General features: G+C 47.0%; 1 protein-coding gene and 1 pseudogene across 1 annotated transcript; one reads left to right on the forward strand and one right to left on the reverse strand.

Annotated features, from left to right (window-relative positions):
• Window positions 1-11,965: 11,965 nt before the first annotated feature.
• Window positions 11,966-18,036, reverse strand: LOC109786443 (putative methylesterase 11, chloroplastic). The gene is made up of 5 exons (XM_020345015.3): window positions 17,606-18,036; window positions 15,907-16,143; window positions 12,894-13,037; window positions 12,630-12,761; window positions 11,966-12,541 (listed from the first exon to the last, which is right to left on the reverse strand). Exons 1-5 carry the CDS (start codon window positions 17,915-17,917, stop codon window positions 12,254-12,256), a joined length of 1,113 nt encoding a protein of 370 aa, XP_020200604.1. The 5' UTR covers window positions 17,918-18,036; the 3' UTR covers window positions 11,966-12,253.
• A 695-nt stretch (window positions 18,037-18,731) lies between these two features.
• On the forward strand, window positions 18,732-44,345 carry LOC141040819 (uncharacterized; annotated as a pseudogene).
• The last annotated feature ends 27,744 nt before the right edge of the window (window positions 44,346-72,089 follow it).

Below are 72,089 nucleotides of genomic sequence, written 5' to 3' on the forward strand. Positions count from 1 at the left end.
CGCTCCCTCTGAAGATCTTCATAACTCACTCTTAGCTTTTCAAGATCTTGCTTTCTTTGAAGAAATTCATAAGAAAGCTTCTCATGATCAGATAAGAGAGTGTTATGATGACTTTGAAGGGTGTCAAACTTAGACTGAAGTCTCTGATGACTTTTAGCCAAAGCTTTCGACTGATCCATTTCTTCACCCAACATATCATCGCTCTTATTTAGCATGTATTGAACTTTTTCCAGAGCTCTTTGTTGTTTAGTGGCAAGGGAAGCAAGTTTGACATAACTGGGTCCAAATTCATCACCAGATTCATCATCACTGGACTCGGATAGGTAGCATTCAGTTACCTTAGCACCTTTTGCCATAAGGCATGATATAGAAGATGATGATTCTGGTTCGAATGTCATCACTTTGAGAGATTCCTTGAAATCCTCAAACCAAGGATCATGACGGGTTCGATGACCTTCATAGACCTCAGAGAGACGGTCCCAGATAAGCTTCGCATGATCGAGATGCATGATATTCCTGAACTGATTTTGAGACAGATAGGAGCAAATGATGTCCTTCGCCGTGAGGTTGAGAAGAGTGAACTTGCGAATGTCATCAGCTTCCACCATTTGCCCAGATCGGTAAGACCAATCTCAGTGACGGTCCACAGCTCACTGTTCATCGCCATGAGGCGCTTCTTCATCATGGCCTTCCACTTGGGGTAGTCATGACCGTCAAAGATGGGGCATGAAATAGTCTTGATTCCTGCGGTCGACATAACTAAAACTCCAGGCGGTTAAACCAAAATCACACAGACAAGGGAGTACCTTGCTCTGATACCAATTGAAAGTGCGTTATATCGACTAGAGGGGGCGAATAGGCCATTTTTATGAATTCTTCACTGAGGAATTTCAGGGTGAGGAAATTCCTAAGCGTAGAACTACTTGCAGCGGAATAAGTACTCAGCTGCTAACATAACAGAACAGACACATGATCATCATGATGAAATGAAAGCAAGCACAGAGTACAGGAAGCGTAAACACAGGATAAAACATGATGAAGACAAACAGACTGAAGAAATTGAGCTGAGGAAATTGATAGTCTTCAGTCAAAGTCTTCAAACAGATATGAACAAGCACACAACACAGTAATGAGGAAATGGAAGAGTTGAGGAAATAGAACCAGTAGGCTTGGTGAAGACAATGATTTGGTAGACCAATTCCAACTGCTGTGATAGTTGTACGTCTGGTTGGAGCGGCTAGGTGTTTAAACCTGAGGACACACAATTCTCACCGTATTATCCTTGAGCTAAGGTCACACAGACCTCGCCCAATCACTCATGGTAAGTCTTCAGGTGACTTCCAAACCTTCACAAACTCGGTCACTCGGCGATCCACAATTTCCTCTTGGATGCTCTAGACCATGACGCCTAACCGTCTGGAAGATGCACAGTCTTCAAAGGTAACAAGCGTCGGATCCACGCAGGATCAATCTCTTCAGTGATGCTCAATCACTTTGGGTTTGTAGGTGTTTGGGTTTGGGTTTCCTCACTTGATGATTTTCGCTCAAAGTCCTCGGAGGATGGGATGCTCTCAAATGACAAGTGTCAGTTTCTCTCGGAGTAGCCAACCAGCTAGTGGTTGTAGGGGGGCAGCTATTTATAGCCTAGGGAGCAGCCCGATGATACGTCTCCAACGTATCTATAATTTTTTATTGTTCCATGCTATATTATATTCTGTTTTGGACATTATTGGGCTTTATTATACACTTTTATATTATTTTTGGGACTAACCTGTTAACCGGAGGCCCAGCCCAGAATTGTTGTTTTTTTGCCTATTTCAGAGTTTCGCAGAAAAAGAATATCAAACGGAGTCCAAACGGAATGAAACCTTTGGGAACGTGATTTTCGGAACGAACGTGATCCAGAGGACTTGGACCCTACGTCAAGACATCAACCAGGAGGGCACGAGGTAGGGGGCGCGCCTACCCCCCTTGGGCGCGCCCTCCACCCTCGTGGCCCCCCTGTTGCTCCACCGACGTACTCCTTCCTCCTATATATACCTAAGTACCCCAAACTACCAGATACGTAGCCAAAAACCTAATTCCACCGCTGCAACCTTCTGTACCCATGAGATTCCATCTTGGGGCCTGTTCCGGAGCTCCGCCGGAGGGGGCATCGATCATGGAGGGCTTCTACATCAACACCATAGCCTCTCCGATGATGTGTGAGTAGTTTACCTCAGACCTTCGGGTCCATAGTTATTAGCTAGATGGTTTCTTCTCTCTTTTTGGATCTCAATACAATGTTCTCCCCCTCTCTCATGGAGATCTATTCGATGTAATCTTCTTTCGCGGTGTGTTTGTTGAGACCAATGAATTGTGGGTTTATGATCAAGTTTATCTATGAACAATATTTGAATCTTCTCTGAATTCTTTTATGTATGATTGGTTATCTTTTCAAGTCTCTTCGAATTATCAGTTTGGTTTGGCCTACTAGATTGATCTTTCTTGCAATGGGAGAAGTGCTTAGCTTTGGGTTCAATCTTGCGGTGTCCTTTCCTAGTGACAGTAGGGGCAGCAAGGCACGTATTGTATTGTATTGTTGCCATCGAGGATAACAAGATGGGGTTTATATCATATTCCATGAGTTTATCCCTCTACATCATGTCATCTTGCTTAAAGCGTTACTCTGTTCTTATGAACTTAATACTCTAGATGCATGCTGGATAGCGGTCGATGTGTGGAGTAATAGTAGTAGATGCAGGCAGGAGTCGGTCTACTTGTCTCGGACGTGATGCCTATATACATGATCATACCTAGATATTCTCATAACTATGCTCAATTCTGTCAATTGCTCAACAATAATTTGTTTACCCACCGTAATACTTATGCTCTTGAGAGAAGCCACTAGTGAAACCTATGGCCCCCGGGTCTATTTTCCATCATATTAATCTCCCATCAACAAGCTATTTCCGTTGCCTTTTATTTTACTTTCTTTACTTTGCATCTTTATCATAAAAATACCAAAAATATTATCTTATCATATCTATCAGATCTCACTCTCGTAAGTGACCGTGTAGGGATTGACAACCCCTTATCGCGTTGGTTGCGAGGATTTATTTGTTTGTGTAGGTGCGAGGGACTCGTGCGTGGCCTCCTACTGGATTGATACCTTGGTTCTCAAAAACTGAGGGAAATACTTACGCTACTTTGCTGCATCACCCTTTCCTCTTCAAGGGAAAACCAACGCAGTGCTCAAGAGGTAGCACCCGACATGATAAGACATAAATGCCCTTCAATGGTATGACCGTTAGGTGGGTAGATATTTTGGGACAGCTGGCGCATAGCACAGCAACGGTCGGAAATTTGACTATCAAATTCCTCAGGGCTATCATGTTCCTCACTTGTAGGCAATCCACACTGGCGAATTCCTAACTCCTCAGTCAGAACAAATTCCTCAGAGACCAGAAGAACTTTGTCTCTGTCACGGAAGAAATTGACTGAACTGTATCAGATTTCCAATGGGTTCACTCGAAGGGATTGGTAGGTGTAGGATTTTGAGTTGAGCATCACATGGAAATTTTTCCTTAGTATTTCCTCGACCCCCTTTAACAGTACGGTGTTTCCTATGACTCAAGAAAGAGAAAATGAAACTACGAAAACAAAAGTCTTCACGCTTCATGTTCCTCGAGTGAATACCAAGTCTTCAAGGTCACACCAATTTCTTCACTTTCAAAGTCTTCAGAAAGTCTTCAGAAATCCAAAGTCTTCAGTCGAAGAACCTCATTTTTAGGGGTCGACTTTCTCTGTAACTATCAAACTCCTCATAGACTTATAGACCTGAGTACGCTCACAAACGCATCAGTCCCTTAACCTATAAGGCTTCAATACACCAAAATCACTAAGGGGCACTAGATGCACTTACAGGTTCGCCACCCAGGCTCAAAGGGATCATAAGATTATTCATGCTAGAAACTTCCGTGTGCAGCCACAAGCCATTATGGGCTCTGGCACAGTTGAGTATGTTGTGTGACCTCTTTCAGTGATAGGCTAGCAGATGTAGGGGATGTAGGTGGTACTGTCTACCCACAGTAAAGAGTTAATGCTTCTGAAAGACTGTGTCTCGGTCATCCGTTTCTCAAACATCCTGTAGTGCGAGAAATTCAACGGAGGAGATCGATTCCTGTGGGGAAAAGTGCGCAAACCTCTGCAGAGTGTACAAACTAATCATGGTTAGCCGTGTCCCCGGTTATGGACATCTTGAGTATCTGGTTCTTGAATTATTGATTTGATCTCATCACTCTAAAATTAATTTGTTGGGTTCTAAATACTGTTTAATTGGGATTGAGTTGGGGAACCTTCTCAATGTTTATCAACTACCATGATAGTTAAACAAAATATATTCCTTTGTTGTAGGAAAAAAATGGCTTTTCGCAAAAACATGATAACCGTAGAGCCTCCATGAGCCATATATGCATATAGTTATAGCTATTATCTGTTCATTGCTCTACTGTGTTATTTTGCCAGCATATTCCATGTGTTGACCCGTTTTCGGGCTGCAACGTATTATGTTGCAGACTTTTTAGACGAAGAGTAAGGTGCGCTAGGTCGTTGTCGTGCACTCAGCTATGTCGTTAGAGTTGATGGATTCATTTACCTTCAATGTTTCCGCAGTTATCTTATTTAGATGGCCTTAAGCCATATTATTGTAATAAGTTCTCTTTTGAGACATTCAATGTAATAAGTGTGTGATTGCACTCTGCTATAAATCCTTCAAGTACTATGTGTGTCAGCATTACCGATCCAGGGATGACACTTATGCACAGAGATTTGACCGTTTGAGGTCGGATCGCTACACACACGTACAGCCCGGGGACATCTCCTCCTTCTTGATCCAGCAAGGGGAGAGGAGAAGTTGAGGGAGAACTCCGGCAGCACGGCCGCGTGGTGGTGGAGCTCGTGGTTCTCCGGCAGAGCTTCGCTAAGCACTACGGAGGAGGAGGAGGAATTGGAAGGGGGAGGGCTGCGCCAGGGGAAGGGTGCGGCTTCCCTCCCAACCCCTCACTATTTATAGGGGGAAGGGAAGAGGGGGCCGGCCCCCCTAGATGCATCTAGAGGGGGGCGGCCAAGGGGGGAAGACTTGCCCCCCAAGCAGGTGGGAGGCGCCCCCACCCCCTAGGGTTTCCAACCCTAGGCGCCTTGGGCCCTTGGGGGTGCACCAGCCCACTAGGGGGCTGGTTCCCACCCATATTCAGCCCACTTGGCCCCCCGGGGTAGGTGGCCCCACCCGATGGACCCCCGGACACCTTTCGGTGGTCTCGGTACAATACCGATAACCCGAAACCTTCCGGCGACTGAAACTGGACTTCCCATATATAAATCTTCACCTCTGGAACTCCTCGTGACGTCCGGGATCTCATCCGGGACTCCGAGCAACTTTTGGTAACCACATACAATTTCCCATTACAACTCTAGCATCACCGAACCTTAAGTGTGTAGACCCTACGGGTTCGGGAACCATGCAGACATGACCGAGACATCTCTCAGGCCAATAACCAATAGCGGGATCTGGATACCCATATTGGCTCCCACATGTTCCAGGATGATCTCATCGGATGAACCACGATGTCGGGGATTCAATCAATCCCGTATACAATTCCCTTTGTCCATCGGTATGTTAATTTCCCGAGATTCGATCGTCGGTATCCCCGTACCTCGTTCAATCTCGTTACCGGCAAGTCTCTTTACTCGTTCCGTAACGCATGATCCCATGGCTAACTCCTTAGTCACATTGAGCTCATTATGATGATGCATTACCGAGTGGGCCCAGAGATACCTCTCCGTCATACGGAGTGACAAATTCCAATCTCGATTCGTGCCAACCCAACAGACACTTTCGGAGATACCTGTAGTGCACCTTTATGGTCACCCAGTTATGTTGTGACGTTTGATACACCCAAAGCATTCCTACGGCATCCGGGAGTTGCACAATCTCATGGTCTAAGGAAAGATACTTGACATTAGAAAACCTCTAGCAAACGAACTACACGATCTTGTGTTATGCTTAGGATTGGGTCTTGTCCATCACATCATTCTCCCAATGATGTGATCCCGTTATCAATGACATCCAATGTCCATGGTCATGAAACCATAACCATCTATTGATCAACAAGCTAGTCAACTAGAAGCTCACTAGGGACATGTTGTGGTCTATGTATTCACACATGTATTACGGTTTCCGGTTAATACAATTATAGCATGAACAATAGACAATTATCATGAACAAGGAAATATAATAATAACCATTTTATTATTGCCTCTAGGGCATATTTCCAACAGGAAACGCACAGGCAGTCACCCGATTGGGCCGGCCTAGTGGCGAATGCAACGAGCGGGAAACCGGGCACTATAGCAAAATCGAACGAGTACTGTCATGGATGATTTCAGCAGATCCCTCGATAGGGTATCTCAGAGAGGTGAATAGGTAAGCGGGAACAAGGAGGCGAGTTTTACACAGGTTCAGGCCCTCTTGATGGAGGTAAAGCCTTACTCCTGCTTTGTGTATATTGCATAGGGGTGTGTGTGTACAAAATACATGTATAAACCGAAGGGATTGTATCTATGATCTATCGACTAGCTTGGCCCCGGCTTATATAACATTCTAGGGTTACACATTCTAGTTGGCTACATCAGTGGAGGGAAAGTCCTCCACGGCTCCGTCTTCCCTTACTTGGACGACAGGGCTTCAAGAGTCTTCTTATAGAACACCATGGGCAGCCCACCAAGGCTCAGAGCCGGAACTGATCTAGGGGTCCTCAAGCTGGACCACCAGGCCGGCAACCGACATGGTGAGGCACCCCTGGGCCGTAACACTGGCAAGTACTGTAGCAATGAAATCGACTACAATAGCGAATCAAATCGGCTACAACAGCGAGCCGGATCGAGGCATTGCAGCAAACATTTTTATAGAAAGTTTGAGAACAAATTTTGGAAAGGATAAACATTTTATGAATTTTTCAATATATTTTTGAATAATGCAATCATTTTTTTGAGAAGCACGAACAAATTTTGAATTTTCAAAACATTTATAGAAAAGTTTGAACACCTTTTGAATTTTCCAAACATATTTTTTAAGAACACAAACATTCTTTGAAATTTTTGAATGTTTTTTGAAAATGTGAAACTTTTCTAGTTCTCCAATTGTTTTTTAAAAAGTACGCACCTTTTTCAAATTTGTGAACATTTTTGAAAATGCGAGCCGCCCCAAGGCTCTCGTGGGGGTGCACATTTGTTGCCATCCAGTGGATGTACGCTTGGAATAGGAGGTCCCGTTTGATGCAATGTGCGTCCAAAATAACTAATTAAGGGGTACCCCTATAAAGGCCACTCTCATATTATCTAGTGCCCGACAAGTGGCGCACATGCGTCGTAACTTGAGAGTTTTGTCCCTTTTCATAGACTTTTTTAAATGTTACATTTGTTGAAACACTCATGCAAATTGCAAACTATTTTCACCATTGGATTCCTCGTGTCGAATTTTTTCAAAACTAGATCCATGTTAATAGGTTTGACGTTTTTTTCTTCAAAAAAGAGTAATAAAGGAACAAAAACAAAGAAAATGAAAACAAAACACTAAAAAGTTGAAACAAGAGGAAAACCAAACCGAAAAAAGGGACACCACAACCACAATTGTGCTTATTCACTTTTTCCTAGAAGCACAGGTGGGCTTTTCCCTTTTTGGGAAGCGCAAGTGCACTTTTCCCTTTTTGGGAAGGACATTTCTGCTTCTCATGGAAGTACATAATGTGCTTTTCCTTTTTTTTCGGAAAGCTCGTGGAAGCACATGAAGTGCTTTTTTGTTTTTTGGGAAGCTCATGGAAGCATATGATGTGCTTTTTCCTTTTTCTGGAAGCTCAACTATATTCCTTTTCAAAAAGCACATGTTAATCTTCTCGTGGGAGCATCGTGATTTTCCTTTTTTGAGAAACACATGCTGTGTTTATCATTTTTCAGAAAACATAGTTGTTCTTCTCACGGAAAAAAAACTATTTCTACAAAAAACATAACAAATTTTTTCCACCAAAACCTAAGAAAAACCAAACAAAAGCTGAAAAGCCGAAAATGTCAGAAAAAACTCCGCAACATGTAAAAAAACGCTAAGGATGCAACCAACGTGTGACACATGGTGGCGGCTGGATGCACCACTTGACACGGTCTTAGGCTGAAGAAAATGACTTATGCAGAAGCCCTTAAAGATACCACTTTATTAGTTGCTCATGTGTGTAACATAGGAAACACTGACTTGCCCTGCCTATCCAGTAAAAGCCTTAAACAAACGGGTCGAGTAGAACGAGTTATTAAGCCCATTTTCTTTAGTCCATTTGGACTTTTACTTGATTGCTCTAGAGGCCCAACCAAAGGACAACTTTTTTGCTCTCTATCATGGTGCCACAACACGCTGCGACTATATCTCGCATTAAGCTAGTAGGTAGAAAGTCTCACTGAAGGTTCTAAAGTAATTGGTCCGGCCAATTCGCATTCGCGCGTGCATAGTTAAAGTAATAAAAAGAGCACAAGAAAGGGGAGAAGCAAGGACCGATCCCTGGTCTCTACGGAGACCGCGGGCACTGCTAGCCACTTCGCCCAAGTCCCATTCGTGGTAAGTAGTAGGGGCGCATCCTACTTGAGGCGATTCGAGCCGGTTTTCTCCGGTTTTTTCTTTCTTTCTTTCTTTTTTCTTCTCCTTTTTTCATTCTTTTTTGGCATTTTGTTTCTTCGGTTATATTTTTGTTTTTTTTCATTTGGTTTATTTTCTTCCTTTTTCGGTTTTCTTTGTTTTTTTGGTTTTTATTCTATACTTTTTTATATGTCAAAAAACATTTTTCTAATACACGTCTAATATTTTTCCAATACAATTTTAACACTTTTTTAATACAAGGTCAACATATTTTCTATACACATTTTTAACATTTTCAAATTTGGATTAACAATTTTCAAATATAAGATTAACATTTTCTAAATACATAGTCAACATTTTTCCTATACACACTTTTAAACTTTTTCAAATGTTTGATTAACATTTTTCAGATACAAGATTTAAATTTTCTAATACATGGTCAACATTTTTTATGAACATTTAACATTTTTTCAAATGTTTGATTAACATTTGAAAAATGCAATATTAACTTTTTTTGAAAACATGGTCAATATTTTTCTAAACACATTTAATATTTTTTTAAATGCTTGATTTGCATTTTTCAAGTACTTGTTAAACATTTTTCAAATGCTTGATTAAAAAATTTATATACATGATCAAATATTTTCATCATTTTTAATACATGGTCAAGATTTTTTCTAGACACATTTAACCTTTTCCAAATGCTTAATTAAAATTTTTCAATCACTTCTTCAACATTTTTCAAATGCTTGATCAAATTGTTTCATGCACATTTTTTGTATACATGATAAACATTTTCTTTATACGCGTTTAACATTTTTCAAATGCTTGGTCAACATTTTACAAATGTTTTTGTCGAGTGATTTTTGTATATTTTTATTTGAAATATTTGGAAGTATAAACAAAAATAAAGAAAGCTAAAAAATGAAACAAAAAACAAACAAAAAATGAGTCTGTTGTTCCCGTGCACCTGCGTTGTCCCAACTAGCGCCACCGTTCAGCCAGGGTTCCCACCGTATCTCTTTATACAAGACATAGGGGCGCCCGCGGCAATAGGTGGTGCCGCTCGTCCCGAGCACATCATCGACGACATCACGCCGCTGCTCCTCTACTACGTGGTCGAGTATCTCCACTTCCGCATCCTCCTGAAGGACATATTCGTGCAGTTCCTTTCCAGGCATCCCGACAACGTGCTCCACCCAACGTGTAAAAAAATTGCCTTCTCGTCCTGCATGCCTACGAACAACCATCCCTGGGTACTCAGGCCAATTCCAACACGCGATCCCAAATGGACGCCCGTTTTGTCCCATAGGTCGGACAAAAAAGGCGGCGTCCGGCCATTTCTTTGTTTGTGCTGGCAGTGCGCCCAACAGGCGGACGCATTTTGTCCGGCCGTCTGAAATTTTGGCAAGAAAAATGAAAACTGAGATTAGGTGCGCTGCCATATTCATGCCAGCCATAGCGTCGGCGGCCGGCAGCCATGCCAGCCTACAAAATTATCACCCACGGTTCACGCCGACACAATAGCCAGCGGCCGGCACACTTGCCGGCGCACAAAAAACGGGCGTAGTTCGCGGCCCCAGTTCATGCCGGCACACAAACCGACATATAAAATGATGTTGCTCTTGGTCGTAGCTCAACCATCTAGCTCGAGCATCGCCTTTTGCTTCTTCTCGAACCAACCGCTTCTCTTCGGGGACATCTTGCTCAAGTCTACCGTCATGATCTCCACCTCCTTCGCAATGAAAACTAGTGCCACCTCTTTTGCTTTGGTGTTCACATTGGTGGCCTCAATCTCGAACTTCTTCGTTTGGACGGCCTCCTCGATCTCGAGCTTCCTCCTTTTGGCGGCCTCCTCCATCTCAAGTTTCTTCGTTTGGTGCTCCATGTAGGCCTTCATTTGCTCCTCTTTCTCTTGGCGCTTCCTCTCGTCCCTTGCTTCCTTTTAGGTCATCATGCCTTGTAAATTTTCGTGCAAGGTGCACAATGCCGCATCACGATTCTCGTCCACCTTCGGGTTGGCCTTACTCCTTGGCCGCTTCACTCCTTCATGATCATGGACGGCCGCCGGCCCTCCATTCTTCTTTAGGGTGGCATATTGATCTTTAAACTTGGGGTAATTTTTGATGAGTGTCCAACAATGGGTTAGGGTGAATGGCTTGTTCGCATGTTGGGCCTTGAAGGCTTCGTGCAAGGCGCACGATGCCGCATCACGATTCTCGTCCACCTTCGGGTTGGCCTTACCCCTTGGCCGCTTCACTCCTTCATGATCATGGACGGCCGCCGGCCCTCCATTCTTCTTTAGTGTGGCATATTGATCTTTAAATTTGGGGTAATATTTGATGAGTGTCCAACAATGGGTTAGGGTGAATGGCTTGTTCGCATGTTGGGCCTTGAAGGCTTCCAAAGTTTGGCCGGCGTGGGTCGGCTGAACCCTAGCATGAGGAGGGCTTGCTACGTCGCTGCCTGCGTGGCCTTGGCGGTGAGAGCCTCATTATATTCAACGGCGACCTTGTGTTGCGCGGCGGCGGCTTGGGCGGCGACTTTCCTCTCCTCAACTGTGGCCCTTCGGCCAGCCCTCTTCGCCTTTCTCAGGTGAGCTGCACCGGCGTGAGCACCTTCTTGGGTTTCTTCTTCTTTAAGGCCGCGGGACGGGCGGTGGTGGCGGCCGGGATGGCGGTGGCAACGTCCTTTGAGGCGGTGGCCATGGCGGGAGCAGGAGGGCGAGAGAGTTTTTTGAGTGAGAAGGGGAAATGACAACGTTGTGCCCCCGACGATCGGGCAGGGGGAGGACAAGGGCGCGTGTCCCACACGTTCGCGCTTTTTGGCGGAAACGCGGCCCAAATTTGGGCCATAAATGCGTCGTGGGCGAACAGAAAACGAACGCCCATCCGTTTGCGTAGGCGCGTTGGATTTTGATCGAAACAAACAAAGACGGACCAAATGCGGTCGCGTGTTGGAGTTGGCCTCATGGCGCGCTAGTAAGCTAGTGCCTCAACCTCCGTCACCTTAGTTAGCGATGTCGAGCAAACGAGCCCCAAGCACAGGATGAGCAGAGAAGTGATCGAGCAGGAGCAGCAGGGGACAAGAGTCATGCAGTTTGCAGCCCTAGTTTGCAACCTGCTTACAAGGCGATCAGCCCGCGCTTGCAGTTTGCCCTGGACTCCTGGAGCATGAAGATGTAGGATGGATGAAGATCACCATTTGAGTATGAGCGCCAATTCATACCAGGGAAGAAGGTAATGCTCCAAGACCTCGTCTGCTACATCGTCATCGAGGGCCGGATCAAAGGGCAAATTCCAACCATAATTCGCATCGACAGACAAAATAAAACCAGTTAGTATTATTTTCCTCTATTTTTCCTCATATTGGCTGCAGTACACTTACACTTACACGCGCATTAAGTTAACCACGATGATGAAAATCCAGAGCTCCTACTCTGCTGCTTAGAGCCCTGTACAACGGCTTCCAAACCTTAGCATTTTACCTCCAGCTTACTCTCATCCCAAAATATACAGCAGCAGCAGTAGCAGCAGTTATGGGAACAATCATGGCGAAGTCGCCGGCTGAAAAAATAATCTGACAGAGAACAAGCTCTCATGATGCCTGTGCTCGTGGCAGGGTTGCTATCTCTACCAGCGTTTTGTGCAACGCTTGCGGCCTCGAGAAGAAAGGGGCGTGGTCTGAACCTTTCAGCCGCAGGACCTTCTCCGGCGGGTTAGTCACACACATGCTCTGCTGCAGGGAAAGAGGTATCGCGTTGTCCTCCGTTGTCTCGACAAAGAATCGCCGCACGGATCCGTAGTTCCCTTCTGTTAACGTGAGTTTCTCCATTACCGGGGCAAAGGGGATAGGTCTCATGGACACCGAAGCCAAGGATACATCCTACAAAGACAAATGGGGTGGGTGTGAAGTGTTAATTTCGAAAGTAGGATTCAGTGATATGATTGGAAATGAGTGTGGACAGTAATACCTTGGCAGGACTTTGGTTGAATAACAGATCCCTTACTGAAGCCCTGTCGATGTTGATAGCGGTGGGAGGCCGGTCCTTGCCATTGGAGTATACTAATTCCTGTGCCTTTTGGAGCATACCATTTGTATCCATCTGAAGCAATGAGAGCAGAATTGTCTGGCATCAGGCAGAATCTTTGAAGATATGCTAACTTGAACGCTAGACAACATTGAAGATTATTTTTTCAATTTTTTAATTGTAATTATGCTGTCATTGGGGTCAAACCTGTTGTTGGAAGATATCAAGAGCACTATGTCCATTTGTCACCATAGTTGCACACAGGAAAACAGCCTTGGCAACTTTCGATGGAAACATCTCCATCGCATGGGATATGCAAGCACCCCCAAAATCATGTCCAACCAAGATAACCTGTGTAATAACAAGAACTATCAATGATGTATGTTTGCTTAGGTGAACAAGCTGTGCACAGCAAGAAATATCACAAACGGGGATCAGTATCAAAGGAAAAAATCTCATGGAATAAATTATGTGATGCTGAAATATCAGAACCAGCGCCACAAAAATTCCAACAATACTGAGAAAATGTGAAATTGAATCTGATGCATCAGCGAGTAAAGTGGCATGCCTTTGATAAATAAATTGCACATACATTAAGAGCAACTCCAATGGGGCGACCCATTTCGTCCGCTGGCGTCCGTTTGGGTCGGCGCGGACACAAAAGGCGGCCCAACGCGCCGACCCAAACGGACGCGCGTCCGCTTTTCATCCGCGGGCGACCCATTCCCGGCCCATTTTTAAGCCGGATTTGCGTCGGCGCGGACACGCGACGGACGCGCGCACGCTCGCCTTCTCCTCCCCCGGGCCCGCTCCCCCCATCCAACAGCAACCCTCGCCCGCCTCCTTCGTCGCCGATGTCGCCGCCCATTTTTGCCGGCGACTCTGCCAGCTGCCGGCGCCTTCACATCCGCCCAGCGACGCCGCCCACTCCCACGTCGCCCGCCACCGCCGTCTTGCCTCCGGGGAGCCGACTGCTTCCCACCCCCGCGCCCCCCCCCCCCCCACCACACAGCCGCCTGCGACCAAGAAGCCGCCTCGCCGCCCCGGCAGGCTCGTCGGACGTCGGCCCACTCGTCGGACGCCGGCAGGGCAGCTAGCTGATCCGTGCGCACCGCGACTCCCTTCACCGGCCGTCTCCTTCGTCGACGCCTGCAAGCTGTTCGACAGTTTGCCAAGGTACAAAATGGACTCCGCCGACGAGTTCTTTTTTCACAATTTCCTTTGTGACTCCGACGATTCGTCGTCCGATGACGAGGAGGAGATATTGGCTGCCGTGTTGGTCCATCACCACCTCAACAGCCAACGGCCGTTGTTCCGTGGCTCCATTCCCGGCCACCTTCCGGCGTTGAATCGCAACCGAGAGAGCGGGCATTTCCTTCTTTGGAAGGACTATTTTGATACAACAAACCCGTTGTTCAAACAGCAAAAATTCCGCCGTCATTTCCGTACGAGTAGGCATCTTTTCAACCGTATTAGAGGGGGTGGTCGGCTATGATGACTATTTCGAGTGCAAAGAGGATGCCGTTGGCAAGATTGGTTTCTCCTCTTATCAGAAATGCACTGCCGCCATCCGAATGCTTGCATATGGAGTGCCCGGTGATCTCATTGACGAGTACGTCCGTATGAGCGAGTCTACATGCCTAGAGTCCCTATATAAGTTCTGCAAGGCTGTTATTGCTGTGTTTGGCCCTGAGTACTTGAGAGAGCCGACTGCTGAAGATACAGCCCGTTTGTTGGCGATGAATGCCAGCAGGGGCTTCCCAGGGATGCTTGGCAGCATAGACTGCATGCACTGGGAGTGGAAAAACTACCCTTCTGCTTGGCAAGGGAAGTATAAGGGCCATGTCAGGGCTTGCACTGTCATACTAGAGGCCGTGGCAACTCAAGATCTCTGGATCTGGCACTCTTTCTTTGGCATGGCTGGATCACACAATGATATCAACGTGCTTCAGCGCTCGCCGGTGTTTGCTAGGCTTGCCGAAGGCAACAGCCCACCGGTGAACTTTACTGTCAATGGCCACAACTACGTCAAAGGATGCTACCTAGGTGACGGTATCTATCCTCAGTGGACCACTATTGTCAAGACAATACCCAACCCTGTCGGAGAGAAGAGGAAAAGATTTGCCCAAGAGCAAGAGAGTGCTAGGAAGGATGTCGAGCGTGCCTTTGGTGTTTTGCAATCTCGATGGGGCATCGTTCGGTATCCTGCTAATACCTGGAGCACGCAGAAACTGTGGGAGGTGATGGCTGCTTGTGTGATCATGCACAATATGATCGTAGAAGACGAGCGCCCGGAACGTCTGTACGATCAAGGGTTTCAGTTTCAGGGTGAGAATGTTGTGCCTGAGCATGGAGGAGCGGCAACGTTTGAACAGTTCACCCAATTTCATCATAACATGCGTGATTGGGAAACTCATGTGCAACTGCAAAATGATTTGGTTGAGCATATGTGGGCTCATGTTGGCAACCAATAGATGTATCTTCTTTTAGTCGTTTGCAAAACTATGTGAGACATTTTTATTTTTATTCAGCTTGTAAAACTATGCTATTTTATTCGGTTCAAACTATGTTCACTATATGCAATTTCATCAATGCAAAATAGGCCGGCCAGCCGGCCACGCCGGCACATATGGGTCGGTGCGTTGGGCGTGCTGCCGACCCATATCTAAAACAGGGCGGACGCCGGGCGGGCGGCCCACCGAAACGGACAAAAAGCGGACGAAATCGCCGTCTGTTTGGGTCGCCCCATTGGAGTTGCTCTAATGGCATGTGACCTAGCTACTCAAAACTATTCAAGTAAGAGCAGTACGGCAGCAAGCATGGCCATGTTCATGAGATCCCGCTGGGCCGGCAAGCCGATCGCACGACACAGACACAGACACTCTAGGACACTATCTGGAGAACATTCATTGTGTAAGATTTTTGTTTAAGTAATACTGACGCCCAGACTTCAAACCGTAACGCTCAGACTCCATCCTTCATAAATTGATTCCAAAACACTGAGAGTGTTCTGTGCTTATGTTTTTTCTTTCACATACATGTTGCTGCCTCGAACGGTTAGGGGTTACCTTAGGCTAACAGCGTATATCTTAATACTTAATATCTTCTAATATTATCATCCATGATAGTCAAATGATTAGCCTAATAATATTCCAAACTGAAGTAAATTTTGCTAAATATGTCAAACATATTATGGTTAGAATATCAGAAGAGAACAAACCTTTTCAGCATCACATAGGCCCTTAAGGTAAGATGTAAGTGGCTCAGCATACTCTGAAAGACTGCTAATCTTGTTTGTATCAGAAGAATTAATCCCGGAGCCTGTTAAGTCAATAGCATTGACTTTGAACCCACTATCTTCAAGAAGTGACATGGTCTTGTACCAACACCAAGCACCAAACCCACCTCCGTGAACAAGAACAATTATGTTGGTTTCCAAATCTTTAGTATTCAACTCCTGTTTAAAAAACAGCACATTGGTTAAGATGGTTATATGAATGCAATGACAGCAGTTACATATACAAACAACGCTGAAACATCTTTTTGGTTTAGATAATGGAACAGCTCTATTGCTTCCTGCCTCTGCATGGTAGATCCACATCTTACATACATACAGATAACATATATTAGAGTTAGAGAATACATCACTGAGAATCTTAGAACAACTCTGAAAGATCCGCATCACTAAGCAAGAACATGCAATAAATCCCTTGAAGTTCACTAGGAATTCAGGAGCATAGGCAGTTAGGCACTAGACAAAGTGTCAAAGGTATTTGTGTTTTTCATAGTTGTAAGTAACTGTAGAAATGTTTGTTTGCCAGTGATTCAAAAACAAAACACCATTTAACTGCCAAATGGCGTGCTAATTCAGTTACTACCATATATACATCCATCAACTGAGCAGTGGCATTGAAAATGTCAGACACGAACTACATAATCAACCAAAACCTCCGTGCTGGCGGCCGGCAGCTTCTTCTTGGTCAACAGTCAACACGCCACTAGTTGATAGCCATGTTGGCAGGCATATAAGCCAAGTTGCTGCCGGCAGCCATTTCCAGTAACGGTCAAGACAGACTAGGTGACAGCAACAAACATTTGATTTCGAAAAAATTAGGCAACACAGATTCACCGTGACTGAAACAATTTTTCGAAGTAAAGAATACCAGGAACTAGGATCCATGGGACAAGTTGGAAGGTACCCTCCTCGTCCCTTCTCCAGAATGAATGAACACATGCGACAATATCATTGTCCTAGGAGGCTAGTACAAGAAACAATCAATGTAATGGCGTCTGAATTCTGAATCATGCCAATATGTACCAACAACAACCACCACCCATCACCCAGACGACCGTGGTTTCCAAATACGTCCTGGACTTTTACTAAATCAATGCTCAGTAGCTTGGCATATGGTTTACACTGTGCAATCACGGAGAGATGATCTCACATCAGCTAATCGCAGTAGGCACCGGAAAAAATCGAAGGACATGTTGAATTCTTCAACAATACCACATGAATTCGTGGAGGGGGGCAACGTAGAATTGAACTACGAATTACTTGTCCATCTCAATGCAACAGATAAACCAAAAGCGATGAACAATTCAAATACCGGGCATGGTATAGTTTCAGCAAGCCGGACAAAGCATGGAAAGGAATCAAAATTCCACCCCAAAAATTAGGTGGAGACGGCACTGTCTAAGTAGAAACTAGGCAGCCGCAGACCTTTCTCAACGGCCGACGCGAAACCCAAGCAATCCCCACCAGAAATCCCGACGAGTGAAGGAAAAGTCAACATTGGAGCAGCGTCAAAATTCCACGCAGCGCCACGCGGACCAACTAACCAAGCAATGCGACCGGGAGAAGCAAAGCAAGCGAGGAACGAAGGAAGGAGGAGGAAGACGACGGGCTCGATAGTCGATACCTTGGCGAGGAGCTGCTGCGGCTGGAGCTCGGGGTCGGCGAGGGAGCGCGGGCGCGTGCTGGAGCTCCTGGGCAGCGGCGGGCCCTGCTGCTGCCGCTTCGCGGCGTACCGCACCGACGCCGACCGGTCAAACGCGCCTCCTCCCCCGCGCTGCCCCAGCACGAGCGCCGCCGCGGCGGCCAGCGCCTGCTCGTCGATCTCCGCGGCCTTGGCGCCGCCGCCGCGGCGGGAGGACGCGGAGGAGCGCCGCTTGGCCTGCGGCGGGGAGTCGGAGGGGGACGTGCCGGACATGCAGGAGAGCAGAGCGCCCATCGGATCCTCCTCCCGTCCGCTCCGATGCAAGACACCAGCAGTGGTCGTGGGGCGAGGAAGGGGAAAGAGGAAGACGAAGCAGCGGAGCAGAGCAGAGGGGAGGGGGCGCGGCAGAAAGAAACGGCTGGAAAGGAATACGAAAATTTATACTTGCGGTGGTACCGCCGTTTTTGCGGACAGGGACCCCCGTTCCGGCGAAATTCGTGCCCCGGTGGTTGATTGTTGAGGGATCATCAGAGGTGGTGCTGCTGCCTTCGTTTGACACGACGGCACGGGAAATGCTGCGCGTTTGGTCAGCAAAACAGGGCTGACAAAACACCACGACAGAAGAAGAAAGATTACTACGAGTGCGGAGCATCACTGTTGCCAAGGCGATGCGATCTCCAAAGGACCGTATGTCATCTACCGTCTCTGTCACAATGGAAAAAAACTACGATATGTATGGCAGAGGTCTGCATTTCCTGGCACGGCTCGTTCCTTTTCCATACGCCGTCACGTCTTCTTTTGATGGAGCAAACTCGGAGCCTTGAAGTTGAATGCCCGCTTCCACTACGGCACGATGCCGGGCAGTCGGTGTCAGCAGGAAGCACCGGAGGGATCACTGCTGCCGTTGAAACATACTCTCCGTATACTATTTTACAGCCGCTGTGGCTGCAAATGACTGTACTACCACTGGTAAACAGATGCGTTATGCACTTACATTTATTTTATCGGGTACAGTACAAGCGTGCCTCTGCGCGGGTGCGCTTGCGCGACCTCGTAGCGAACGTGAAATGCTGAAAGCGACGTGACCTAGCAGATACTACTAGCAGCGATGGAGAGGATCGGCACCGGCCGGCCGGTGATGGGTCGGGGCCCGTTCGGTGAAGGAAACGACGGCCGGCGGGCGGCCAGCCTAAGTGGCGGCTCATTCGGATCAGCGACGTGCGAGGTGCGAGGTGCGAGAGGAAATTTTTTGTCTTTTTTTTTACGCCGTGATACTGCCCCCTCTTTTGGAACGAACTCTCTGTTTCACGTTTCTTGCTGGGACGACCGTTCCGTGGTTTGACCGCGACGGCGGCGTGGCGTGGCGTGCCCACGGAACGGAACAGATCGGGCGGCGGCGCATGCAGACGGCTGAACGGGTCGAAGGAAAACAGCGCGGTGTGACGATGAAGGAAGGAATTGACCCGGGCCAGGTGGTTTGACTTTGCAAGTAACGTTCGGGGCGACGTAGCTCCAAAAGTATGTGGTGAACGCGTACGTGTCCACCACATGCCACGCGCACGTCTACCCTGTTCGCATGTCCAAATATAAGTAGTGGCAGCTGAACGTATCTTGGCTTATAAATTCCTCTATAGGAAAAGAAAGAAGATCAATATCCCGCTCGCTCGTTTCTCACGAATATATGCCAGATGGCCTCGGCACGTACACACGCTCGAGCCATCATGGCGACGAGACAACGACTCCCTAGCTCTCTGCAAGAGCAAGGAATAAGGCCAACTCCACCGCGCGATCCTATCATATCCGCCCCCGTCTGTTTAAGGTAAAACGGACAAATCAGACCGCCCAGCGCGCGGGCGCAAACGGACTTTTGTCCGCTTTGTGTCCGTTTTCGACCCATCCCCGGCCCAAGTTTGCGCCGGTTTTGGGTTGAAACGGACAGCGCGCGGACGGACGGGACGCGCGCGCTTGTCCTCCCCTGGCCCGCCTGTCGGTGGCACAAAGCAAAAAACCCCGCCCGGCCCATTTGGCGCCATTTTCCCCAAACCCACCCACGTCCCTCCCGCCGCCCCCTCCCTCCCCCGTCCATGGCCGACGCCCAGCCAAAATCCGACGGCCCGGCCGTCGACCCGCCCCCAAAGGTGAAGAAGAAGGCGGCGAAGGCGCCAAGGAAGCCACGAGCAGAGTGCACGCCGGAGGAGATCGCCAAGTTGGACGCGGAATCAGCGAAGAGGAGGGAACGGAGAGCGGTCGTCAAGGTCAATGCCGCTGTGGCCAAGTTCGCCGCCCAGCGCGATGCGATGGAGGCCGCGTGGCGCAAGGCCGCGGTCGACAAGAAGGAGGACCTCGTCAACAAAGCGCACGCCCTCCTCATGCTTGGCATGGGCTGAAGGAAATGTGGCCTAGAGGCAATAATAAAGTTATTATTTATTTCCTTATATCATGATAAATGTTTATTATTCATGCTAGAATTGTATTATCCGGAAACATGATACATGTGTGAATACATAGACAAACATAGTGTCACTAGTATGCCTCTACTTGACTAGCTCGTTAATTAAAGATGGTTGAGTTTCCTAGCCATGGACATGAGTTGTCATTTGATTAACAGGATCACATCATTAGGAGAATGATGTGATTGACTTGACCCATTCCGTTAGCTTAGCACTTGATCGTTTATGTTGGTATTCGTAGCATAATTTTAAAATTTTCCTACGCTCACCAAGATGCATCTATGGAGTCTACTAGCAACGAGGGGAAAGGAGTGCATCTACATACCCTTGTAGATCGCGAGCGGAAGCGTTCCAATGAACGTGGATGACGGAGTCGTACTCGACGTGATCCAAATCACCGATGACCGAGTGCCGAACGGACGGCACCTCCGCGTTCAACACACGTACGGTGCAGCGACGTCTCCTCCTTCTTGATCCAGCAAGGGGGAAGGAGAGGTTGATGGAGATCCAGCAGCACGACGGCGTGGTGGTGGATGTAGCGGTTCTCCGGCAGGGCTTCGCCGAGTTTCTGCGAGAGAGAGAGAGAGAGGTGTTGCAGGGGAGGAGGGAGGCGCCCAAGGCTGTAGGTTGCTTCCCTCCCTCCCCCCTTTATATAGGCCCCCTTGGGAGGGGGGGCGGCCAAAACCCATCTAGGGTTGGGGGGGCGGCGGCCAAGGGGTGGAAGGGGTGCCTTGCACCCCAAGGCAAGGGGGAAGTCCCCCCACCCTAGGGTTCCCAACCCTAGGCGCATGGGGGGAGGCCCATGGGGGGGCGCCCAGCCCACTAGGGGCTGGTTCCCTTCCACTTTCAGCCCATGGGGCCCTCCGGGATAGGTGGCCCCACCCGGTGGACCCCCTGGACCCTTCCGGTGGTCCCGGTACAATACCGGTAACCCCCGAAACTTTCCCGGTGGCCGAAACTGGACTTCCTATATATAATTCTTCACCTCCGGACCATTCCGGAACCTCTCGTGACGTCCGGGATCTCATCCGGGACTCCGAACAACTTTTGGGTTTCCGCATACATATATCTCTACAACCCTAGCGTCACCGAACCTTAAGTGTGTAGACCCTACGGGTTCGGGAGACATGCAGACATGACCGAGACGCCTCTCCGGTCAATAACCAACAGCGGGATCTGGATACCCATGTTGGCTCCCACATGTTCCACGATGACCTCATCGGATGAACCACGATGTCGAGGATTCAGTCAATCCCGTATGCAATTCCCTTTGTCAAACGGTATGTTACTTGCCCGAGATTCGATCATCGGTATCCCAATACCTTGTTCAATCTCGTTACCGGCAAGTCTCTTTACTCGTACCGCAATGCATGATCCCGTGACTAACGCCTTAGTCACATTGAGCTCATTATGATGATGCATTACCGAGTGGGCCCAGAGATACCTCTCCGTCACACGGAGTGACAAATCTCAGTCTCGATCCGTGCCAACCCAACAGACACTTTCGGAGATACCCGTAGTGCACCTTTATAGTCACCCAGTTACGTTGTGACGTTTGGCACACCCAAAGCACTCCTGCGGTATCCGGGAGTTGCACGATCTCATGGTCTAAGGAAAAGATACTTGACATTGGAAAAGCTCTAGCAAACGAAACTACACGATCTTTTATGCTATGCTTAGGATTGGGTCTTGTCCATCACATCATTCTCCTAATGATGTGATCCCGTTATCAACAACATCCAATGTCCATAGTCAGGAAACCATGACTATCTGTTGATCAACGAGCTAGTCAATTAGAGGCTTACTAGGGACACGTTGTGGTCTATGTATTCACACATGTATTACGATTTCCGGACAATACAATTATAGCATGAATAATAGACTATTATCATGAACAAAGAAATATAATAATAACCATTTATTATTGCCTCTAGGGCATATTTCCAACAGTTTAGTATGTTGCTATTGCTTTCTTCATGACTTATACATGTTCCTATGACTATGAGATTATGCAACTCCCGTTTACCAGAGGAACACTTTGTGTGCTATCAAACGTCACAACGTAACTGGGTGATTATAAAGGTGCTCTACATGTGTCTCCGAAAGTACTTGTTGAGTTGGCGTATTTCGAGATTAGGATTTGTCACTCCGATTGTCGGAGAGGTATCTCTGGGCCCTCTCAGTAATGCACATCACTATAAGCCTTACAAGCATTGTAACTAATGAGTTAGTTGTGGGATGATGTATTACAGAACGAGTAAAGAGACTTGCCGGTAACGAGATTGAACCAGGTATTGAGATACCGACGATCGAATCTCGGGCAAGTAACATACCGATGACAAGGGGAACAATGTGTTGTTATGCGGTTTGACCGATAAAGATCTTTGTAGAATATGTGGGAGTCAATATGAGCATCCAGGTTCCGCTATTGGTTATTGAGCGGAGACATGTCTCGGTCATGTCTACATAGTTCTCGAACCCGTAGGGTCCGCACGCTTAAAGTTTGGTGGCGATCGGTATTATGAGTTTTTGTGTTTTGATGTGCCGAAGGTAGTTCGGAGTCCCAGATATGATCACGGACATGACGAGGAGTCTCGAAATGGTCGAGACATAAAGATCGATATATTGGACGACTATATTCGGACACCGAAAGTGTTCCAAGTGGTTTCGGAGAAAAACCGGAGTACCGGGGGGTTACCGGAACCCCCCGGGGAGTTAATTGGGCCTCATGGGCCTTGGTGGGAGAAGAGGAGGGGCGGCCAGGGCAGCCGCGCGCCCCTCCCCCTCTAGTCCGAATTGGACAAGGAGGGGGGCGGCGCCCCCCTTTTTCCTTCTCCTCCTCTCTCCCTTCCTTCCCCTCCTACTCCACAAGGAAAAGGAGGAGTCCTACTCCCGGTGGGAGTAGGACTCCCCCCTTGGCGCGCCCTCCTCCTGGCCGGCCGCCTCCCCCCTTGCTCCTTTATATACGGGGGCAGGGGGCACCTCTAGACACAAGTTGATCTGTTGATCTATTCCAGCCGTGTGCGGTGCCCCCCTCCACCATATTCCACCTCGGTCATATCGTAGCGGTGCTTAGGCGAAGCCCTGCGTCGGTAGCAACATCATCACCGTCATCACGCTGTCGTACTGACGGAACTCTCCCGTGAAGCTCTACTGGATCGGAGTTCGCGGGACGTCATCGAGCTGAACGTGTGCTGAACTCGGAGGTGCCGTACGTTCGGTACTTGGATCGGTCGGGTCGTGAAGACGTACGACTACATCAACCGCGTTGTGCTAACGCTTCCGCTTTCGGTCTACGAGGGTACGTGGACAACACTCTCGCCTCTCGTTGATATGCATCACCATGATCCTGCGTGTGCGTAGGACTTTTTTCGAAATTACTACGTTCCGCAATAGTGGCATCGGAGCCAGGTTTTATGCGTAGATGTTATATGCACGAGTAGAACACAAGTGAGTTGTGGGCGATACAAGTCATACTGCTTACCAGCATGTCATACTTTGGTTCGGCAGTATTGTTGGATGAAGCGGCCCGGACCGACATTACGCGTACGCTTACGCGAGACTGGTTCTACCGACGTGCTTTGCACACATGTGGCTGACGGGTGTCAGTTTCTCCAACTTTAGTTGAACCGAGTGTGGCTACGCCCGGTCCTTGAGAAGGTTAAAACAGCACTAACTTGACGAACTATCGTTGTGGTTTTGATGCGTAGGCAAGAACAGTTCTTGCTCAGCCCGTAGCAGCCACGTAAAACTTTCAACAACAAAGTAGAGGACGCCTAACTTGTTTTTGCAGGGCATGTTGTGATGTGATGTGGTCAAGGCATGATGCTATATTTTATTGTATGAGATGATCATGTTTTGTAACCAAGTTATCGGCAACTGGCAGGAGCCATATGGTTGTCGCTTTATTGTATGCAATGCAATCGTCCTATAATTGCTTTACTTTATCACTAAGTGGTAGCAATAGTCGTAGAAGCAATAGTTGGCGAGACGGCAACGATGCTACGATGGAGATCAAGGTGTCGCGCCGGTACGATGGTGATCATGAAGGTGCTTTGGAGATGGAGATCACAAGCACAAGATGATGATGGCCATATCATATCACTTATATTGATTGCATGTGATGTTTATCCTTTATGCATCTTATTTTGCTTTGATTGACGGTAGCATTATAAGATGATCTCTCACTAAATTTCAAGATAAAAGTGTTCTCCCTGAGTATGCACCGTTGCCAAAGTTCGTCGTGCCGAGACACCACGTGATGATCGGGTGTCATAAGCTCTACGTTCATCTACAACGGGTGCAAGCCAGTTTTGCACACGCAGAATACTCGGGTTAAACTTGACGAGCCTAGCATATGCAGATATGGCCTCGGAACACTGAGACCGAAAGGTCAAGCGTGAATCATATAGTAGATATGATCAACATAGTGATGTTCACCATTGAAAACTACTCTATCTCACGTGATGATCGGACATGGTTTAGTTGATTTGGATCACGTCGTCACTTAAGATGATTAGAGGGATGTCTATCTAAGTGGGAGTTCTTAAGTAATATGATTAATTGAACTTAAATTTATCCTGAACTTAGTACCTGATAGTATTTTGCTTGTCTATGTTGATTGTAGATAGATTGCCCGTGCTGTTGTTCCGTTGAATTTTAATGCGTTCCTTGAGAAAGCAAAGTTGAAAGATGATGGTAGCGATTACACGGACTGGGTCCGTAACTTGAGGATTATCCTCATTGCTGCACAGAAGAATTACGTCCTGGAAGCACCGCTGGGTGCCAGGCCTGCTGCAGATGCAATTGACGACGTTAAGAACGTCTGACAGAGCAAAGCTGATGACTACTCGATAGTTCAGTGTGCCTGCTGCAGATGCAATTGACGACGTTAAGAACGTCTGACAGAGCAAAGCTGATGACTACTCGATAGTTCAGTGTGCCATGCTTTACGGCTTAGAACCGGGACTTCAAGGACGTTTTGAACGTCATGGAGCATAAGAGATGTTCCAGGAGTTGAAGTTAATATTTCAAGCAAATTCCCGGATTGAGAGATATGAAGTCTCCAATAAGTTCTACAGCTGCAAGATGGAGGAGAATAGTTCTGTCAGTGAACATATACTCAAAATGTCTGGGTATAACAATCACTTGATTCGACTGGGAGTTAATCTTCCGGATGATAGTGTCATTGACAAAATTCTTCAATCACTGCCACCAAGCTACAAGAGCTTCGTGATGAACTATAATATGCAAGGGATGGATAAGACAATTCCCGAGCTCTTCGCAATGCTAAAGGCTGCGGAGGTAGAAATCAAGAAGGAGCATCAAGTTTTGATGGTCAATAAGACCACCAGTTTCAAGAAAAAGGGCAAAGGGAAGAAGAAGGGGAACTTCAAGAAGAACGGCAAACAAGTTGCTGCTCAAGAACAGAAACCCAAATCTGGACCTAAGCCTGAGACTGAGTGCTTCTACTGCAAGCATAATGGTCACTGGAAGCAGAACTGCCCCAAGTATTTGGCGGATAAGAAGGATGGCAAGGTGAACAAAGGTATATGTGATATACATGTTGGTGAACGTAGCAATAATTCAAAATTTTCCTACGTGTCACCAAGATCAATCTAGGAGATGCTAGCAACGAGATAGAGGGAGTGCATCTTCATACCCTTGAAGATCGCTAAGCGGAAGCGTTACAAGAACGCGGTTGATGGAGTCGTACTCGCGGCGATTCAAATCGCAGAAGATCCGATCTAACGCCGAACGGACGGCGCCTCCGCGTTCAACACACGTACAGCCCGGGGACGTCTCCTCCTTCTTGATCCAGCAAGGGGAGAGGAGAATTTGAGGGAGAACTCCAGCAGCACGACGGCGTGGTGGCAATGGAGCTCGTGGTTCTCCGGCAGAGCTTCGCTAAGCACTACGGAGGAGCAGGAGGAGTTGGAGGAGGACAGGGCTGCACCAGGCAAGGGGTTCGGCTGCCCTCCCACCCCCTCACTATATATAGGGGGAAGGGGAGAGGGGGCCGGCCCCTCTAGATGGATCTAGAGGAGGAGGCGGCGGCCAGGGGAAACCCTAGATGGGTTTGGGCGCCCCCACCCCCTAGGAAACTTGCCCCCCAAGCCGGGAGGGGCGGCTGCCCTAGGGGTGGCGCCCCCACCTCTCCTGGTTACGTGAGAGGGGTTGGTAGGGGCGCACAACCCCTTAGTGGGCTGGTTTGCCCCTTCCCCTTGGCCCATAAGGCCCCCCAACGCTTGTCGGGGCTTCCGAAACCCCTTTCGGACATGCTGGCCATAGCCTGGTACCCTCGGAACAATTCCGGACTCCAATACCCTTCGTCCAATATACCGATCTTCACCTCCGGACCATTCCGGAGCTCCTCGTCATGTCCGGATCTCATCCGGGACTCCGAACAACCTTCGGTAACCACATACTATTTCCCATAACAACTCTAGCGTCACCGAACCTTAAGTGTGTAGACCCTACGGGTTCGGGAACCATGCAGACATGACCGAGACACCTCTCCGGCCGATAACCAATAGCGGGATCTGGATACCCATATTGGCTCCCATATGTTCCACGATGATCTCATCGGATGAACCACGATGTCGGGGATTCAATCAATCCCGTATACAATTCCCTTTGTCTATCGGTATGTTACTTGCCCGAGATTCGATCGTCGGTATCCCAATACCTCGTTCAATCTCGTTACCGGCAAGTCTCTTTACTCGTTCCGTAACGCATGATCCCGTGGCTAACTCATTAGTCACATTGAGCTCATTATGATGATGCATTACCGAGTGGGCCTAGAGATACCTCTCCGTCATACGGAGTGACAAATCCCAGTCTCGATTCGTGCCAACCCAAAAGACACTTTCGGAGATACCTGTAGTGCACCTTTATAGCCACCCAGTTACGTTGTGACGTTTGATACACCCAAAGCATTCCTACGGTATCTGGGAGTTGCACAATCTCATGGTCTAAGGAAACAATACTTGACATTAGAAAAGCTCTTAGCAAACGAACTACACGATCGTGTGCTATGCTTAGGATTGGGTCTTGTCCATCACATCATTCTCCTAATGATGTGATCCTGTTATCAATGACATCCAATGTCCATGGTCAGGAAACCATAACCATCTATTGATCAACGAGCTAGTAAACTAGAGGCTTACTAGGGACATGTTGTGGTCTATGTATTCACACATGTATTACGGTTTCCAGTTAATACAATTATAGCATGAACAATAGACAATTATCATGAACAAGGAAATACAATAATAACCATTTTATTATTGCCTCTAGGGCATATTACCAACAGTCTCCCACTTGCACTAGAGTCAATAATCTAGTTCACATCACTATGTGATTGTAATGAATCCAACACCCATGGGGTTTGTTCATATCTCTCTTGTGAGAGAGGTTATTAGTCAACGGGTCTGAACCTTTCAGATCCGTGTGTGCTCTACAAATCTCTATGTCATCTTGTAGATGCAGCTACCACGCGCTACTTGGAGCTATTCCAAATAACTGCTCTACTATACGAATCCAGTTCACTACTCAGAGTCATCCGGATTAGTGTCAAAGTTTGCATCGACGTAACCCCTTACGACGAACTCTTTTACCACCTCCATAATCAAGAAAATTCCTTAGTCCATTAGTTACTAAGGATAAGTTCGACCGCTGTCATGTGATCCATTCCTGGATCACTATTGTACCCCTTGACTAACTCATGGCAAGGCACACTTCATGTGCGGTACACAGCATAGCATACTGTAGAGCCTATATCTAATGCATAGGGGACGACCTTCGTCCTTTCTCTCTCTTCTGCCGTGGTCAGGTCTTGAGTCTTACTCAATACTCACACCTTGTAACACAGCCAAGAACTCCTTCTTTGCTGATCTATTTTGAACTCCTTCAAAATCTTGTCACGGTATGTATTCATTTGAAAGTACTATTAAGCATTTTTGATCTATCCTTATAGATCTTGATGCTCAATGTTCAAGTAGCTTAATCCAGGTTTTCCATTGAAAAACACTTTTCAAATAACCCTGTATGCTTTCCAGAAATTCTACATCATTTCTGATCAACAATATGTTAACAACATATACTCATCAAAAATCTATAGTGCTCCCACTCACTTCTTTGGAAATACAAGTTTCTCATAAACTTTGTAAAAACCCAAAATCTTTGATCATCTCATCAAAGCGTACATTCCATCTCCGAGATGCTTACTCCAGTCCTTAGAAGGATTGCTGGAGCTTTGCATACTTGTTAGCATATTTCAGGATTGAAAAAACCTTCTGGTTGTATCACATACAACCTTTCCTCAAGAAAATCGTCGAGGAAACAATGTTTTGACATCCTATCTGCAAGATTTCATAAATAATGCAGTAACTGCTAATATAATTCCAACAGACTCTTAGCATCGCTACGAGTGAGAAAGTCTCATAGCAGTAAACTCCTTGAACTTGTCGGAAAACATCTTAACGACAAGTCAAGCTTTCTTAATGGTGACACTTACCATCATTGTCCGTCTTCCTTTTAAAATCCATCTGCACCCAACAGCCTTACGACCATCAAGTAGTTCTTCCAAAGTCTATACTTTGCTTTTATACATGGATCCTCTCTCGGATTTTATGGCCTCGAGCCATTCATCGAAATCCGGGCCCACCATCGCTTCTCCATAGCTCGTAGGTTCATTGTTGTCTAGCAACATGACTTCCAAGACAAGATTACGTACCACTCTGAAGTAGAATGTATCCTTGTCGACCTACGAGGTTTGGTAGTGACTTGATCCGAAGTTTCATGATCACTATCATAAGCTTCCACTTCAATTGGTGTAGGTGCCACAGGAACAACTTCCTGTGCCCTGCTACACACTAGTTGAAGTGACGGTTCAATAACCTCATCAAGTCTCCACCATCCTCCCACTCAATTCTTTCGAGAGAAACTTTTCCTCGAGAAAGGACCCGTTTCTAGAAACAATCACTTTTGCTTCCAGATCTGAAATAGGAGGTATACCCAACTGTTTTGGGTATTCTATGAAGATGCATTTACCCGCTTTGGGTTCGAGCTTATCAGCCTGAAACTTTTCCACATAAGCGTCGCAGCCCCAAACTTTTAAGAAACGACAGCTTAGGTTTCTCTAAACCATAGTTCATACGGTGTCGTCTCAACGGAATTGCGTGGTGCCCTATTTAAAGTGAATGCGGTTGTCTCTAATGCCTAACCCATAAACGATAGTGGTAATTCGATAAGAGACATCATGGTATGCACCATATCCAATAGGGTGCAGTTATGATGTTCGGACACACCATCACACTATGGTGTTCCAGGCGGTATTAGTTGTGAAACTATTTCCACAATGTCTTAATTGTGTGCCAAACTCGTAACTCAGATATCTCTATGATCATATCATAGACATCTTATCCTCTTGTCACGACGATCTTCAACTTCACTCTGAAATTACTAGAACCTTTCAATAATTTAGACTTGTGTTTCATCAAGTAAATATTCTTAGCATCTACTCAAATCATCTGTGAAGTAAGAACATAACGATATCCACTGCGTGCCTCAGCACTCATTGGACTGCACACATCAAATGTATTACTTCCAACAAGTTGCTCTCTTGTTCCATCTTACTGAAAACGAGGCCTTTCAATCATCTTTCCCATGTGGTATGATTTGCATGTCTCAAGTGATTCAAAATCAAGTGAGTCCAAACGATCCATCTGTATGGAGTTTCTTCATGCGTATAAACCAATAGACATGGTTCGCATGTCTCAAACTTTTCAAAAAAACGAGTGAGTCCAAAGATCCATCAACATGGAGCTTCTTCATGCGTTTTATACCAATATAACTCAAATGGCAGTTCCACAAGTATGTGGTACTATCATTACTATCTTATATCTTTTGGCATGAACATGTGTATCACTACGATCGAGATTCAATAAACCATTCATTTTAGGTGCAAGACCATTGAAGGTATTATTCAAATAAGCAGAGTAACCATTATTCTCCTTAAATGAATAACCATATTGCGATAAACATAATCCAATCATGTCTATGCTCAACGCAAACACCAAATAACAATTATTTAGGTTTAACACCAATCCCGATGGTAGAGGGAGCATGCGATGCTTGATCACATCAACCTTGGAAACACTTCCAACACATATCGTCATCTCACCTTCATCTAGTCTCCGTTTATTCCGTAGCTTTTTATTTCGAGTTACTAACACTTAGCAACCGAACTGGTATTTTAATACCCTGGTGCTACTACGAGTACTAGTAAAGTACACATTATAATGTATATCCAATATACTTCTGTCAGCCTTGCCAGCCTTCTCATCTACCAAGTATCTAGGGTAGTTCTGCTTCAGTGACCGTTCCCCTTATTTCAGAAGCACTTAGTCTCGGGTTTGGGTTCAACCTTGGGTTTCTTCACTAGAGCAGCAACTGATTTGCCGTTTCATGAAGTATCCCTTTCTTGCCCTTGCCCTTCTTGAAACTAGTGGTTTTACTAACCATCAACAATTGATGCTCCTATTTGATTTCTACTTTCGCGGTGTCGCGAATAGCTCAAGGATCATCATATCTATCCCTGATATGTTATAGTTCATCACGAAGCTCTAGTAGCTTGGTGGCAATGACTTTGGAGAACCATCACTATCTCATCTGGAAGATTAACTCCCACTCGATTCAAGCGATTGTAGTACTCATACAATCTGAGCACATGCTCAACGATTGAGGTTTTCTCCTTAGTTTGCAGGCTTAAGAAACTTGTCAGAGGTCTCATACCTCTTGACGTGGGCACTAGTCTGAAATCCCAATTTCAGTCTTTGGAACATCTCATATGTTCTGCGACGTTTCAAAACCGTCTTTGGCGCCTCAATTCTAAACCATTTAGCATTACGCACTGAACTATCATGTAGTCATCAAAATGTGTATGTCAGATGTTCGCAACATCCACAGACGACGCTCGAGGTTCAGCACACCGAGCGGTGCATTAAGGACATAAGCCTTCTGCACAGCAATGAGGATAATCCTCAGTTTACGGACCCAGTCCGCATAATTTCTACTATCAACTTTCAACTAAATTTTCTCTAGGAACATATCTTAAACAATAGAACCAAAGCGTAAGCTACGACATAATTTGCAAAGACCTTTTGACTATGTTCATGATAATTAAGTTCATCTGATTATTTAATGAACTCCCACTTAGATAGACATCCCTCTAGTCATCTAAGTAATACATGATCTGAATCGACTAGACCGTGTCCGATCATCATGTGAGACGGACTAGTCATCAATGGTGAACATCTCTATGTTGATCGTATCTACTATACGACTCGTGTTCGACCTTTCGGTCTCTTGTGTTCCGAGGCCATGTCTGTACATGCTAGGCTCGTCAAGTCAACCTAAGTGTTTCGCATGTGTAAATCTGGCTTACACCCGTTGTATGCGAACGTTAGAATCTATCACACCCGATCATCATGTGGTGCTTCGAAACAACGAACCTTCGCACCGGTGCACAGTTAGGGGGAACACTGTCTTGAAATTTTAGCGAGGGATCATCTTATTTATGCTACCGTCGTTCTAAGCAAATAAGATGTAAACATGACAAACATCACATGCAAATCATAAAGTGACATGATATGGCCAATATCATCTTGCGCCTTTTGATCTCCATCTTCGAGGCGTGGCATGATCACCTTCGTCACCGGCATGACACCATGATCTCTATCATCATGATCTCCATCATCGTGTCTTCATGAAGTTGTCTCGTCAACTATTACTTCTACTACTATGGCTAACGGTTAGCAATAAAGTAAAGTAATTACATGGCGTTTTTCATTGACACGCAGGTCATACAATAAATTAAGACAACTCCTATGGCTCCTGCCGGTTGTCATACTCATCGACATGCAAGTCGTGATTCCTATTACAAGAACATGATCAATCTCATACATCACATATATATAATTCATCACATCTTTTTGGCCATATCACATCACATAGCATACCCTGCAAAAACAAGTTAGACGTCCTCTAATTGTTGTTGCATGTTTTACGTGGCTGCTATGGGTTTCTAGCAAGAACGTTTCTTACCTACGCAAAAGCCACAACGGTGATATGCCAATTGCTATTTACCCTTCATAAGGACCCTCTTCATCGAATCCGATGCGACTAAAGTGGGAGAGACAGACACCCGCTAGCCACCTTATGCATCAAGTGCATGTCAGTCGGTGGAACCTGTCTCACGTAAGTGTACGTGTAAGGTCGGTCCGGGCCGCTTCATCCCACAATGCCGCCGAATCAAGATAAGACTAGTAACGGCAAGAAAATTGAACAAATCATCGCCCACAACTACTTTGTGTTCTACTCGTGCATAGAATCTACGCATAGACCTAGCTCATGATGCCACTGTTGGGGAACGTAGCAATAATTAAAAATTTCCCTACGTGTCACCAAGATCAATCTAGGAGATGCTAGCAATGAGAGAGAGGGAGTGCATCTTCATACCCTTGAAGACCGCTAAGCAGAAGCGTTCCAAGAACGCGGTTGCTGGAGTCGTACTCGCGGCGATTCAAATAGCAGAAGATCCGATCTAGCGCCGAACGGACGGCGCCTCCGCGTGCAACACACGTACAGCCCGGGGATGTTTCCTCCTTCTTGATCCAGCAAGGGGAGAGGAGAAGTTGAGGGAGAACTCCAGCAGCACGACGGCGTGGTGGCAATGGAGCTCGTGGTTCTCCAGCAGAGCTTCGCTAAGCACTACGGAGGAGCAGGAGGAGTTGGAGGAGGACAGGGCTGCGCCAGGCAAGGGGTGCGGCTGCCCTCCCACCCCCTCACTATATATAGGGGGAAGGGGAGAGGGGGCCGGCCCTCTAGATGGATCTAGAGGAGGAGGCGGCGGCCAAGGGAAACCCTAGATGGGTTTGGGCGCCCGCACCCCCTAGGAAACTTGCCCCCCAAGCCGGGAGGGGCGGCTGCCCTAGGGGTGGCGCCCCACCTCTCCTGGTTACGTGAGAGGGGTTGGGAGGGGCGCGCAGCCCCTTAGTGGGTCTAGAGGAGGAGGCGGTGGCCAGGGGAAACTCTAGATGGGTTTGGGCGCCCCCACCCCCTAGGAAACTTGCCTCCCAAGCCGGGAGGGGCGGCTGACCTAGGGGTGGCGCCCCCACCTCTCCTGGTTACGTGAGAGGGGTTGGGAGGGGCGCACAACCCCTTAGTGGGCTGGTTTGCCCCTTCCCCTTGGCCCATAAGGCCCCCCAACGCTTGCCGGGGCCTCCGAAACCCCTTTCGGACATGCTGGCCATAGCCTGGTACCCCCAGAACAATTCCGGACTCCAATACCCTTCGTCCAATATACCGATCTTCACCTCCGGACCATTCCGGAGCTCCTCGTCATGTCCGGGATCTCACCCGGGACTCCGAACAACCTTCGGTAACCACATACTATTTCCCATAACAATTCTAGCGTCACCGAACCTTAAGTGTGTAGACCCTACGGGTTCGGGAACCATGCAGACATGACCGAGACACCTCTTCGGCCAATAACCAATAGCGGGATCTGGATACCCATATTGGCTCCCACATGTTCCATGATGATCTCATCGGATGAACCACGATGTCGGGGATTCAATCAATCCCGTATACAATTCCCTTTGTCTATCGGTATGTTACTTGCCCAAGATTCGATCGTCGGTATCCCAATACCTCGTTCAGTCTCGTTACCGGCAAGTCTCTTTACTCGTTCCGTAACGCATGATCCCGTGGCTAACTCATTAGTCACATTGAGCTCATTATGATGATGCATTACCGAGTGGGCCTAGAGATACCTCTCCGTCATACGGAGTGACAAATCCTAGTCTCGATTCGTGCCAACCCAACAGACACTTTCGGAGATACCTGTAGTGCACCTTTATAGCCACCCAGTTACGTTGTGACGTTTGATACACCCAAAGCATTCCTACGGTATCCGGGAGTTGCACAATCTCATGGTCTAAGGAAACGATACTTGACATTAGAAAAGCTCTTAGCAAACGAACTACACGATCTTGTGCTATGCTTAGGATTGGGTCTTGTCCATCACATCATTCTCCTAATGATGTGATCCCGTTATCAATGACATCCAATGTCCATGGTCAGGAAACCATAACCATCTATTGATCAACGAGCTAGTAACTAGAGGCTTACTAGGGACATGTTGTGGTCTATGTATTCACACATGTATTACGGTTTCCAGTTAATACAATTATAGCATGAACAATAGACAATTATCATGAACAAGGAAATACAATAATAACCATTTTATTATTGCCTCTAGGGCATATTTCCAACAATACATGTTATTGATGTGTACCTTACTAGAGCTCGCAGTAGCACCTGGGTATTTGATACTGGTTATGTTGCTAATATTTGCAACTCGAAACAGGGACTACGGATTAAGCGAAGACTGGCTAAGGACGAGGTGACGATGCGCGTAGGAAATGGTTCCAAAGTCGATGTGATCACCGTCGGCACGCTACCTCTACATCTACCTTCGGGATTAGTTTTAGACCTAAATAATTGTTATTTGGTGCCAGCGTTGAGCATGAATATTATATCTGGATCTTGTTTGATGCGAGACGGTTATTCATTTAAATCTGAGAATAATGGTTGTTCTATTTATATGAGTAATATCTTTTATGGTCATGCACCCTTGAAGAGTGGTCTATTTTTGTTAAATCTCGATAGTAGTGATACACATATTCATAATGTTGGAACCAAAAGATGCATAGTTGATAATGATAGTGCAACTTATTTGTGGCACTGCCATTTAGGTCATATTGGTGTAAAGCGCATGAAGAAACTCCATACCGATGGACTTTTGGAATCACTTGATTATGAATCACTTGGTACTTGCGAACCATGCCTTATGGGCAAGATGACTAAAATGCCGTTCTCCGGAACAATGGAGCGAGAGACAGATTTGTTGGAAATCATACATACTGATGTATGTGGACCGATGAATATTGAGGCTCGCGGCGGGTACCGTTATTTTCTCACCTTCACAGATGATTTGAGCAGATATGGGTATATCTACTTAATGAAACATAAGTCTGAAACATTTGAAAAGTTCAAAGAATTTCAGAGTGAAGTGGAAAATCATCGTAACAAGAAAATAAAGTTTCTACGATCTGATCGTGGAGGAGAATATTTGAGTTACGAGTTTGATCTACATTTGAAACAATGCGGAATAGTTTCGCAACTCACGCCACCCGGAACACTACAACGTAATGGTGTGTCCGAACGTCGTAATCGTACTTTACTAGATATCGTGCGATCTATGATGTCTCTTACTGATTTACCGCTATTGTTTTGGGGTTATGCTTTAGAGACGGCTGCATTCATGTTAAATAGGGCACCATCGAAATCCGTTGAGACGATGCCTTATGAACTGTGGTTTGGCAAGAAACCAAAGTTGTCATTTCTTAAAGTTTGGGGCTGCGATGCTTATGTGAAAAAGCTTCAACCTAATAAGCTCGAACCCAAATCGGAGAAACGTGTCTTCATAGGATACCCAGAGGAAACTGTTGGGTACACCTTCTATCACAGATCCGAAGGCAAGACATTGGCAAGACATTCGTTGCTAAGAATGGATCCTTTCTAGAGAAGGAGTTTCTCTCGAAAGAAGTGAGTGGGAGGAAAGTAGAAATTGATGAGGTAACTATACCTGCTCCCTTATTGGAAAGTAGTTCATCACAGAAACCGGTTCCTGTGACACCAACACCAATTAGTGAGGAAGCTGATCATGAAACTTCAGATCAAGTTACTACTGAACCTCGTAGGTCAACCAGAGTAAGATCCGCACCAGAGTGGTACGGTAATCCTATTCTGGAGGTCATGTTACTTGACCAAGGCGAACCTACGAACTATGAAGAAGCGATGGTGAGCCTAGATTCCGCAAAATGGCTTGAGGCCATGAAATCTGAGATGGGATCCATGTATGAGAACAAAGTGTGGACTTTGGTTGACTTTCCCGATGATCGGCAAGCCATTGAGAATAAATGGATCTTCAAGAAGAAGACTGACGTTGACGGTAATGTTACTGTCTATAAAGCTCGACTTGTTGCGAAAGGTTTTCGACAAGTTCAAGGGATTGACTATGATGAGACTTTCTCACCCGTAGCGATGCTTAAGTCTGTCCGAATCATGTTAGCAATTGCCGCATTTTATGATTATGAAATTTGGCAAATGGATGTCATAACTGCATTCCTGAATGGATTTCTGGAAGAAGAATTGTATATGATGCAACCAGAAGGTTTTGTCGATCCAAAGGGAGCTAACAAAGTGTGCAAGCTCCAGCGATCCATTTATGGACTGGTGCAAGCCTCTCGGAGTTGGAATAAATGTTTTGATAGTGTGATGAAAGCATATGGTTTTATACAGACTTTTGGAGAAGATTGTATTTACAAGAAAGTGAGTGGGAGCTCTGTAGCATTTCTAATATTATATGTGGATGACATATTACTGATTGGAAATGATATAGAATTTCTGGATAGCATAAAAGGATACTTGAATAAGAGTTTTTCAATGAAGGACCTCGGTGAAGCTGCTTACATATTGGGCATCAAGATCTATAGAGATAGATCAAGACGCTTGATTGGACTTTCACAAAGCACATGCCTTGACAAAGTTTTGAAGAAGTTCAAAATGGATTAGGCAAAGAAAGGGTTCTTGCCTGTGTTACAAGGTGTGAAGTTGAGTAAGACTCAATGCCCGACCACTGCAGAAGATAGAGAGAAAATGACAGAAGTTCCCTATGCTTCAGCCATAGGCTCTATCATGTATGCAATGTTGTGCAGACCTGATGTGTGCCTTGCTATAAGTTTAGCAGGGAGGTACCAAAGTAATCCAGGAGTGGATCACTGGACAGCGGTCAAGAACATCCTGAAATACCTGAAAAGGACTAAGGATATGTTTCTCGTTTATGGAGGTGACAAAGAGCTAGTCGTAAATGGTTACGTCGATGCAAGCTTTGACACTGATCCGGACGATTCTAAATCGCAAACCGGATACGTGTTTATATTGAACGGTCGAGCTGTCAGTTGGTGTAGTTCTAAACAAAGCGTTGTGGCGGGATCTACGTGTGAAGCGGAGTACATATCTAGTAAGAGACATCATAGATCGCACCATATCTAGTAAAGTACGATTACGACATTCGGACACACCATTTCGTTGTGGTGTTCCGGGTGGCGTGAGTTGGGAAACTATTCTGCATTGTTTCAAATGAAGACCAAACTCGTAACTCAAATATTCTCCTCCACGATCAGATCATAGAAACTTTATTTTCTTGTTATGATGATTTTCCACTTCACTCTGAAATTCTTTGAACTTTTCAAATATTTCAGACTTATGTTTCATTAAGTAGATATACCCATATCTGCTTAAATCATCTGTGAAGGTGAGAAAATAACGATACCCGCCGCGAGCCTCAATATTCATCGGACCACATACATCTGTATGTATGATTTCCAATAAATCTATTGCTCGCTCCATAGTTCCGGAGAACGGTGTTTTAGTCATCTTGCCCATGAGGCATGGTTCGCAAGTACCAAGTGATTCATAATCAAGTGGTTCCAAAAGTCCATCAGTACGGAGTTTCTTCATGCGCTTTACACCAATATGACCTAAACGGCAGTGCCACAAATAAGTTGCACTATCATTATCAACTCTGCATCTTTTGGTTTCAATATTATGAATATGTGTATCACTACTATCGAGATTCAACAAAAATAGACCACTCTTCAAGGGTGCATGACCAAAAAAGATATTACTCATATAAATAGAACAACCATTATTCTTTGGTTTAAATGAATAACCGTCTCGCATCAAACAAGATCCAGATATAATGTTCACGCTCAACGCTGGCACCAAATAACAATTATTCAGGTCTAAAACTAATCCCGAAGGTAGATGTAGAGGTGTGTGCCGACTGCGATCACATCGGCTTTGGAACCATTTCACAGGCGCATCGTCACCTCGTCCTTAGCCAATCTTCGCTTAATCCGTAGTCCTTGTTTCGAGTTGCAAATATTAGCAACAGAACCAGTATCAAATACCCAGGTGCTACTGCGAGCATTAGTAAGGTACACATCAATAACATGTATATCACATATACCTTTGTTCACCTTGCCATCCTTCTTATCCGCCAAATACTTGGGGCAGTTCCGCTTCCAGTGACCAGTCTGCTTGCAGTAGAAGCACTCAGTCTCAGGCTTAGGTCCAGACTTGGGTTTCTTCTCCTGAGCAGCAACTTGTTTGATGTTCTTCTTGAAGTTCCCCTTCTTCTTCCCTTTGCCCTTTTTCTTGAAATTGGTGGTCTTATTGACCATCAACACTTGACGCTCCTTGATTTCTACCTCCGCAGCCTTTAGCATTGCGAAGAGCTCGGGAATCGTCTTATCCATCCCTTGCATGTTATAGTTCATCACGAAGCTCTTGTAGCTTGGTGGCAGTGATTGAAGAATTCTGTCAATGACGCTATCATCCGGAAGATTAACTCCCAGTTGAATCAAGTGATTGTTATACCCAGACATTCTGAGTATATGCTCACTGACAGAACTATTCTCCTCCATCTTGCAGCTGTAGAACTTAGTGGAGACTTCATATCTCTCAATCTGGGCATTTGCTTGAAATATTAACTTCAACTCTTGGAACATCTCATATGCTCCATGACGTTCAAAACGTCGTTGAAGTCCCGGTTCTAAGCCGTAAAGCATGGCACACTGAACTATCGAGTAGTCATCAGCTTTGCTCTGCCAGACGTTCATAACATCTGGTGTTGCTCCTGCAGCAGGTTTGGCACCTAGCGGTGCTTCCAGGACGTAATTCTTCTGTGCAGCAATGAGGATAATCCTCAAGTTACGGACCCAGTCCGTGTAATTGCTACCATCATCTTTCAACTTTGCTTTCTCAAGGAACGCATTAAAATTCAACAGAACAACAGCACGGGCCATCTATCTACAACAACATAGACAAGCAAGATACTATCAGGTACTAAGTTCATGATAAATTTAAGTTCAATTAATCATATTACTTAAGAACTCCAACTTAGATAGACATTCCTCTAATCCTCTAAGTGATCACGTGATCCATATCAACTAAACCATGTCCGATCATCATGTGAGATGGAGTAGTTTCAATGGTGAACATCACTATGTTGATCATATCTACTATATGATTCACGCTCGACCTTTCGGTCTCAGTGTTCCAAGGCCATATCTGTTATATGCTAGGCTCATCAAGTTTAACCTGAGTATTCCGCGTGTGCAACTGTTTTGCACCCGTTGTATTTGAACGTAGAGCCTATCACACCCGATCATCACATGGTGTCTCAGCACGAAGAACTTTCGCAACGGTGCATACTCAGGGAGAACACCTATACCTTGATAATTTAGTGAGAGATCATCTTATATTGCTACTGTCGATCTAAGCAGAATAAGATGCATAAAAGATAAACATCACATGCAATCAATATAAGTGATATGATATGGCCATCATCATCTTGTGCTTGTGATCTCCATCTCTGAAGCACCGTCATGATCACCATCGTCATCGGCGCGACACCTTGATCTCCATCGTAGCATCGTTGTCGTCTCGCCAACTATTGCTTCTATGACTATCGCTACCGCTTAGTGATAAAGTAAAGCAATTACAGGGCGATTGCATTGCATACAATAAAGCGACAACCATATGGCTCCTGCCAGTTGCCGATAACTCGGTTACAAAACATGATCATCTCATACAATAAAATATAGTATCATGCCTTGACCATATCACATCACAACATGCCCTGCAAAAACAAATTAGACGTCCTCTACTTTGTTGTTGCAAGTTTTACGTGGCTGCTACGGGCTGAGCAAGAACCGTTCTTACCTACACATCAAAACCACAACGATAGTTTGTCAAGTTGGTGTTGTTTAAACCTTCGCAAGGACCGGGCGTAGCCAACTCAGTTCAACTAAAGTTGGAGAAACTGACACCCGCTAGTCACCTGTGTGCATAGCACGGCGGTAAAACCAGTCTCGCGTAAGCGTACGCGTAATGTCGGTCCGGGCCGCTTCATACAACAATACCGCCGAACCAAAGTGTGACATGCTGGTAAGCAGTATGACTTATATCGCCCACAACTCACTTGTGTTCTACTCGTGCATATTACATCAACGCATAAAACCTGGCTCGGATGCCACTGTTGGGGAATGTAGTAATTTCAAAAAAATTCCTACGCACACGCAAGATCATGGTGATGCATAGCAACGAGAGGGGAGAGTGTTTTCCACGTACCCTCGTAGACCGAAAGCGGAAGCGTTAGCACAACGCGGTTGATGTAGTCGTACGTCTTCATGATCCGACCGATCAAGTACCAAACGCACGGCACCTCCGAGTTCAGCACACGTTCAGCTCGATGACGTCCCTCGAACTCCGATCCAGCCGAGCTTTGAGGGATAGTTCCGTCAGCACGACGACGTGGTGATGATGGTGATGTTCTACCGACGCTGGGCTTCGCCTAAGCACCGCTACGATATTATCGAGGTGGATTATGGTGGAGGGGGCACCACACACGGCTAAGAGATCAAGAGATCAATTGTTGTGCCTATGGGGTGCCCCCCTCCTCCGTATATAAAGGGGGGAGGAGGAGAGGGCCGGCCAAGGGGGTGGCGCGCCCTAGGAGGGGGAAACCTACTCCAAGTAGGTTTGCCCCACCCTTTCCTAGTCCAAGAAGGAGGGGGAAGGAAGGAGTGGGAGAGGGGAAAGGCAAGGGGGCGCCGCCCCCCTTTCCTTGTCCTATTTGGACTCAAGGGGAGGGGGCGCGCCTCTTGCCCTGGTCGGCCCCTCTCTCTCTCCACTAGGGCCCAACAAGGCCCATTAGTTCCCGGGGGGTTCCGGTAACCCCCGGTACTCCGATAAATGTCCGAAACCTTCCGGAACCTTTCCGGTGTCCAAACATAGTCGTCCAATATATCGATCTTTACGTCTCGACCATTTCGAGACTCCTCGTCATGTCCGTGATCACATCCGGGACTCCGAACAACCTTCGGTACATCAAAACACATAAACTCATAATATAACCGTCATCGAACTTTAAGCGTGCGGACCCTACAGGTTCGAGAACTATGTAGACATGACCGAGACATGTCTCCGGTCAATAACCAATAGTTGAACCTGGATGCTCATATTGGCTCCCACATATTCTACGAAGATCTTTATCGATCAAACCGCATAACAACATACGTTGTTCACTTTGTCATCGGTATGTTACTTGCCCGAGATTTGATCGTCGGTATCTCAATACCTAGTTCAATCTCGTTACCGACAAGTCTCTTTACTCGTTCCGTAATACATCATCCCGCAACTAACTCATTAATTGCAATGCTGGATGATGTATTATAGAACGAGTAAAGAGACTTGCCGGTAACGAGATTGAACCAGGTATTGAGATACCGACGATCGAATCTCGGGCAAGTAACATACCGATGACAAAGGGAACAACGTATGTTGTTATGCGGTTTGACCGATAAAGATCTTCGTAGAATATGTGGGAGCCAATATGAGCATCCAGGTTCCGCTATTGGTTATTGACCGGAGACATGTCTCGGTCTTGTCTACATAGTTCTCGAACCCGTGGGGTCCGCACGCTTAAAGTTTGGTGACGATCGGTATTATAAGTTTTTGTGTTTTGATGTACCGAAGGTAGTTCGGAGTCCCGGATATGATCACGGACATGACGAGGAGTCTCGAAATGGTCGAGACATAAAGATCGATATATTGGATGACTATATTCGGACACCGGAAGTGTTCCAAGTGGTTTCGGAGAAAAACTGGAGTACCGGGGGGTTACCGGAACCCCCCGGGGAGTTAATTGGGCCTCATGGGCCTTAGTGGGAGAAGAGGAGGGGTGGCCAGGGCAGCCGCGCGCCCCCTCCCCCTCTAGTCCGAATTGGACAAGGAGGGGGCGGCGCCCCCCTTTTTCCTTCTCCTCCTCTCTCCCTTCCTTCCCCTCCTTCTCCAACAAGGAAAAGGAGGAGTCCTACTCCCGGTGGGAGTAGGACTCCCCCCTTGGTGTGCCCTCCTCCTGGCCGGCCGCCTCCCCCCTTGCTCCTTTATATACGGGGGCAGGGGGCACCTCTAGACACAAGTTGATCTGTTGATCTATTCCAGCCGTGTGCGGTGCCCCCCTCCACCATATTCCACCTCGGTCATATCGTAGCGGTGCTTAGGCGAAGCCCTGCGTCGGTAGCAACATCATCACCATCATCACGCCGTCGTGCTGACGGAACTCTCCCGTGAAGCTCTGCTGGATCGGAGTTCGCGGGACGTCATCAAGCTGAACGTGTGCTGAACTCGGAGGTGCCGTACGTTCGGTACTTGGATCGGTCGGATCGTGAAGACGTACGACTACATCAACCGCGTTGTGCTAACGCTTCCGCTTTCGGTCTACGAGGGTACGTGGACAACACTCTCCCCTCTCGTTGCTATGCATCAACATGATCCTGCGTGTGCGTAGGATTTTTTTTGAAATTACTACGTTCCCCAACATGGGTCGTCCGGCCGGTTTCCCTGCAGCGGCCGTCTGCCTGGCAAGCACAGGCTCGTCGGTCGCCCGGCCTCCGCACTACCAGTCGTCGACGTCGCAGACCACACCCATGTCGCCCGGCTTTCCTCCGCCAAGGCACGACGGCCAGACCCGTTTCTCGGGGTCGCCGGACATGGGCTTGTTCGCGCCGTGCACACCGCGCCCCGTGGCCGTCATCGACCTCAACGTCACGCCTGGGTCCAGCAGCGGCGGCCGGCCGGCCGTCCGTCGAGATGCAAAGAAAGCAAGGACGGGCACCGTTCACGGGCACCATGCCGGCCCCCCGCGTCTTGTTTGACGGAATGCCAACACCAACGCCAACGGTCAACGACCCCTTGTACAACCAGTACATGGAGGACGTGATCTTCGAGGGTGGGCAGGGCCGTGCCTACGACCCCGACGATACCCAAAGTCAGGATGGCCGCGCCCAGTATGTCCCCGATGAAGAGGCCGACGACCATGCTGACTACGACCATGGTGACTCGTGGCATGAAGACGATGACATCTATGTCGAAAGGTGATGGTGATGAAGAATAAGGCAATGACGTTGATATTAGTGGCGAGCCATTGTTCATCGACGAGCTCACCCAAAGAGCGGAAGCACAAAAGAAGAGGAAGAGCATTCACACGGGTTCATATACACAAGATGAGGACAAGTTGATTTGCCAAGCTTGGATGGAGATTAGCCAAGATCCGAGGACCGGCGTGCAACAAAAGGGCATTGTTTTTTGGACGAGAGTCCACAAAACATTCCATGAAAGGAAGATGTTTGAGCCCTACCAAATAACAAGCAACCGTAGCATCAGCTCGATTCAAAAGAGGTGGTTGTTCATCCAACAAGAGTGCAACAAGTATTGCGCCGCATTTGAGAGCGTTGAAGCACGGCCCGTGAGTGGTCTCGGCGTTGGGGACATGGTATGCTCTCCTCTTCCTAGCCCTTTCCTTGCTACGGCCATGAGACTTCGGCCTTGTATATGTTTGCATGTTCACTTGTTGTTGATCATGTCGTGTAGGCATTTCAATCTTTAGAGGCATTCAAGGCCCGACACAATGACAAGCCATTCACCCTTACGCATTGTTAGACGATCATCAACAATTGCCCTAAGTTCAAGGACCAATACCGTGAACTTCAAAGGAAGAGAGGACTGAAGACGGCCAAGTTCGCCAGAGTGGAGATGGTGAGGCGTTGAAGAGGCCGAGGGGCAAGACCAACTCCAAGATTGACGACATACATGATGCCTCATCCATGGCATTGCATGACACTTTGCATGGCATGATGTCTCAAAAGGATGTGAGGGACGAGAAGAAGCGGCAAAGCAAGGACGAGCAAATGAAGCAATACCTAGACCTTCAAAGAAAGAAGCTTGAGATGGAGGAGGCGGCCAAGAGGAGGAAGATCGACATGGAGGAGGCGGCCCGGCAAAGGCAGCTCGACATGGAGGAGGCGGCCTGGCAAAGGCAGCTCGACATCGAGGCCGACAACGTCAAGGCCAGGCAGAGGCAGCTCGACATCGAGGCCACCAATGCTGCCACCAAAGCGAAGGAGGTGGCCCTTGCGATCATGAGCGTGGACTTGTCGAAGATGAGCGAGAAGACGAGGGCCTGGTTCGAGGCCAGGCAGAAGGAGATGCTCGACGCCGAAGGCCTGAACTAGGTTGTCCGATCGGCCGTGGCCGTTCTTTTTGGAGGCTAGCATGGGTGCCGCCCGCCCGCTGGGCCGCTGGCAGTGTGCCGGCGAGAAAAACATTTCATTTTGGAGGCCGGCTGTGTTGCCGGCCGCTGGCTGTGTTGCCGGCGAGGACAACTATTCATTTTGGAGGCTGGCTGTGTTGCCGGCCGCTGGCTGATGCCGGCGATGGACGTGTAGGCCGCTGGCTCTGTTGCCGGCGATGGACGTGTTGGCCGCTGGCTGTGTTGCCGGCGTGAACTAGGGCCGCTGGCTTGATGAACTAGGGCTTGGCATTTGAAACGTTGTTCTCTTTTTAAAATGGAGGCGGGCAAGATGGGGCAAACGGATGCGGCCGCGCGCTGGGCGCACGGCCACCGCATCCCAGAACACGCCCGGACACGACCCCAATACCCTACCCAAACGGACAGAATCCGGATAAAACGGACGTCCGTTCGGGGTCGCGCGGTGGAGTTGGCGTAAGTTGAGCCAGCGGCTGGTTGTTGAGTTCAATTCAAGCCCTGCGTGCGCCCTCTGTCAAACACAAATCATCTCCACCCCGCCTACGTCATGATCGATTACTAGTATTAGTATTAGTAGTAAGATTCTGCAGAGAGAGGAAGCAACGTGCGCCGTTGACCAGGCCCCCTGATCCACAAGAAAATCATGCTCGGACCGTCGGACGCCACTCCGTTGTAGTAGTACTTTAGAAATTCAGAAACGGATGGAGCCGTGTGGACCAACGATGCGAATACTACTCCTCTGCTAGTACGATCTCTTTAGCATACGTCGCCTGGAATCGGGTACCCCTAGTCAAATCAAGCGTTGCTGCACGAGAACATGGTGCCAAACTGTTGGAGGAACAAAAGAAAGACCCATGGTGCCGTTGTGTTTCATGACGGAATTGACGATTGACACGGCGCAACCCAGTACAGCTTTTTGTCACTGTATTTCTTCCGTGGCGAAGACTCCCACTGGTGACTGGTTGGGGGAAAGGGCCGTGCAAACTGTCAAAGCAATCTTGGTTGCGGACTTGCGTGAGCGCCCGAGAGGCAAAATAGACGAAACTGACCTCAAGGGGCAAGGCGAAACAAAATCACCCAGCTAACATTTTTGTGTAGCGTCCGAAAGGTCGGCGCTACACTACAATGAGTACCGCTTGACTGACAGGCGCTACATTCTTGGTCAGCGTGACACCCCGGACCAGACCGGGCCCTATCCCTGGTTGTGCAGCGCCGTAGCAGACAGGCGCTACACTACATTGTGCAGCGTCTAGGTGAAAGGAGCTGCACAATCACTTATACCGTTGCGGGTCGGCGATGAGATCCATGGACCTATTCTGAGATAGTAAGCACTAGCTCCCAGTGCGAGTTCGTAAAAAGCAATTAAAGATAAGATCGAAGAAAATGAAACACACCCGAGGTTAGGGTTATGGTTCTTGTTATGTTGGGGTTAGAGTTATGGTTCTTGTTAAGTTGGGATAAGAGTTATTGTTCGATATCTATGTTAAGGCTATGATTTTTGGATTAATATTCACATGAGTACTTATGAAATATATTTTCCGTTATGTTGTTTTTAATTATTTTAGGGATGGGAAGAATATGTGTTTATGTTCAACATGTGGACAAGGACACCTTTTTGAAAGGCAATATCGAGCCGGACTCGGATGAGCTTGACATGGTTTTCAAGAGTAGTCCTAGCTATATCGAGGTCTTGGAACGAGCGAGAAAAAATTTAAACTGGATGGACCCAAATGATATTGTTGAGCTGGAGGAAAGGCATAACGTGGGATTTGAAATGCACATCTGTTAGAAGACAATGCGTACAAAGAGTTCAGAAAACAAACCGAGACGTTTGCAGTCCCAGATAATACTAAATGCTTGTGCAGCACCTAAAGCAAAAGCGCCATACTATGCAGCACAGCGCGTGAGGGCTAGACGCTGCACAATTAAAACATTCGGTCTAGAGAGCGACAAAAAGGTTACAAAAGGGTTTCAGCTGGCTGGAACTGGTTGAAAAATGCTAAGTGGCAGTGTAGCACCCGGGTGCTAGGTGTCGTGGTTCTAAGTCTGACAGTAGAATGGGGGGTAGGGATGTAGATGCAAGATCCTAGCTATGGAGAAGTTGTACGCACGAGTTTTACGAGTTCAGGCCCTTCTCGGAGGAAGTAACAGCCCTACGTCTCGGAGCCCGGAGGCGGTCGACTGGATTATATGCGTGTGTTTACAGGGGGTGCGAACCCTTGTCCCAGAAGAGGGGGGTGGCTTATATAGAGTGTGCCAGGACCCCAGCTCCCCTCCGTTACACAGGGTTCAATGTTCATAAAGAAGGAGCGTTACAGGTAACGTCCGTAGTAAAGTGCTATAAATGACTATTAAGTCTAAGAGTAAATGCCCGACCGTTGCTGCGCGGAGTGGCTTTAGGTCTTCTGCACGTCGAGTGGTTTAGTGGTCGAGTGACCTAAATAAGGAGGGGTCTCCGAGTGAATGGTAGGTCGAGTGGATTGCACTCGACACCTTTGTTGGGTCCCCTCTATTTACTCTTGAACCTCTTTGCTTCTAGGACAAGGACCTTAGGTAGGAGGTATAGGTCAGGCCTATTACCCTACCTCAGGTCTATGTCCTCATCATTAGCCCCCGAATGGATTGAGGTCCGAGTGAAAAGAAGGTTGAAATTGACCTTGCTTTGACTCTTGCTTTCATCTCCAAATGGATGCCAGTTGTTGGAACTTCGGCTTCGTTTCAGTCGCCTTGATCGATTCAGAAATGGCCGACTGGTTTTTATAACGTCATCCGTCGAGTGTTATCCTTGACATGGAATCTTTGGCGTGATCGGTTGTAGAGGATCCCGGATTTCGCGGGATTCGAAATGTTGGTGGAAGCGCGCCGTGGTAAGGGGAGTAGATAAATAGGACGTTTCGATTTCCGCGCCACCTTTTTCGCCACGTATCCCGTGTGTGACTGTTAAGGGATTTGAAAGGATCGTCCGGGCCCACGCGTCAGCCACTCGGAAGTAGGCCTTTAAAAGCGGCGAGGCCGAGGCGTCCGCACTGTGCGTGCCCATTCTCCTTCTTCTTCCTCTTGCTCCTTTACCTCGTTCAGCTTCTCCATTCTCGACGCCGCCGCTCCGCCGCCATGGGGAAGGAGAAACGGCGGCGCTGGAACGCGCGAAGAAGGCGACGGGGGCGGCGAAAAGCAAGAAGACGAATCGGGGATCTTCATCGCGCTCGGGGCTGCCGTCGGGTTGGATCCAGGGAGATTGGATTCGATCCTCACTTCGGCAGGAAGACTTGGACGATATGGCCGAGTTAGGGCTGATCGTCCATGAGTCTGCGCGGCTGCCGGAGGGGGAAACGGAGCCACAGCCGTGACCGGGTGAGTGTGTTCTGCTCGCCACTCATGTCGACCGTGGCTTCTCACTTCCTCCACACCCCTTCTTTCAAGGTTTCTTGAATTTCTTCGGGGCTCAACTCCATCATTTCACTCCCAACACCATCACATACCTTGCCGCATTCGTGTCCATGTGCGAGAATTTCCTGGGGTGTCAACCGCACCGGGGTCTTTTCAAGCACATTTTCACCATCCGCTCCCAAACAGTGAAGAAAGCGAACTCGAACGACGAGAAAACCCATGTTATCCAGATGTGTGGGGGTCTGGGTATTCAGAAGAGGAAGAGGAGTTCCTTCCCTTCGATGACTCTTCCTGAGTCGGTCAGGGGCTTGCAGTCGACCTGGTTCTATTGCCAGGATATCGTGACCCCAAGCCAGTCGACTGGACTTCCCCCTTTCTCTTTTGATCGTGTTCAGACTCCATCTTCGTTGAAAGTGACCGCCGCGGAGAAGGCAGAGACGGGCATGCTGGTCGAGAGAGTAGTTCAACTGATCAACCAAGGTGTCACCGGCATGGATCTGCTGGAGGTGTTCCTCAGTCGGCGCATTCAACCACTCCAAGCTCGTGACCACTCCATGTGGATGTACTCCGGGGCTGGTGATACCGCTCGGGTTCATCCGGAGGAGGTGGCGGCCAAAACAGTGGCCCAGTGGCTGAGGGGCATCACCGGGAACAAGGACAACCCCAGGGGCGCTAGGAGAGTCAACCCTTTCAGCGACAGCAACCAGCCAGACAAGGTTTGGCCACTACAACTGATTGAATTTGGATGTGTTTTCTGATTGTTTGTTGATCCGACTGATTTCCACTCGGCTCCTTGTTTTGTAGATTTACACAGAGATGTACTCAATGCCCAATGGCGAACAAGCTCTGGAGCAGGACCATGAGGGCGAGGACAGCGCAGAGGAGAGCGGCGAGTGGGAGTCACCAGCCGACGATGATGAAGATAAGAGCGATGAGTCGGACGACGAGGAGGTAGCCGACTCACCACCTCGTTCCGAATGTCGATCCAAGCAGCACCATGATCCCGCTGGCAGGCGCAGCAAGGCTGTGGCCTCGAGCGCTCCATCTCAAAAGCGCGCTCGGTCTTTGACTCCAGAATTGGCTGAGAAGGTCACCAAGCAGCCCAAGATCAATCCTTCGAAGGCTCGGAAGACCTTGCCTAGAATCAAGATGGACGTTCCTGTTGCTTCTGGGTAAATGTTCTTCCTGTATTTTCTTGTTCTGACCGATTCTCTTGTACTGACCGAGTGGATGATGAACCTTTACAGCCCGGCCTCGGCTGCGACTGATATGGATATCGACAAGACTCCAGACGACGAGGAAACCGACGACGCAGCTACCTCCAAAGCCAGTAAGTCTGCCCGACTCGAATTCATTTAGACGACTGGATTGTTTGTCAGCTATCTCTTTGACTTTCTCTGTTTGTTGCAGCACCACGGGACATTGTTGTGCTCCCGGACGATGAAGAAGAAGTACCGCTAAGGGGAAGGAGGAGGGGACAAGGAACTGAGCGGGAAAGCGCCTGAGGCCCAGGTTCCTCAGTCGACTGCGATGCCTAGGACGGCAGTCGAGCGATTGACAGATCCGGCTCGTACCAACGTCTCTTTCGCTATCCCGCTGTCAACTGATTGCCCATCAGCATCAGCTGCTCAGACTTCTGCTGCACCAATACAACTCCACGCATCAGACCCAGCGGCTGCTCCGACTGTTTTGCCATCATCGCTTTTCACTGCGTATCAAACCCCGGACGACCCACCGACTGCTGCCAAGGAAGCTCTTCTTCAGTTGAACCTTGTGATGGGGCAAATGAAAGTGGTGCATGAGGCCAGTCAGGTGGCCTTCAACGCCGGGGCTGCTCTGCAGACCAATGTCCAGGTTAGTTGATTTCCGATTGATCATATTTCTCATCCGATCACCCACTGGGGTGTGACTGTTTTGAAGTTGCACAAGTCAATTTGAGTCATCTTGAATTGAATCTTTGAACTAGTGGGGGCACTCTTAGTGCACCCAGTGGGTGTAGTCCCTGAGACCATAGTTGACTGTGGGCAGTTGACTATGGTCCGAGAATCTGAATTTTGTCACTCGGTCTGGACGGACCAGGTCGAATGAAACCAGAACCAGTGGGGGCACGCTAAGTGCACCCACTGGGTGTAGTCCCCGAGACCGTGGTTGACTGCGGGCAGTCGACTATGGTCTGAGAACTGCTTTTTTTAACTCTCGCGCTGGGCAGACCATGTCGAGTGTTTATTCAAACCAGTGGGGGCACGCTAAGTGCACTCACTGGGTGTAGTCCTCGAGACTGCCGTTGAATGTTTGATTCGGTGGTAGTCTTAGAGTAGCTATCACTGTGATGTCTTTTTATCTCAGTCAACTGATATGGCTTATACTGCAAAAATCTTGTGATCTGGGGGCTCAGCTTTCTACAATGAACAAGCAGCAAATCAGCCTCAACCTTGATCTGGAATTGGCCAAGAAGAATCTCAAGACTGCTCGTGATGAAGTAGCTGCCATGGGAGGTAACCAATCGTCAACTGTCTATCTCACTGCTGGCACTTTTCCTTTCCATTTTTTGAACCGAGTGACTCCACTCGAGCAGATGTATGTAGTGAAAACCGTCAACTCCAAGCCCGTCTGAAGAATGTTATTTCTTTAGAGAAAATGAAGCAGGCTTTGGAGAAGAAGGATCTAGATCTTGCTGCTGCACAGAAGGAAGCGCGAGAGAAAACAGCGCTTGCTGACAAGAAGCTTGCTTCAGTCGGCAAGTTAGAAGAAGAGAACTCCAAACTGAAGACTGCTGTTTCTGACGCCAATCGGGAGGTCGAGCGACTGAAGAAAGACAAGGACAAGCTGACTGACGAGCTTGGGAGCCTCAAGGCCAAGAAGGGCGAGTTGGAGTCTTATCTGGGCCAGCTTGCTGCAAAGCTGGTCCTAAAACTTGAAGGTACTGATGATTGACTGACTTATTACGGTCGACTGTCAAGCCTGATTATATCGTCGACTCACCATTTACTCAACTGTGCAGAGCTTTGCCAAGACTTTGAAGCGGAAACTGGGCGGGCCGAGATGGGTCTCGATCCCATAAATTGTCCAGTCAAGGATGATGTTGCGATGAATGTGCTGCGGCTGGAATCTCGCATGGACAGCGCGGTTGCTTATCTTGCCCGCCTGAAGGCAGCGATGACTCGGGTTGATACTAAACTCTGGCCTCAGGCGAAACTGTCTCAAGACCTCGAGTCTCTGATGGCTCGACTGAATCAAATACCTGACTGAGTGCAAGAATGGAAGAAGGCATCTGCTCGCTGTGGCGCTGATGTCGCGTTGTCCTTGGTCCGAGTGCACTGCAAAGACGTCAAAGAAGACAAGCTGGCGGAGCTCAAGGTTGCTAACACAAAGAGGCACACCTTCCAATCCTTCATGGACACTTTCCTTGACGCCGCCACTCGCATTGCAGATAGCATAGACCTTGACAGTTTCTGCGACCCAGCCAGTCCTTCTGCTGACGCGTGACCGAGAAACATTATGCTCCACCTTTATTTGCCTCGGAATGCCGAGTGATTGTGTAATCGTTAAACTTCTTCGGGCTTGATGCTCGAATACTTTTGATCCGTCGTCTGGAACTTTAGGATTTATCTAAACTTGGTTTATCTCTGAATATGCTTGTGTTTGCCTTCGAGTGGAATTTTCTCTTCAATTGGAATAATCTTTGTACTTGAGATGCAGCTATTGTACTTATGGCGCAGCTCCGAGGAGAAGGTTGCAGTCAACTTGCACCTCACCGTCCTTGCAGATGAGGATGGAGCGCACGTTGTACTTGTGGCGCAGTTCCGAAGGAGAAGGTCGCAGTCGACCTGCACCTCGTCGTCCTTGCGGATAGGGAGGGAGCGCACGTTGTACTTGTGGCGCAGCTCCGAAGGAGAAGGTTACAGTCGACCTGTACCTCGTCGTCCTTGCGGATAGGGATGGAGTGCACGTTGTACTTGTGGCGCAGCTCCGAAGGAGAAGGTTGCAGTCGACCTGCACCTCGCCGTCCTTGCGGATAGGGATGGAGCGCACATTGTACTTGTGGCGCAGCTCCGAAGGAGAAGGTTGCAGTCGACCTGCACCTCATCGTCCTTGCGGATATCAGCGTGTTTTGAACTTAGGCGAGTACTGGACTACAGCTAAGCCCCTGAGTGGGAGGGTTGCTCATTACTCGGTAAGATTTTTCAAACTTAGGCGAGTACTGGACTGCAGCTAAGCCCCCGAGTGAGAGGGTTGCTCACCACTCGGTAGGATTTTTCAAACTTAGGCGAGCACTGGACTGCAGCTAAGCCCCCGAGTGGGAGGGTTGCTCACCACTCGGTAGGATTTTTCAAACTTAGGCGAGTACTGGACTGCAGCTAAGCCCCCGAGTGAGAGGGTTGCTCACCACTCGGTAGGATTTTTCAAACTTAGGCGAGCACTGGGCTGCAGCTAAGCCCCCGAGTGGGAGGGTTGCTCACCACTCGGTAGGATTTTTCAAACTTAGGCGAGTACTGGACTACAGCTAAGTCCCCGAGTGAGAGGGTTGCTCACCACTCGGTAGGATTTTTCAAACTTAGGCGAGTACTGGACTGCAGCTAAGCCCCCGAGTGAGAGGGTTGCTCACCACTCGGTAGGATTTTTCAAACTTAGGCGAGCACTGGACTGCAGCTAAGCCCCCGAGTGAGAGGGTTGCTCACCACTCGGTAGGATTTTTCAAACTTAGGCGAGTACTGGACTGTAGCTAAGTCCCAGAGTGAGAGGGTTGCTCACCACTCGGTAGGATTTTTCAAACTTAGGCGAGTACTGGACTGCAGCTAAGCCCCCGAGTGAGAGGGTTGCTCACCACTCGGTAGGATTTTTCAAACTTAGGCGAGCACTGGACTGCAGCTAAGCCCCTGAGTGGGAGGGTTGCTCACCACTCGGTAGGATTTTTCAAACTTAGGCGAGTACTGGACTGCAGCTAAGCCCCCGAGTGAGAGGCTTGCTCATCACTCGGTAGGATTTCTCAAACTTAGGCGAGTACTGGACTGCAGCTAAGCCCCCGAGTGAGAGGCTTGCTCATCACTCGGTAGGATTTCTCAAACTTAGGCGAGTACTGGACTGCAGCTAAGCCCCCGAGTGAGAGGCTTGCTCATCACTCGGTAGGATTTTTCAAACTTAGGAGAAACGGATTCGTGGCTAAGCCCCCGAGTGAGAGGCTTGCTCACCACTCGGTAGGATTTTTCAAACTTAGGCGAAACAGATTCGTGGCAAAGTCACTCACTGGGGGATTTCAGACGCAAACAAAAGCTACAACAATCGTTTAAGAAGACTGTAAAGCTCTTGTCTTTGATAAACAAACTACAAAGGTATTTCTTATTACATCTCATCCGAATGAGTACTTAAGTATAAAAGGGGCGGAGCAGCTCCGCATTCCAAGCCCGTGGCTCGTCTTTCTGATGCTCGACATTGTAAAGATGGTATGCTCCATTGTGGAGAACTCTGGTGACAATGAAGGGACCTTCCCAAGCAGGGGCGAGCTTGTGTGGTTTCTGCTGATCCACTCGAAGAACCAAGTCTCCCTCTTGAAAGGCTCGGCCCCTCACGTTTCTGGCGTGGAATCGACGCAAGTCTTGCTGATAAATGGTCGACCAGATTAAGGCCATCTCTCGTTCCTCCTCTAGGAGATCGACTGCGTCCTGCCGGGCCTATTCTGCTTCATCTTCAGAGAAGATCTCGACTCGGGGTGCATTGTGAAGCAAGTCACTCGGTAGAACAGCTTCAGCTCCATAGACCAAGAAGAATGGAGTTCGGCCAGTCGACCGATTGGGAGTTGTCCTCAATCCCCAAAGAACTGATGGAAGTTCATCGACCCAGGCGCCTGCTGCGTGCTTGAGATCACGCATCAGTTGGGGTTTCAGTCCTTTGAGAATCAAGCCATTTGCTCTTTCTGCTTATCCATTCGACTGGGGGTGGGCGACTGAAGCATAGTCGACTCGTGTGCCTTGGGAAGCGCAGAAGGCTCTGAACTCATCAGAATTGAAATTCGACCCGTTGTCAGTGATGATGCTGTGCGGAACCCCGTATCTGAATGTCAACTCTCTGATGAAGCTGACGGCAATACTGGCTTCCAGATTCTTGATAGGCTTGGCTTCAATCCATTTGGTAAACTTGTCGACTGCTACAAGCACATGAGTGAAGCCGCTCCTACCAGTCCTCAGCGGTCCAACCATATCCAATCCCCAAACAGCAAAGGGCCAGACGAGTGGAATGGTCTTCAGGGCTGACGCAGGCTTGTGGGACATATTGGAGTAAAACTGACAGCCTTCACATTTGTCAACTATATCTTTTGCCATTTCATTCGCTCGTGGCCAATAAAATCCAGCTCGGTATGCTTTGGCCACAATGGTCCGAGAGGACGCATGGTGGCCACAGGTCCCCGAGTGGATATCGTTGAGGATTACTCGACCTTCTTCTGGCGTTATGCATTTCTGGCTGACTCCAGTCACACTTTCTCTGAACAGCTGTCCTCCTATCACAGTAAAGGCTTTGGATCGACGGACGATCTGTCGAGCCTCTTCTTCATCCTCTGGGAGTTCCTTCCTAAGGATATACGCAATGTATGGCACTCTCCAGTCGGGAGTGATGACCAAAACCTCCATGATAAGGTCGACCACGGCTGGGACTTCGACTTCAGTCGGATTTGTGGCACTCTTAGGCTGCGGGGGCTCTTCAGTGAAAGGATCTTCTTGAACTGAAGGTGTATGAATGTGTTCCAAAAACACGTTGCTGGGAATGGCTTCCCTCTTGGAACCTATCTTTGCCAAATCATCGGCTGCTTGTTTTTTCAGTCGGGGTATATGATGGAGCTCTAACCCCTCAAACTTCATTTCCAACTTCCTCACCGCATTGCAGTAACCAGTCATAGCTGGGCTTCTGATGTCCCACTCCTTCATCACTTGATTGACTACCAAATCTGAGTCGCCGTAGACCATGAGGCGACGGACGCCGAGTGAGATGGCCATACGTAATCCATATAAGAGTGCTTCATATTCCGCTTCGTTATTGGAGGAATCAAAGTGAATCTGGAGAACATATCTGAGCTTGTCTCCTCGGGGAGATACCAGTACCACCCCAGCACCGGAACCATTCAGCATCTTGGAGCCATCAAAGAACATGGTCCAGTGCTCTGAGTGGAATTGAGTCGACAGTTGCTGTTCGATCCACTCGGCGAGGAAATCTGCTATTGCTTGGGACTTGATAGCTTTCTTTGCCTCAAACTTGATATCCAAGGGAAGGAGTTCAATCGCCCACTTTGCCACTCGACCAGTTGCATCTCTGTTGTTTAGAATCTCTGATAATGGAGCGTCGTTGACGACTGTAATAGAGTGGTCAGAGAAATAGTGTGCAACCTTCTTCGTGGTCATATAAATCCCATAAACAAGCTTCTGATAGTGTGGATATCTCTGCTTTGACGGAGTTAGAACTTCAGAAACATAGTATACTGGGCGCTGAACCTTATAGGCTTTTCCTTCTTCTTCCCGCTCGACCGTAAGTACTGTACTGACAACTTGTCCAGTGGCTGCAATGTAAAGCAGTAAAGGCTCTTTGCTGATTGGGGCAGCAAGCACCGGCTGGGTGGAAAGCAGGGCTTTGAGCTCTACAAACGCTGCATCAGCTTCAGGAGTCCACTCGAACTTATCAAACTTTTTCATCAGTCGGTAAAGAGGCAATGCCTTTTCACCGAGGCGAGAAATGAATCAACTTAAGGCGGCCAAACAACCAGTAAGCTTTTGGACATCGTGCACACGCACAGGGCGTTTCATCCGGAGTATGGCACCCACTTTCTCTGGGTTAGCATCGATCCCTCGTTCGGAAATGAGAAAACCGAGTAATTTTCCGCCCGGAACTCCGAATGTGCACTTTGATGGATTAAGCTTGATATCATACCTTCTGAGGTTGGCAAAAGTTTCAGCAAGGTCAGCCAGCAGGTCGGAACCTTTACGTGACTTGACCACAATGTCATCCATGTATGCTTCCACATTCCGACTGATTTGAGTGAGTAAACACTTCTGAATCATCCTCATGAATGTGGCTCCAGCATTCTTCAAGCCGAATGGCATGGTGACATAACAGAAGCACCCAAATGGGGTGATGAAAGCTGTTTTTATCTCATCGGTTCCGTACAGTAGGATCTGATGATACCCGGAATAAGCGTCCAAAAAGGACAAGCGCTCACACCCCGCTGTCGAGTCGACTATTTGGTCGATGCGGGGAGAGGAAAGTGATCTTTCGGGCAGGCCCGATTGATATGCTTGAAGTCAGTGCACATGCGAAGTGAGTCGTCCTTCTTGGGGACCATGACAACATTGGCTAGCCACTCGGAGTGGTAAATCTCTCGGATGAACTCAGCTGCTAGGAGCCGAGCCACTTCTTCCCCGATTGCTTTTCTCTTCTGTACGGCGGACCGTCGAAGATGTTCTTTGACTGGTTTCACTTTTGGGTCGACTCGCAAACGGTGCTTAGCCAGCCCCCTGGGAACACCCGGCATGTTAGAAGGTTTCCATGCAAAGATGTCCCAGTTCTCACGGAGGAACTGGATGAGCGCTTCTTCCTATTTGGAGTCGAGTGTTGTCGAAATGTGAGTCGGAGCAGCATTGGGATCGGTCGGGTGAATATGAATCGGCTTCGTTTCACCAGACAACTGAAATGCTGAATCCGTGGCAGGCTTCTTAGCTCGCAACAAATCACTCGGATATGCATTCTTTTGATATTCCTGCAATTCCACTACTGCCATTTGCGCATCGGCGATCTTTGAGCCCTTCTGGAAGCACTCTTCTGCCTTCTTCCGATTGCCGGTGATAGTGATCACTCCTTTAGGACCAGGCATCTTCAATTTGAGGTACACGTAGCATGGTCGAGCCATAAAACGTGCATAAGCCGGCCTGCCCAGAATAGCATGATAAGCACTCTGGAAATCGACGACTTCAAACGTCAACTTTTCTTTGCGGTAATTCTTGGAATCACCAAAAATCACATCGAGGGCGATCTGGCCGAGTGACTCAGCCTTCTTGCTAGGAATAACCCCATGGAAACTCATATTGCTTTCACTGAGTCTGGACATCGGAATGCCCACTCCTTTCAAGGTCTCTGCATACAGTATATTCAGGCCACTGCCACCATCCATCAGAACCTTAGTCAACCGAGTGCCTTCGACAACTGGGTTGACCACCAACGCTTGCCTCCCAGGGGTGGCTATGTGTGTCGGGTGATCAGACTGGTCGAATGTAATGGCAGTCTGAGACCACTTCAAATAACTGGGCGTCGCCGGAGCGACCATGTTCACTTCTCTGTTGATGACTTTCAGTCGACTCTTGCTCTCAACATCAGCAAAAATCATCAGAGTGGAATTGACGTGGGGGTAACCATCATCGTCCTCTTCCTTATCCTCAACTTTGTCCGATTCTTTCTCCTTTTCTTTGGGCTGTTTTTCTCGGAACTTCTGGATTAGGAGCCGACACTGTCGAGTGGTATGTTTCGGGTAAATGAGATTACCCTCCTCATCTTTTTTGGTGTGAATGTGACATGGTAAATCCAACACATCATTTCCATCTTGATCTTTTACTTTCTTGGGGTTCCATGGCCCTTTGGGCTTCCCCTTGAACTTTCCTTGAGTCACGGCTAAGGCCTCTCCGGGAGCAGCTGGCTCGGCTTTGCGCTTCTGCTTCCAACTGGAGTTCCCTCCCCCGGTTTCGTGGGCGGCTGTTTTGTGCTTGCCACTCCGAAGCCGATCCTCCTCTTCACCATTAGCATACTTGGTGGCAATTTCCATCATTCGACTCAGAGACATATCTCCGGTCCGACCGAACTTCAGATTCAATTCTTGATACTTGACGCCTTCCTTGAAGGCACAGACTCCTTGGTGATCAGACGCATTCTCCATCGTGTGGTGCAACGTGATCTATCTTTGGATATAATCCCTCAAAGTTTCATTCGACTTCTGCACACAAGATTGTAGCTCTGTTAGCCCTGTTGGCCGTTTGCATGTACCTTCAAATGTTCTGACAAACACTCGGGCAAGCTCTTCCCAGCTATAAATACTGCCAGGTGCTAACTGATTCAACCACGCTCTGGCCGAGCCCTCTAACATCAGAGGAAGGTGCTTCATGGCCACTTCATCATTGCCACCACCAATCTGCACAGCCACTCGGTAGTCCTCAAGCCAAGTGTCAGGCTTGGACTCACCAGTGAACTTGCTGACTCCAGTCGCCAACCTGAAGTTGGGAGGAATCACTGCTGCTCTGATGGCTCTGCTGAAACACTCGGGACTTGAAACATGCACTCTGCTGCCGGTCAGGTAATCTCTATCGTGGCCATCTCTGTGTGCCCTATTCCTGTCAACCAAACCTTGAACGAGAATGGATCTCGCGTCAAAGCCCGGCTCCCAAGGGTCGACTAGAATCCTTCGCCCACCACTGTGAGGGCGTCTGTCATCGTGTTGCCGAGGGGTGTATGACCCACTCCTTGGGGGAGGCGTGGGTACTCGACGACGATCATACTGCTCACGGTTTCTGTACTGATCCTGTCGATCTCCACGTCCCTCACGCCTTGGAGGCGATCTTGGGCTGTGAGCCGACTGAACTGTGTCTGCCATTACAGATCTACTATGAATCCTATTCCAAGACTGTGACACTGCTGTGTTCTGCTCCCCCGCCGCCCGGAGCAAAGCCCGGATCCGCATCAAGCCTCTACCAGCCTCCGACTGGGAAGGCTGAATCGACTCTGCTATTCGGGCAGCAGCTGTGAGATTCTGGATCGGAGTTCGATATACCTGGGTTGGAGGCGGAAAAAGTTGTCGTCGACTGGATTCAGGAACTCGCTGCCGAGCACGCTCGTCGAGTGCGTGCTGGAGGTTCTCCAGTCGAGTGCGCTCAGCCAAGTTGGCCAGGCGCGCCTCCTCCAAGGCCCGGGCCTCGGGGGTTTCTCCAACGATAGGAGTGTGAAGTGCATCCATGTTACGGCGGCGAAGCTCTTCCCTCTACTGCGAAGAGAGGGGCTCGGGGCGGTACTCCTCGTGGACACGCGACGGATCGCCTCCGCCATCACCACCGTCGTCGCGGGGGAAGCCAGGAGGACTGCGCGGTCCGTTGACCATCAGGACTTCCGCCGCGGGGTCACTGCTGTCGCACTCGGATGCAGTCTCAACGGAGCCAGTCGAACAGGCCATAGAGAGTTTCGTCGGGCTCGATTGCCGCGACTTGGGGGGTGGCCGACTAGCGAGCCACCGCGTGCCTCACCCACCGCTGGAGTCTCGACTGACCGGAACGCTTGCGCCGGCGGGCAGCAGGGAGTGAAGACGCCACATGAGCCGACCGATACTGAGTCGACGGCTGCCGCAGGAGGACGCCGCGGACGCACGCGCGAAAGTGCGTTGCCCCGTGGACGGGGAGCGCCTCGACGTCGAGTGGAGCCTCTTGGAGCCAAGCGGAGTCGTCGGCGATGAACACGAGCGCGCCGAGACGGATCTCGCGGCCTTCGGCCAATCCTCCGCCTGAAACCATGCTGATGGGGATCGGAAAAATTGCAACTTCTCCAACAAGTCGCTAAGACACCTGCCCCAAGGTGGGCGCCAACTGTCGTGGTTCTAAGTCTGACAGTAGAATGGAGGGTAGGGATGTAGAGGCAAGATCCTAGCTATGGAGAAGTTGTACGCACGAGTTTTACGAGTTCAGGCCCTTCTCGAAGGAAGTAACAGCCCTACGTCTCGGAGCCCGGAGGCGGTCGACTGGATTATATGCGTGTGTGTTACAGGGGGTGCGAACCCTTGTCCCAGAAGAGGGGGTGGTTATATAGAGTGCGCCAGGACCCCAGCTCCCCTCCGTTACACAGGGCTCAATGTTCATAAAGGAGCGTTACAGGTAACGTCCGTAGTAAAGTGCTATAAATGACTATTAAGTCTAAGAGTAAATGCCCGACCGTTGCTGCGCGGAGTGGCTTTAGGTCTTCTGCACGTCGAGTGGTTTAGTGGTCGAGTGACCTAAATAAGGAGGGGTCTCCGAGTGAATGGTAGGTCGAGTGGATTGCACTCGACACCTTTGTTAGGTCCCCTTTATTTACTCTTGAACCTCTTTGCTTCTAGGACAAGGACCTTAGGTAGGAGGTATAGGTCAGGCCTATTACCCTACCCCAGGTCTATGTCCTCATCACTAGGCGCTACACTGTTTGGTGTAGCACCTGAGCGTTAGGTGCTACACTCTTTTAATCTACACAAACTGTAAATACTGTATGTAAATCAATTTTTTCAATAAGACTTAAAACAAATGCGTTTCACGTAGGATGAACATTACAACGGGTTCAACATTACTTCAAATTCAACAAAGACGGTGAGCTCAACATCAGTACGAGTTCAACACCGACAACAAGCTAAACATCTGTACAAGTTCAAGATGGCTACAAGTTCAACATCATACGAAACCGACGATTAGTTCAACTTCATACGAAAACGGCGACAAGTCCAACATCACTTGTTCTTCCTTCCTCGCGTACTGTTGCCTTCGTCCCCTCCTAGTAGGAATCTTCTCCCTCGCGGCTGGAACCCCTCTGTTTCAAATGCTCTTGGGGTGTGTGTGGGGATGGGCGAGAGAGGGTTGTCCCGTGGCGGTATAATTGATTGTGCAGTTCCTTTCACCTAGGCGCCGCACAATATAGTGGAGCGCCTGTCTGTTAGGCGCTGCACAACCAGAGATGGGGTCCGGTCTGGCCCCGTGATGCCACGCTGGTCAGGAGTGTAGCGTCTGTCAGTTAGACGCTACTCAGTGTAGTGCAGCGTCGACCTATCGAGTGCTACACGAAAGGGTTAGCTCAGTGAATTTGTTTTGCCCACAGTTTAGTTTGTGAAATAGGTGCATCTCAAGGTCAGTTTTGTCCATGTTGCCTGCCTGAGAGGGCACTTGCACTTGAGTAATTTGGCTGCTGAGATCCTCCTGTTCCTGGTGGAAGGATCGGGCAAGCTGGCAAGACAGGTCAGCTTGCTGACTGGGGCTCCACAAACTCGCGTGCATGCGCCGGCCTGGAGTGGGGGTTCCAGCCATGCCATTTGGACGATCTTTTCACGTCTGGTAGTATTATATGAGATTCGTACGCCGTCGAAAGTTCGTCCCATCCTTTATACTTAATACACACCACTAATTGTCTCGGTGAAATCTGGGATCAGAAGTCCCGTCGCAAAGTTGTTCTACAAATGCGCATTTTGGATGAACCACCGTGGATATTTACGGATGTGGCGCTAGTTTTCCGAGGTCGGGATGATCATTTTAGAGGAGGATGAACGCAAAGGCGCGGATATGCCTTTGTGAGGAGCTGATGATACGACCTGATGGCCGTGTGTTTAAACATTTTTTCTTCCGAAGAGGGATGTGTGCGTGGGGCCTGGGCTCACCAAATCATGGTTGTTAGCCTGCTAATTAGAAATACTCCTACAGAACATGGGTGATTGATCCGCATGTTGACGACACCAACGAACGAACTCGGGTGGTCCTAAGATTAGCCAGTCATATACATGTGATTAGCACCTACGAGCAAAGGCTCAACAAGGTGTTAATTAAGATTTGCAGCTCGCTCAAGGCTCACAAATTCTGCCAGACTAACAGTTGTGATGATAGCTCACTTTGCTTCAGTCAGAATGACAAAAGCCACCTCCACAAATTCTTGTACGCACGGTATCCAAATTGCAACTTTTCCTCCTCTCCTTCTTCTCTGAACTTTATTGACAAGCAACAGTACAGAAGTATCAAAGGAGGATCTGGTTTGATCTTCACACAGATCAAACTCAGCCCCACCCCAACAGGCAGCTCGCATGTTCCCCACCAGAAAGCGCTGATCTGGGAAGTTTCTCCAGATCGATCCTTTAATTAATTGTAATTAGTTATCTGAAAAAGGGTCAGGGGGGAGGGGGGATGAAGAGCATCATTTCTCCCATGAGACCTCACGTACCCTCCTCATCTCCTTTAGCCCTCCTCCCTTCCTCTCTTATCATATTGATAATGCGGCAGTGATGGCTAATCATGAAGCAACATGTCAGCATCTGAAGTCTGAACGCAGCAAAGGGGGCACAGGATCACCCTGTCATGAGTTCCTCGAGTGCGGACTGTGGAGCAGTGAAGGTTCAGAGATTCTGTCGTGCAAGGATGTAGCGGTACGTCCTTGGGAGATGATCAATACTGAACAGTAGGATGCAGCTAGGACTAGAACTTGGAACTTGGTGGGTGAGCCGTTTTGAGGAATTCATCGCCCGTCGTTGCCATGAGCATGGCGTGTTCAGACCGAGGCGATCACTTCATCACTTGGCCCGCAACTGAAACTGAAGCTGAACACTAGGCTACTCTGTCGCCGCAAATCGGAATATCGGTGGTGGAAGTGTAGCGGCTTGGCACGCCGTACCACAGCTACCTGGAGCGGGCGGGTGGTCCATAGCCCATGGGCATGCGTAGGTGCGACGCCTGTGTGTATGAGCTGCACGCGAGCATACTCGCGTGCGTGCGTGCATAGCCGATCCGCATGTGCGGCGCAGAAAGGCGCGGCGGGCGAGAGATCAGGTTAATCTGATGAGATCAGACCAAAGCCTGGACACGACCGCGAAAAGGCGTCGGCCGACGGGAGGCGGCTAAATTTCGTGTTTTGAAGCGAAACTTATCGAGATTTGACCCTGCCTCCCAAATTTTTTGGGATTTAATCTTTTTCTTACCGCCAAGGTCCATGGCGATAGAGTATAACAGGCTACTGTCAAGGTCCCTAATGGTAGGGTTGCACATCCTACCGGCAATTTTTCGTAAGTATGAAACACAATGTATGCTCGCACCTACCGCCGGACACCTTGGTGGTAGGGTTGTGCAAGTAGGCTATTACATCCTATCGCCATGGATCCTGGCGGTAGCAAAAGGGTCAGATTCCGAAATTTTTACAAACTAGGGTCAGATCTTGATTAACTTTGAGAAAAGGGTCAAAACATAAAATTTTGCCACGGGAGGCCAAATCCTATTCGCAGCTCTCTCGCCAAAATCACTGATCGAGGAATACTCCTCTACTCAAAGATCACTACCATCTTCCTAAGTTATGACAAGTGACGCGCTGCGTGTGCGTCATTTGTCGCAATCTGGGAGTTTTCCTTTTTTTTCATAGACCCGTTTATTCGAAATGTTTTATTTCTTAAACTGTCCGTTCAAATCTTGAATCATTTTCATCATCGAATTCCTCGCGTCGCGATATTCAAAACTAGATCACATGTTGATAGGTTTTAACAAAAAAAATCACAAAAAACCGAACAAAAACCCAACCGGAAGCACTTTTTTTCTATCCGGAAGCCGTTTTCGAGAGGAACGGCCGTGCCTCTCGCGAAAGCAAAATCGTGGCTCTCACGAAAGAAAAACAAAGAGAAAACGTGTATTTTTCGTTTTCAAGAGGCACGGCCGTACCTTTCGCGGAAGCAAAACCGTGCCTCTCACGGAAGAAAAAAGCATGTTTTTTTCGTTTCCGAGAGACACAAACAATGCCACTTGCGGAAACAAATCCGTGCCTCTCGCGGAAGCAAAACTATGCCTCTCACAGAAAAAGAAAAAAAGAAAACACGTTATTCTTTCCGTTTTCGGGAGGCACAACCGTGCCTTTGGCGTAAGCAAATCCGTGCCTTTCGTGGAAGCAAAACTATGCCTCTCACAGAAGGAAAAAAAGAAAATACGCGTTTTCGCGAAGAAACAGATTTTTTTCAAAAGGTAACAAAAACGGTGAAAAGCTGAAAAGTAAAAAACCCGGAAACAAAACCATCTAAAATGCCAAAAACGCGTGTGAAAAAATAAAAAAATCAAAATCCGGAGGAAGCGCGACATGTGGCGGCCGCGGAGAGCGCGCCACTTGACGCGCTCTCAGCCCGTCCCATGTGATTGTTGGGGAGGCTACTGAAGCTGCGTTCCTCAACTAGTTGCTCTCCTCTCTTGCTTTCAGAAAAAAAAAAATCATATTTGCCGCCCTCGTGCGGCAAATTGCCGCCCTGTCACAAGCTACCGAGCGAGAGACCTAACTTGCCCGGCCCGTTTAGCTATCTAGGTGTTCTACCGATCCTGGTTTTGGAATCTTGCTCCAATCCGGGTTTTCTTTTGTGGTTTTAGAACCTTCTAGAAAGATCTGGTTGGATTTTTTCTGCTATATCTTTTATAATTTTCTACTTATAAAAAAAGGTTCAATTTTTTTAGAATGCTCAGATTTTACTGTGGAATATACCCAATTTTATAAAATGTTCAAACAGTTTCAAAACACGATGCCAATTAAAGTTTTTCTCATAATTTTTAAAAATGTTTAGAATTTCAAAAATGACTCTAAATTTGTAAAAATACGATCAAAATTGTTCCAGACATAAACATTGTTCAGGTTTCTAACAAAATCAAAATTTTCAATAAAGGTTAGTATTTTCCAAAAAATGGCCAAATTTTCTAAAAATGTTCAGGTTTTTTAAAAACAATGTTTGTTATTTAAAGATTGTTCGCAATTTTTTTTAAATGTCACATCCTAAAAATGGTTCATGATTTTAAAAACAAAGATGTTTAAAAATATGATTGGATTTTTAGAATTGTTCACAACTTTCAAAAAAATGTTCTCAATTTCAAGAAAAGTGTTCATAGTTTTCAATAAAATGTTTGAATTTAAAAAATTGCTCACAATTTTCAAAATATTCACGTTTTAATATAATAACCAACTGAAAAATAGAAAAAAGGCGACCGCTACAATACAACTGCTCGCTATAGTAGAGTGACTGGCTACAATGTCTTTGATGGGCCGGCCGACTCGGCGACGCCCTTGTCCGAAACTCCAACATTTTGATGCAACTGTATGAAGTAAAGTAAGTCAGGTTAAAATGCTCATTAAAATGCAAAAAAAAATCACCATTTAAAAAAAAAAGGTACATTGAAACCAGGGGGACTAAAAATGTTCATAACACAAAAAATGTTCAAAATTTGTTCAAAACATATTCAAATTGTACTTGGAAAATATTTACATGCACCTGAAAAGTGTTTAACATGCATTAGAAAAATATTCTTTATTTTTTAGAATATCGATGTGTATTTAGAAAAAGAAAGAACCAAAAAGGAGAAAAGGAAAAAATAACAAAAAGAAAACCAATTAACCAGTAGAGAAATACGCGGAAAAAAAAGAGAAGGAAGAAAACAGATGGACCTTTCGGAAACAACAGGAAAGCTTACCTAAAAGTTTCGCTCTAGGTTTGTGTGTGTATGAGCGTCTGCGTCTGTACCGTGTTAAAACAAATTAGCGCTAGGTATATGCATATGTATGAACGTCTGCATCTGTACCGTGTTAACAAAAAAGTTAGCACTAGATATATGCGCTATGTATGAGTGTTTTCGTCTGTACCATGTTAAGAAAAAGATTAGCGCTAGGTGCACTTGTGCCGCTAGTGGGCTCGCAATAAGTGAGACACAACTTTTCCGACAAACTGGTGCAATCATAAAGGGAAACGAGCTGAGGGAGCATGAGATGGGTCGTCCCAATCCTATATACCTAAATAGCCAATCCCCACTATCTCGATTCTTTTAAAATGGACACACGTCACCCCACTACACATGCCACCTCATCACCCTACTAATTATTTATCTTGACATGCATGTGAAATGCAATTTATATTCTCTCTCAACATGCACACGTCCAGACTCACAACACATGTCACCTCACGCATAAATTTGCTTCGAGTGAATTGGTGGGAAACATGGGGGTATAAATAGGCTGGACCAGAAATCTGACCATTACTGACTTTATTACATAGCTCGGAGACTCCTATTGGATTCGCTTGGTAGTTCCGAAGTGAATAAAAGTGGAAACTTTTAGATGCATCAGTAGGTCCGACTGAAAAAAATCTATTATCCTGACGTGAACACTGCTACTCCCGCGATGTTGTTGGATTTCCCGGAAGAGAAAGGGTGATGTAGCACAACAACAGAAAGTATTTCCCGCGGTTAAGAACCAAGGTTATCGAACCAGTAGGAGGCAACACACATACAACATTAGCAGCACCTACACAAAAAAATTGCTTGCACCCCATAGGCAAGGGGGTCATCACTCCCCTTGTTCTTGCTAGCCACGAGGTTAAAAGCAAAGAGTAGTAAAGGTAGCAAGGATGATAGTAACTAGAACAATAATAGTAAATTGATAGCAATTGTAGGGACTTGTAAATATATGGAGAACGGACGCGGGGGGCATAGGTTCACTAGAGGCATCTCTGTCGAAAGCATAATAGCGAAGGGTAAACAAATTACCGTTGGACAATAGACAGAATTGCGCATAATTATGAAGATCATCCGAGGCATAATCATTATATAGGTATTATGTCCGTGACAAGTAGAGTGTTAAACATACTGGCGTCTACTATGCTTACTCCACCTCAAGACCGCTATCCAGCATGCATCTTAAAGTATTAAGTTCAAACAAACAGAGTAATGCATTAAGCAAGATGACATAATGTAGACAAAATAAGATTAATCAATATGACCAAAGCCCGTCGTTTTATCTTTTGTAGCAACAATACAAATACATGCCCTTGTCCTTTTGGTCACTGGACGGAATCGCCGCAAGATTGAACCTACTATAAAGCACCTCTCCAACTGAAGATAAATCAATCAAACTTGGCCAAACTAGACCGATAGATCGGAGAGAAATAGAGAGCTATCAAATTACACAATAATGAAGGCTCAAGAACTCAAAAACATCAATGAATAATCTGATCATAAACCCACAGTTCATCAGATCCCAACAAACACATCGCAAAAGATTACATCGGATTGATCTCAGAGGAGATCATTGTATTGGAGAGAGAGAGAGAGTGAGAGAGAGAGAGAGAGCGCAATCTAGCTTCTACTATGGACCCTTAGGTCCCGTAGGAACTACTCACACATCATCATGGAGACAGCAAGGTTGATGAAGATGGACTCCCCAATGGTTTCTGGTGGAAATATGCCCTAAAGGCAATAATAAAGTTGTTATTATAATATTTCCTTATTCATGATAAAGGTTTATTATTCATGCTAGAATTGTATTGGTCGGAAACTTAAATACATGTGTGGATACATGATACGTCTCCGTCGTATCTACTTTTCCTAACACTTTTCATCTTGTTTTGGACTCTAATTTGCAAGATTTGAATGAAACTAACCCGGACTGATGCTTTTTTCAGCAGAACTACCATGGTGTTGTTTTTGTGCAGAAATAAAAGTTCTCGGATTGGAATGAAACTTTGCGAGGAATTTTTATATGAATAAAGATAATTTCTGGAGCCAAGAACCATCGGAGGGGGCACCTGGGTGGGAACAACCCACCTTTTCCCCACCTGGTGGCCCCGCAAACCCTGAAACCGACGCTATTTCCAGAAAAAAATCAAGGAGAAAGAATTATCGCGTTTAACGAGACGGAGCCGCCGCCGCCTCCTGTTCTTCATCGGGAGGCCAGATCTGGAGTCCGTTTGGGGCTCCGGAGAGGGGGATCTTCGATCTTTGTCATCACCAACCCTTCTCCATCACCAACTCCATGATGCTCCCCACCGGGAGTGAGTTATTCCTTCGTAGGCTCGCTGGTCGGTGAGGAGTTGGATGAGATTCATTATGTAATCGAGTTAGGTTTGTTAGGGCTTGATCCCTAGTATCCATTATGTTCTGAGATTGATGTTGCTATGACTTTGCCATGCTTAATGCTTGTCACTTTGGGCCCGGGTGCCATGATTTAAAATCTGAACCGTTTATGTTATCACCATTATATCTATATTCTAGATCCCATCTTGCAAGTTATAGTCACCTACTACGTGTTATGATCCGGCAACCCCGGAGTGACAATAGTCGGGACCCTTCCTGGTGATGACCGTAGTTTGAGGAGTTCATGTATTCACCGTGTGTTAATGCTTTGTTCCGGTTCTCTATTAAAAGGAGGCCTTCATATCCCTTAGTTTCCAATAGGACCCCGCTGCTACCAGAGGGTAGGACAAAATATGCCATGCAAGTTCTTTCCATAATTACGTATGACTACGGAATACATGCCTACATTATATTTATGAATTGGAGCTAGTGTTGTATCGCCCTAGGTTATGACTGTCACATGATGAATATCATCCAACAAATCGTCGATCCAATGCCTATGATTTTACTACATATTGTTCTTGCTAAGTTACTACTGCTACTGTTACCATTACTATTGCCGTTGCTACTACTATCAAAATTATCATACTACTTTACTACTGATCACTTTGGTGCGGATAATTAATCTCCAGGTGTGGTTGAATTGACAACTCAGCTGTTAATACTTACAAATATTCTTTGGCTCCCCTTGTGTCGAATCAATAAATTTGGGTTGAATACTCTACCCTCGAAAACTGTTGCGATCCCTATACTTGTGGGTTATCAAGACCTTTTTCTGGCGCCGTTGCCGGGGAGCATAGCTATATTTGTTGAGTCACTTGGGATTATTATCAAATTGTCACTATGAAGAATCTGAAGGATGCTAAGACTAAGATTTTTTTCCCCTCTAAGACGAAGGGAGGTAAGGAACTGCCATCTAGCTCCACACTTGATTCACCTCCTGTTATAAGTAAACTTGCAACACCACCACATGATATCAAATCTGATATGTCGCAAGTTATTGATGATGCTACTTCTGCTACGAATGCTACTCTTGATGATGCTAGTACCTTACTTGATGATAATGTGCCACTAGGTGAATTTCTTGATGAACAAATTGCTAGAGTAAGACAACATGATATTGTTGAAACTGATGAAGAGCTTGGAACTGGAAATCTTGAGACACCTCTTAGAACTAGCCCTCCTAGATATGAATTGCCAAAAGTACCAGAAGGCTATGTTATGAATGAGGAGACAACTAGAGACATTCTTGCTTGTAAGGATAGAGATGATTTGGAAAAATTATTATGCAAGTATAAAGAAAAATCTTTGAATGCTAGAATGAAAGGTGATCCTAAGTTTGCTACTTCACTTATCTTTGTTGATGATAAGGATTATGAATTCTCTGTTGACCTAGAGTTGATTACTTTGGTTGTCTGATCCTTTCCTTGGTTATGAAACTGAAACTGTTGTGACACATCTTACTAAGTTGAATGACATAGCCACCCTTTTTGCTCATGATGAGAAAATTCGCTATTATTATATTCTCAAATTATTTCCATTCTTATCAAAGGGTGATGCTAAAGCTTGGTACAACACTCTTGCTCCTGGTTGTGTGCGTAGTCCCCAGGATATGATTTATTACTTCTCTGAAAAATATTTTCCTGCTCATAAGAAACAAGCTGCCTTATAGGAAATATTCAACTTTGTGCAAATTGAAGAAGAGAGTCTCCCACAAGCTTGGGGGAGGCTTCTCCAATTGCTTAATGCGTTGCCTGATCATCCTCTTAAGAAAAATGAAACATTCGATATCTTCTATAATAGACTAACCGATGCTTCTAGGGACTTCCTAGATAGTTGTGCTGGTTGTGTTTTCAGGGAACGAACTATTGGGCAAGCTGAAGAATTATTGAATAACATATTGAAAAATTATGATGATTGGACTCTTCCTAAACCACCGCTTAAACCCACTCTGAAGAAGAGGGGTATCTTATATCTCAGTCCTGAAGATATGCAAGAGGCAAAGAAATCTATGAGAGAAAAAGGTATTAAAGCTGAGGATGTAAAAAAATTACCTCCTATTGAAGAAATACATGGGCTTGATATACCACCACCACCTAAGGTGGTAGAGGTAAATTCTCTAATGAAATTTAATGATAATGCTAATCCTCACAATATGCACCCTAGCCAATGCCTTTATGAGTTTGAAAATTACATTAGAAAGAAAGATCACTTCAATGCAAATGTTATGAAGCAATTGAAATACAATTCTGATATGATTGCTCGCTTGAGTGACTTGTTATTTAGAATCTCAAATGATGTTAGAGGTGTAGGGAAGCATGCTTCTATGGTTCAAACTTAGTTAGAACAAGTTGCTAAATCTCAAAGAGAGTTGTTAGATGAAATGAATAATAATATCAATGATCATGCTGTTAGAGTAATGACTAGAGGAGGTAGGATGACTCAGGAACCACTTTATCCTGAGGGATACCCAAAAAGAATTGAACAAGACTCTCAAAGGGTTAACACTAATACACATAGTCCTTCTAAAAAGAAAAATAAGAAGAAAAGTGATAGGACTTTGCATGCCTCTAGTGAACCTGAAGTAGAAAAACCTCCTGATAATGATAATGAAGTTTCTACCTCTGATGCTGAAACTCAATCTGGTAGTGAACACTCACCTTCTGATAACGAAAAAGATAATGATGAGGTTCGTGATGATACTCAAACAAATAATAAAGAACCACACAATGATGTTGAGATGGAACCAGTAGTTGATCTTGATAACCCACAACCCAAGAATAAAAGATATGATAAAAGAGACTTTGTTGCTAGAGAACATAGTAAGGAAAGAGAACCATGGGTTCAAAACCTATGCCCTTTTCACCTAAGTCAACTAAAAAGAAAGATGATGAATAATTTGAACGCTTTGCTGAAATGCTGAGGCTAGTCTTTTTGCGTACTCGCTTGACTGATATCTTAAAAATGCCTCCTTGTGCAAAGTACATGAAAGACATCATCACCAATAAGAGAAAAATACCGGAAGCTGGAATCTCCACCATGCTTGATAATTATACTTTCAAAGATGGAGTACCTAAAAAACTTGGAGATCCAGGAATGCCAACTATACCTTGCTCCATCAAAAGAGATTTGGGAGCTGGTGTTAGTGTTATGCCTTTCTCTTTATATAAAAGACTTGATTTGAATAAACTCACACCTATTGAAATATCTATGCAAATGGCTGACAAATCAACTGACATACCTATCGGTATTTGTGAGGATGTGCCCGTTGTTGCTGCTAATGTTACTATTTTGACTGAGTTTGTTATACTTGAGATGCCCGAGGACGACAACATGTCGATTATCCTTGGTAGACCCTTCTTGAATTCTGCAGGGACTGTTATTGATTGCAATAAAAGCAAGGTCACTTTTCATATCAATGGTAATGAGCATACGGTGCACTTTCTGAAGAAACAATTCCAAGTGAATGGTATTAATGTTATTGAAAAATCTCCGACAATCACTATTGGAAGTTTTCAACTACCTCTACCTACTGTTCAAAAGAAATATGAAATGCTTATTGTTGGGGAATTTCATATCCCCATTGAGGCAACTTAGTGATTTACGAAAGTTCTGCGGTTTCATGCTAATCGAAAGTGGTTGTTAATAAGACTTGATCAACCTTATTAATGGATCATTTTTTAGAGGTATGAAGTTGATGAATTTAGTGAGCACTACCTTCTGTCCCTACCTTTTGTTTTCTGTTTATATTAGTTAAATAAAATAAAATGCCATGTTTTGTCTGTTTTCTGAATTCCTGTGCAATAAAAATGACCCAAAAATAAAAGTTCACAGAATGCTCTGAAAATTTAATATGATTTTTTCTGAATATTTAAGAATTTTTGGTGCAAATAACATCAGAGGAAGGTGCACCAGGTGGGCACAACCCACCTGGGCGTGCCAGGACCCCCAGGCGCGCCCTGGTGAGTTGTGGTCCCCACGTGCCCCCCCTCACTTATCTCTTCATCCCACATCACCACCTACCTCCAGAAAAAATCACCATTGCTCTCTCTCTCTCTCTCTCTCTCTCTCTCTCTCTCTCCTGTTCTTGCTCCCGAACCCGCGGATTTCGATCTCTTTGCTCGAAGCTCCGTTTCCGAAACTGTTTCGGGGGATTGTTGCTTGGTATGTGACTCCTCCATTGGTCCAATTGGTTTTTGCTTTAGTGGTTTATATTTTGAATAATTAGTTACTCTCGGTGCTGCTGTAGATGAGCTTGCATGTTCAATTCTTAGAGTTCTAAGTAGTTTGAATGCTTGCTATGGCCTCTATGCATCCCCATGAGTAGTTGCTTTCAATCTTGTGAAGTTTTATTGAGAAAAAAAATTGTGGACTAAATTTTTTAGAATTTTGTTCATAGGAAAAAGATGAGTATCTTTAGGAAGTTTGCTTCCAAGAAGAACTCCAAGGGAGTTATTGGGGAGTCATCTGACAGTGATCTCCATACTCGGAGAATGGCGGAGGTACGACCGTGCGAATGGCCGCATAACCCGTTCATGGAAGGGGCCGGAATCCTTCAAGAGTTTGCACAATATGATGCTAATGCCGGCCTCACCGACTTCATCGCAGCTGAATGCGAACAATACCACCTCCTCACAAATTCCTTTGTGCAAAGTTTTCATTTCCTTCCTAGGAATAAT

This window comes from Aegilops tauschii, chromosome 2, assembly GCF_002575655.3.
Source record: "Aegilops tauschii subsp. strangulata cultivar AL8/78 chromosome 2, Aet v6.0, whole genome shotgun sequence".
In the NCBI taxonomy this organism is placed as follows: Eukaryota; Viridiplantae; Streptophyta; class Magnoliopsida; order Poales; family Poaceae; genus Aegilops; species Aegilops tauschii.

Bases quoted from the DNA above. Each gene is read 5' to 3' on its own strand.
- LOC109786443 (XM_020345015.3), bottom strand. From the start codon at position 17,917: ATGGGCGCTCTGCTCTCCTGCATGTCCGGCACGTCCCCCTCCGACTCC. The intron at 13,038-15,906 runs GTTTGTTCTCTT...GTTATTACACAG, and splicing joins GCCTATGTGATGCTGAAAAG to GTTATCTTGGTTGGACATGA. The intron at 12,542-12,629 runs GTATTACTGTCC...TTGTCTTTGTAG, and splicing joins TCAACCAAAGTCCTGCCAAG to GATGTATCCTTGGCTTCGGT.